Raw genomic sequence first — 71923 nt, forward strand, 5'->3', positions numbered from 1 at the left:
GACAGATTGGAGGATCAATATAATATCAATTGATCCTAATGGGATCCAAGGGCAGAACCAGGATTCTCAGGCTTCCTATTGATCTTAGGATAAAAACCCAAATCCTTGACATGCTGTGAGCCTGAGCGTGGCCTGGGCTCACCCACTGCCCAGCCTGCTCTGCTTTTCTCTCCTCTTGCTCTCTGCACCCAGCCACGTTGGCCTTTGGATCCTCAAATCTCTCCTTTCTGCCTCCGTGCCCCCCTCCATGCTGTTCCCTCCATTGGAATGCTCCTATCCCCAGTCATTGCCCCCCTAACCCTACTAGTCCTTCAGATCCAACTCAAACATTACTTCCTCAGAAGGCTTCTGTGACCCCTCTCAAGCTGGTTTTCGTGTCCCTGATGTGTATTTTTATCTCCTTCTCCTTCAATGTACTTACCCACCTGCACTGCCTAGTTGCTAGTGGGTTTACCTGATCACTGCCGGTCCCTCCGATCCCAAAGACAGAAATATCCGTCCGGACGGGAGCCAAGTCTGTGCTGTGTCCTGATCCGTGTCCGATACTTATCAGAGTCTTGGCACGTAGCAGGTTCTCAGTAAGTATTGTTTGAATGACTGGGGGTCTGCTCACAGAACTCCTGCCTTATCTCAGAAATCATTGATTATTCTCTTTTCAGATTGCTTAGAGTGGGAACTGGATCCTCCCTGATCTTTCCCAAGTATTCCACGTGACAGCCAGCAACCACGTTCTCCTCCACCTGCCCTGATGCACTTTTCACCCTGCTTTCTAGCACGTCCCTGACACAGCTTGGGTCTGGCACCCTTTCAAAACACTACTCATCTTTGTGTACCAGAACGCTGCGCTTCCAGGATCCCCTTACCCTCTACGCTGCATTGATATACTAGCCTCCAGGATTCCAAAAATACTCCCTGTATCAGTTATCTGTTGCGGCATGACACACGACTTCAAAGGTTAGCATCTTAAAAGAACATACATTATTTCATAATTTCTATGGACTGGCAATTGGGGAGCTGCTTAGTGGGGAGTTTCTGCCTCTGGGTCTCTCAAGAGGTTTCAGGCAAGATGTTGGCATGGGCTGTGGTCAGCTGCAGCGCTGACTAGAGCTGGACCATCCGTTTCTAAGATGGCTCACTCACATGGCTGACTGGTCAGCTCTGGTTGCTAGGAGGACTTGGTTATCCATCACGTGGACTTCTCCAGAGGGTCCTTTGAGCAACCTCACATTGCAGCTGACTTCTCCCAGGCAGATGAGCCAAGAGTGGAAACAGGAAGGAAGCCACACGGCCTTTTGTGAACTGGCCTCCTAGTCGCACTCCTCCATTTCCGCAATATTCTATTGGTTGCAAAGGTCAGACCTAGTTAATGTTGGAGAGGTCTACACGGAGTGTAGATATCACAAAGTGAGGATGCTTGGGGGCCACTCCTATAGACTTACTCACTTTAACTGGATCCAGCCTCTGTTTTTGCACATCAAACTCACTGTCCTGTCCTACACCTTCTCATAGCTTCTCATAGCACAGAATAAAACCTATAATCTTATCCAAACTTCTCACCTCCAGGCCCTGTGTGATCCAGCCCCTCCCCACCTCTGCATCCTCATTTCCTAACTCCTTTCTCTTTCACTCACTCCACCAGGTACACTGGTCTTCTTCCCTTTCCCCAAAACACCAGACTTCTTCTAGGACCGTGCATGGCTCTCTCCCACACTTCGTTTCATTTCTCTGCTCAGATGTCCACCACTTCCACCTCCCCAGAGGTCTTCCACGACCACAGTGTTTTGGACTAGCACCCTTTCCATCCCTCCACTATCCACCCCTTCCTCTGTTTTGTGTTTCTGAATCGCAGTTGTCACCACCTGAGATTATATTGCAGGTTTGTATTTGCCATTTGTCTCCCCGGCAACAATGTAAGAACCCTGAGGGAGGGACCTTCTCTGAAGTATTCACTCCTCTAGCCCCAATGCCTGGTACAGCTGCTATTTGTTGAGTGAATGAATGATTGAATGAATACATCTGTAAAAAAAAACAAAAGAGGGCTGGACTTGATTCATTGGTCGACTAGTGCTGGTCTGAGAACTGTTACTGGTTCAGGAGCAGAAAGTTCAGAAGTTGTGAGTAAACACTGAGAAACTTTTACGGCAGTCTGATGGTGCTGCGACATCCAAGCTCATGATCGGGGACTGATCCTGTTGACGTGGGTAGAAAGCCTCTTCTATGGAACAGTCTGGGTGCTGTTGAACCTGCATTGTGAACCACGTGTGGCACAAGATGCAAACTAGATGCCTACAGTTGGACCACTTTAAAATGGACGATATTTTATTTATTTTTTATTGAAGTCTAGTTGATTTATAATTGTGTTATTTCTGTTGTACAGCAAAGTAATTCAGTTATACACATGTATACATTCTTTTTTATATTCTTTTCCATTATGATTTATCACAGGATACGAATATAGTTCCCTGTGCTATACATAAGACCTTGTTATTTATCCATCCTGTATATATAACAGTTTGCATCTGCTAAACCCAAACTCCTAGTTCATCTCTCACCCTTGCACCGTTCCCCTTGGCAACCACAAGTCTGTTCTCTATGTCAGTGAGTCTGTATCTGTATGGTAGATATGTTCATTTGTGTCATATTTTAGATCCCACATATAAGTGATATCATATGGTATTTGTCTTTCTGTGTCTTAGTTCACTTAGTATGATAATCTCTAGGTCCATCCATGTTGTTGCATATGGCATTATTTCATTCTTTTTATAGCTGAGTAATATTCCATCGTATATATGTACCACATCTTCTTTATCTATTCCTCTGTCGATGGACATTTAGGTTGCTTCCATGTCGTGGCTGTTGTAAGTAGTGCTGCAATGAACATAGGGGTGCATGTATATTTTAAAATTATAGTTTTGTCTGGATATATGCCCGGGAGTGGGATTGCTGGATCATAAGGCAACTCGATTTTTAGTTTTTTGAGGAACCTCCATACTATTTTCCACAGTAGCTGCACTAGCTTACATTCCCACCAACAGTGTAGGGGGGTTCCATTTTCTTAAAATGAAGGGTATTTTAAAGTTAGTTTGGGGACTTCCCTGGTGGCACAGTGGTTAAGAATCCACCTGCCAATGCAGGGGACACAGGTTCGATCCCTGGTCCAGGAAGATCCCACATGCCACGGAGCAACTGAGCCTGTGCGCCACAACTACTGAGCCTGTGCTCTAGAGCCCACGAGCCACAACTACTGAGCTCACATGCCACAACTACTGAAGCCCGTGTGCCTAGAGCCCGTGCTCCACAACAAGAGAAGCCACCACAGTGAGAAGCCTGTGCGCCGCAAGGAAGAGTAGCCCCCGCTCACCGCAACTAGGGAAAGCCCGTGAGCAGCAATGAAGACCCAATGCAACCAAAAAATAAATAAGTGAATAAAAAAAAAAAAGTTAGTCATCTATGATCCAAGTGCTTAAAAAATTCAGATTCCATTTCTTCCACTGAAAAATTATTGAAATGTAATTGTAGCTTTTCAGGATAAATGGCGACTGACGATGGATTGAATATAAATTCTGAAAATAGAGCATCACTTGCTTCATTTTAAATAAAATGAGTACCCTGAGCTTGTATCTTCACATAAAATTGTGTCCTCTGCAGGGATCTGCAATGCATACCCTGACTTTCAAGGTTCGGGTCAAGACTTTATTTTTCTCCTCAAATAAGGAGGTGCTATAACTCTGGTGTAAACGTATTAGCCAGAGATCACAAAAAACAAAATCCAAGCTTCAGTGCTGAGCCAGAATATATTAGGCGCCATCAGAAGAGATTCTGAGATGCCCCCTGGTCTATGTTATTTGGATGCAAAATTGTGTTTTCTCCAGTTGCTCTTTAAAAGTGAGATAGGGCCATATGTGTGTAATGTTTTAAACATAATTTTGAGTCCTTTTTTTGGAGCCATCTAAGATTCTATTCTTTCCTGTAATCATTGGCTTTTACCGAATTTCTTCCATATATAAGTCAAAACTGGACAGTGTTTATCCTTTTAGAACTCATCATCAGTATGAAACCAGCTGTTTGTGTGGGGACTCGTGCCTGAAGTCCACAAAGCAGTGAACAGATTCTTTATTCATTCTCGGGGCTGCTACCTTGCCTTATGGATGTTCAGTGCTCTGCTTCTTGCTTCTCTCTTCCCAAGTGCTCAGAGCCTTAAGGAATCCTCCAAGTACCGTGGAGGATTGGGTGGTAGTTTGGCTCATACCCTGGGGCTTTAGTTTCCATGGCAAGTCGGCACCCTGAACTTCCTCAGCAAATAAGACTCATTCAAGCTTTACAGAAGGATTGTTGATTGGCCTGGAGGGTTCTGTTGAAGGGAATTAGGATTGAGGAAGAGATGAGAGGCCCTATGTGCTTTTGGAAGGTGGGAGCTACAGTGGGAGGTAGACAAACTCATGTCTCTGCAGGAATTCTGTAAAACTGATTCAGGCACTGGGGTTCAAATCATCTCAACTGCACATCAAATCTCTCAGCCATACCAGCACATCCCAAATCATATACTCTTGCTTGTCTAGAGGAAACACTCACTTTACTCCCTGTGATTTCGGTCAATGAGTCTGGGACACAAGTAGATCTGAACCAACTCATTCTGCAGAAATCCCTCCTGAGGATGTGGCATCTTCACAAATACACACTGGCTGATGCACTTCAGCAAGAATTGAGTCCTAAAGCAGAGGATTTTCCCCATTTCCCCATCCTTGTGGGAATAACTGCTAGAGATTCAGCCCATGGGGCCAATGATGATGGGACCAAAGAGACAGAGAAGGAGAATTCATGCAAGCCACAGTCCTAACTTTCCTTTACAGAGTGGCTTGGGGCTTCTGTGGACTCACAGAAATGTGCTGTGGGGACTCAGAGCCCGGGGGAAGCCATGTCCTCACTGGGGCACAGCTGGGAATGAGACACACAGTTGCTGATCTTTAAGAATTATAGGGGCTAAATGGTAGCTCCTCCCACCACCAATACATCTGTCCAAATCCCCTGTGCATATCACCTAATATGCCAAATGATGTGATCAAGTTAAGAATCTTGAGAGGAGGAGTTTACCCTGGATTATCCAGGGAGGCCTTAAATGCCATCATATGTATCCTAATAAGAGAGGGAGATAGAGGGAGTTTGGGGACAGACACACAGAGGACAGACACACATAGACGAGGAGGCCATGTGAACATAGAGGCAGAGATCGGAGGGATGCGGTCACAAGCCAAGGAATGCCAACAACCCCAGAAGCTGGAAAAGGTAAGAAACAGACTCTTCCCTAGAACTTCCAGGGGGAAGTAGCCCTGCCGAGAGTTGATCTTGGACTTGGAGCCTCCAGATTGAGATGATCTGTTCCATCAGCTCTAGGAAATGAGTACAGGAGTTTACAGCCTGGCAGAGGAAATGGACATCAAGCAACTAATCACACAGATCTTTATTGACGATGGTCAAGGTGAAGGAGTGTGTGTTGATGCCTATGAAAAGGAGACCTGACCTGGTCCGGGGGGTGGTGGGTGCCGGCAAGTCTTCCCAGGGAAGCGACACTGAGACATAGTAGAGCCACAGGCTAAGAGCACAAATCTCAGCCTTGCTGCTGAATGCCGGGTGACTTTACACTGCTCTATGCCTCAGTTTCCCTTCTACGAACCAGAGATAATAATAGCTGCATTGTCGTGAGGATGCGTAAAACTCACAGAACACTGCCTGGCACGTGGCAAGGGCTGTATCTGTGTCTGCCACCATTATTTGCCTCTTCAGTTGAATAGGAGTTGCTGGCTTGACAAAGTGGGTGGGTTGAGGTGTGGGATAGAGTTTCAGGACAAGGAGAGGTAAGATGCACGAGGCCCAGGTCTTTGTCACACTTGCATGTGCATCTGGGCTTGCCTAGGATTGGAAGAGGTGTGAACATGTACTTGAGAGAGGAGGGGGTGACTGAAAAGAGAAATTTAAACTCCTGTGGCCTTCTAAGTACTCCAGAAGACTTGTTACACAATTGGTTTTCCCAACGCAGATGATTTTTGATAAAAAATGAATTGTGCTCATGTAAACTCACCCTCTGATTTTTAGGATCCCTCCCACTTGCTTCCCTTGCTCTTGTGGCTCCAGGTCAGCTGATGAGAATTTTTTTTTAATTTTTTAAATATTTTTTTTGCGGTACGCATGCCTCTCACTGCTGTGGCCTCTCCCGTTGCGGAGCACAGGCTCCGGACGCGCAGGCTCAGCGGCCATGGCTCACGGGCCCAGGACCTCCGCGGCACGTGGGATCTTCCTGGACCGGGGCACGAACCCGTATCCCCTGCATCGGCAGGCGGACTCTCAACCACTGCTCCCCCAGGGAAGCCCCAGAGAATTTTAATACAGGAAAGGACATCCAGTGCATTTAGTCCCAGCCCCAGCTCCTCCTCTGCTTCCTGGCCTGAAACGGAGACCCATGAAGTGGCTGGCGGCGCTTCCCTCTGGTTACTGTGAAGTGATCCTGGAAGTCTCAAAGGACATTGGGGCCTCCTTTCCAGAAGATCTTTGGTTTCCAGAGCCTCTCTCAAGGTGTCTGATGGATGCATTCAACAGGACGAGATGTTCTGGTTTCGAGAACCCCGGGGATTGGGGTTCTAAATATGTTACCTCTTTACCGAATGCAGCGTAAAGAAAACTCACCAGCTCCCCTCGCCCCGTGCTCCTTCCTACTCTGTGCCCAGGACACTCAGTTACCAGGACTGAGATCCCCCAGGCCAGAAGTAATGGGTATGGACCCTCCGGACGCTGGATACTTACACCCGAAAATATATGAAAACACAAAGGGCCCAGCCTGTTAAAATGACCTTAGATTTGATTTGCACAGTGGTTTTAAGTGTTGCTCTCCTCAGCTCAGAGAAATTAACAAGCAAGGAGGTTGAATGGAGATCTTTGTATGTTCACCCAACTGTTTGTTACCGAGAGGGGTCTGTGGGTTTGGTCTGATGCCTAGATCTACAGATGCAGACAAGGAGGCACATAGCTGGTGCGATGTCGGCTTATTTACTGAGGGGGCTCGGGCCATGGCTGGAGGGCGGCAAAGGCTCTGACTCAGACCCTTGTTGCTGCCAGCTCCTCTTGTGGGTGGCCCCCCCGGGCTGCATGTTCCCCATCTCGTTGCTCACTGTGGCTGACCTTTATAGCAACCAGGTTGGTGACCCGGGGTGGGCTGGGATTAGCTGGGAGCAGATTTCAGGGCTTGGGTCACTGAGGACAGCCTGACCTGGGGGAGCAGAGTTTTCCCCCTATAAACAGTCACGCTGTATGTGTGGGGTCCTGGGGGAGAGGGACAGAAGGATTGGGTTAGGGGCTTGCTTGCACGTCGTGCTAAGATGATCGCATTTGGAGAGCCCTCTGGGGATTGGGTTGGGGGCTGTTCAAAGATGGGTCTTATTCCCCACTTACTTTATGTTAACGCAGCTATGGCAGGTATCCCAGCCCAGGGAGTCGAAGTGCGTTTTCCTAGTGTATCACCTTCTGGTGGCTGCCATACAAGGTACCACAAACAGGGGTGACTTAAAACAATAGAAATTTACTCTTTCACAGCTCTGGAGGCCAGAAGCCCCAAATCGAGGTGTTGCAGGACCACACTGCCTCCAGAGGCTCTCGGGGAGAATCCGTTCTTTTCCCTTCCAGCTTATGGTGCCTGTTGGCGTTCCGAGGCCTGTGGCTGCTTCACTCCAGTCTCTGCCTCCATGGTTACATTGCTTCCTCTTCTGTGTCTTACAAGGACACTTACTGGATTTAGAGTCCAGCTGGGTAATCAGGAGGATCTCATCTCAAGATCCCCAAATTAACTACATCTGCAAAGACCCTTCTACCAAATAAGGTCATATTCACAGGTTCTAGGGACTTGGACACAGAGATATCTTTTGGGGAGCCACCATTGAACCCATCCACCTAGACAGGTTCTCATCCTAACGCCCTTAGTCCCTTAAAGAAGGTTAGAGAGCACGATATGGGAAAACAATTCTACTCGCTCTCTATCCTACAGGATGAAGTTTTCCAGAAGAGGGTTAAACTTCCCATTGAGCTGCAGGAGAAGGCTCCGTTCCGCCATGTTTATGTTGTGGGCTGGCTGGCAGGCCCTGGGTGCATTGACAGGCGGTTCCCACCACCCCTCAACCCATAACCCCCCTCACTTCTGTGATTTGGTTTTGCTCTTCTTCTCGGGAAGACCCTCCCCCGGACCCTCTGCCTAGGCAATTCCGCCCGTTCTTCAGGCTCAGCTCAAATATCCCTTCATTCACATGTGAGCACCCGTGGTACTTCTTCGTCTACAGCAGTGATCTCCAGAGTTGGGGTGGGGGGCATACGATGATCATTTGGGATACAAGAGGAAGATTGGAGAACTCTTCTTTTTATTCAGTCTATGTCTTCAAAAAACAAAGAAATGAAGCCTTTCTAATATCCAAGCTGGCTGAGGTCCATGCGTATGCAATTTAGAAACATGTATTGGGTCGCACAAAGGTATCGGACTCTTTTTTTTTTTTTTTGCGGTACGTGGGCCTCTCACAGTTGTGGCCTCTCCCGTTGCAGAGCACAGGCTCCGGACGCGCGGGCTCAGCGGCCATGGCTCACGGGCCCAGCCGCTCCGCGGCATGTGGGATCTTCCCGCACCGGGACACGAACCCGTGTCCCCTGCATCGGCAGGCGGACTCTCAACCACTGTGCCACCAAGGAAGCCCTCGGACTCTTTTTATCCTACAAAAATGGCAGTTTCATGTGGTTCAACCTAATACTACGCTGGGAGTGGGTGCTCACGGTTTTTACTGCTAGGGATCAAAAAGTTTTGGTCAGATGATCAAACCAGCACTGTTTTACCCTGTTATTGCTTCCCCAACTCACATCCTAAGCCCTGGAGGTGGGAAATGAAGGCTTTAATGGCTCTAGTCTCCCTCGAGCACCTAAACTTGACCCCAAGTCAGTACAGCCAGTACAATGCAGAAGCTTGGTAAGTTTGCATTTTGCTCCCGGCATGCCTCTTGGAATCTTGGGAAGTATGAGAATCACACTCTGGGGCACTGGGCTGTGAGGTGTGGAATTTGAACCCAAACCTAGGAAAGTGACCTCTCCTCCCCAGAACCTCCCTCTCCCTCTCCCCACTCTCCCACTACTATCCCCCATCTCCTTCTGTCAGGTCCTCCCCTGGAGGATGGGATCATGCCAAAGGCACCCAAAGCTCTCTCTACCTGTCTTACACCCGAGCTCTGGGTGGCCCTGTGTGTGGGGTGTGGGCGATGAGCAGGGCCATCGGTCTGTGTGCTACTGTCATGGCTTTATGACTGCTGAATTCACAATAGCAATGACTTGACCTTCCTCAACAGGAGAGGTAGCCACATGAGTTGGGCCGCAACAAAGAGTAAGACTTCATGATGCCATATCCCAGGTCTGTGACATAGACAAGAAGGTGCACGGAGGGAGCAGGTGGTGCTTCCGTAGCGTGATTTCAGGCACCCTGCAGGGTCTCCCTTCAAAAAATCTCTTACTACCTGTCCCAGTCCCTGATTTCCGCCATCGGTGATATTCCTTTGATTCCTGGATTTTTTAAAACAATTTATTTCTCTAGATGAGACATAAAAATTCATCTGAGTGAGCTACAGATATAATAATACCTTATACTGGGGCCCAGTGGCATATAGTGAAAGAGTCATGGATTTGGAACTGCAGTTCCTTCACCCACTATGGGGTGGCCTTGGGTAATTCAGCCATTCCAACTTTTGGCTTGCTCATCTAAAAAAGGGCAACAGTAATACCCACATTTCAGAGTTGTTGTAAGGATTAGATGTACGCATGTAAGAGGATCTAGCATGTTCTTGGATGTGATGGTTGCCAAATAAACAGCAACTCCTATGGCTGTTGTATACTGCTGTTGTATACTGCTGTTGTATATGGCTGTTGTATATTGCTGTTGTATATGGCTGTTGTATATTTTAAAATTATAAAACACTTTCACACGCACCTTCTATGTGCCTCAGATGCAGTGTTATGAGCTGGGCTGGACTGTGTTATCATTTTAAATGTTTAACTTGCAGTAAACCGCAAGTCAGGTTTTCCCATCCTTGACCTTGAACATGGTTCTTTCTGCTCTGTTTTTTTTTTTCCTTTTAGGTGGATCCAATGGGGGCGAGACTAGGAGCCTGGGGGAGAGGAGTGGACAAAGGGGAGGGAGGTGAGCAGACACCAGAGAAGTTCTTAACTTTGTCACGACCGTCTCTGATATCGTGTTGCCGTGTGTCCGCTGTCTGACAGCAACCTGTAAATGCCATCGCTATTTGTAAGTTGGAGATCTATGAAAGCAGTGTGCTCCTCAGGCCCCAGAGAGTTTCTCCTTTAGCCACAGACCCAAAGGACTATTTTTATTGGCACACTTGATGAGCTATTAGAATAATTTCATCTCACTGTTGACATCTATGGCAGTGCCTGACTCACAGGAGGCACTGAGTGAACGTTTGTTGAATGCTCACTCAGTAGACATTGGGATTTTATTTTCACTGAAACGTTTCTGACCACTCAAGGGAAGTGTTGAGTGAGGAAGCCATTTCAGGGTTAGTCACCATGAAGGGCAGCGAGGTTAGTGCAGCTGGGTCTACCTTTGTATTTCACTCATCCTGTAAGGGTTGGCTTTGCCTATTGTTCTAGGTCGCATTTCTTTCACCATGGATTCCTCCAACGTGAGTACAAAATTGGAATGACAGTATGGGAAGGTCTAGTAACATCTGTCCCAAAGGAAGCACGGTGACTGCCAAACCATTGTTTGGAAGGATCAAGGGAGTGGCTCAAGGTCAGAGTGGAAGAGGTGTGTGTCGCTTTCCATCTGGGATGGGCCAGACGGGCAGTGGGGGGCTGCTCTCACAGATGGGTTACTCAGCGGGTGTATTAGCTTCCTAGAGAAGCTGTAAAAAATTACCACAAACTGGGTGGCTTGAAATGACCGAAATTTATTTTCTCACATTTCCAGAGGTCACAAGTCTGAAATCAAGGCATCTGCAGGTGAATCTCACTCTGGAGGCCCTTGGGGAGCCTTCTGGCTTCCTCCAGCTTCTGGTGGTCCCGAGCATTCCTTGGCTTGTGGCCGCATCACTCTGATCTCGGCCGCCATCTTCCTATGGCCTCTCCCCTGTGCTTCACCTCTTCTGTCTATGTCTCCTCTTCTTATAAGAACACTTGTGGGCTTCCCTGGTGGTTTATTGGTTAAGAATCCGCCTGCCAATGCAGGGGCCATGGGTTCGAGCCCTGGTCTGGGAAGATCCCACATGCTTCGGAGCAACTAAGCCTGTGTGCCACACCTACAGAGCCTGTGCTCTAGAGCTCACGAGCCACAATTACTGAGACCACTAGCCACAACTACTGAAGCCCGCACGCCTAGAGCCCATGCTTCACAACAAGAGAAGCCATCGCAATGAGAAGCCCGCGCACTGCAACGAAGAGTAGCCCCTGCTCGCTGCAACTAGAGAAAGCTCGTGTGCAGCAACGAAGACACAATGCAGCCAAAAATAAAATAAATAAATTTATTAAAAAAAAAAAGAACACTTGTTGTTGGATTGAGGACCCACCTGCTTAATCCGGGATGAGCTCATCTTGAGATAGAGCCTTAACTTAATTACATCTGCAAAGACCCTTTTTCCAGGTAAGGTCACCTTCACAGGGACTGAGGGTCAGGACTTGGGCATATCTTTACTGGGGGCCACAGTTCAACCCATTACAGGTGAGGTTGGCTCCACTTACTTTCTGAAAATGATACTGATAAAATGATGTGTGGAGAAATTCCCAATCAACGTCAAGAATTCCTTATTTTTTGTTTAAAAGAGGAAAATGTTGAATTTAATTTTGTGTCCCTAGCAATTATTTTTCACTTCAGAGACGGTGCCTATTATGAAATCTTTCCATTTTTGACATCTTCACCAGAACTATTTTGGACTCTGGGTCACTAGAAGGATTTTTCTCAGAAGCCAATTTCATATTTTTAAATTCTTTTTCTTCTGCATGTTAGAACATCTCTTCCAACTTCTGATATATCACTTTGTACTTTAAAAAAATGCTGACTTTGAAATTCACTGTTGTATTTTTATTAGAAATAACTAGCTCCAAAAATGTTTTCATGAAATGTAGCTGACATCTCTATCATTTTGAAAATAAATAATAAATGAATTTTCTTCCAGTATTTTCATATTGGAAAAAGATCAGAAGGTCATTTGAAGGAAAATAGATGGGTAGAGACAAAGCACCATTGTAAAGTTACTGGCCGTTTAAATCCAATTAATTTAGACCTTCTTTCTATGAGTATCACACTTGTAAGATAGACAAGAAGTAATTCCTAGTCAAGGCTGGATATTTAAATATCCAAAAAAATAATTCATTTTTACTTTTATTTTTTCTAGGGGACAAAATTCTGCTCTCTAGAAAAATGGAAGTTCTTTTATTATGACCCCATTTGTCAGAACATTGTTTGCAACTCCGAAATTTAGAAACATCCTAAATATCTATCCACAGGAAAAACATAAGTACATGGTGGTATAGTCATAATCTTACCCTCTCCACCAGCTACACAGATGCGTTAGGGTATCAGCAAGGATAAATCTCACAAAAATAATGTGGATGGAGAAAGAAAGTTGCAGAGAAGGAGTCTATGCAAATAAAAGTTAAAAACATTTACAACGATGCTATATCTTGATTATGGTTATGTACATATAAAATAAGAATAGTAGAAAAATATACATGTTTCCCAGTGAAATGCACCCAACATGGGAGAATGATCCCTCTGGGAAGAGAAGAAGGAAGAAACTGATGTCAGGAGGGTACCCAAGGGATGATGTGTGCGAGTCTTTATTTCTCAAAAAAAAGTTATGTAGTAAATATGAGACAATGTTAGGGCTTGCTGGAGCTGAGTGGTAGGTATACAGGGTTTTGTTATTACTCTCTGTATTTTTCTGTATGTTTAAAATATTTCATAATTTAAAGAAATAAGGGCTTTCCTGGTAGCGCAGTGGTTGAGAGTCCGCCTGCCACTGCAGGGGACAGGCCTGGGTTCGTGCCCCGGTCCGGGAAGATCCCACATGCCGCGGAGCAGCTGGGCCCCGTGAGCCATGGCCACTGAGCCTGTGCGTCCGGAGCCTGTGCTCCGCAACAGGAGAGGCCACAACAGTGAGAGGCCCGCGTACCGCAAAAAATAATAATAATAATAAAATAAGTTCCCAATTTTCCACTGGCTGAAGAAACTGTGTTTTCAAAATGAGCTACTGTTGAGCTGATAGGGAGACACTGCTTTTAAAAGATGACATGTGGACTAAACAAAGGAGGGCCGGAGACACCAGCTCCCTGCTGATGCTTCAGGCATATTGTAACCCTGTAATTTTAGGCAACTGTTTGAACCTCAGTTTTTCCATCTATAAAATGGGAATAATCTCTGTCTTGCCTACTTCACAGGGATGTTGGGAGAGTAAATGAGGCTCTGATAATAGAAGTAAGAAGTGGTCTTTGGAACAACTGCCGCTAACGATTGATCAGCATCTGTGTTTTCAGACAGGCCCTAAACACTCATTATATCCTTTAAGGCTGATAACAACTCTAGGAGGTAGGTATTATTTTCCACATAAAAAATAGTAAAGCTCAGAAACGTATGGTTTTCCCATACTCTTCCTTCCAGAACCAACCCTTGCCAACAAGGAACAGGCAATGGCTTGGGGGTGGGGGCACCTACAGTGGTCGGTGACCCATGTGGCCTGGCACAGGACGTTCTGACCAACCAGGACAACGGTGAATAGCCAGGCTAAGCAGATTCCCTTGGACATCAGCGGTCTTGGAAGTAGAGAGTGAATGAGTCCATGAGTGGCAGAAACCAAAGCTGAGAGAACACACAGAGAGAAGATGCTGAAGGAGGGAGTGGGTGTGTTTGGGGGGACAGCACTGGCCCATGTGTCGTTTGAGTTGTGAGTTAGTGGAAGTTGTAAACAAGCAGAAGCCAGGAAGCAGAGAATAGATGCTCAGAGCAGAGAATGAGTTTGTTGGTTGGTAGTGGCAGGGAAAATGAGGGGTTGAATCCCCCTAACAGTGGACATCAAAAAACACCCATGTGGTTGTACCAGTCAAGGCCCCAGCAGGAAACATATGTCACCCTCAAAAGAAGGACGGAGAAGAGTTGGATAAAGGGGTAATTTACCAAGGGCAACATAGTTAAGGAAACACACAAGGGGCAGTAAGACACCCAGGGCTAGCAACCATGGGAGGCCCTTTACACTCACAGTCCTGAATAGGCAAGAGCAGGGATTGGTTACCGGAACCTGGCCGGAACTGTAGCTCCATCCAACAGGAGCTGTGGCTTTTGATAGAGAAACGCAACCACCAGAAACCCATTAGTCTGGCAGGGAAGGAGCCAGAAGGATAAATACCCCAACCTGTCTCTTCTAGTGCCCCCAAATCACCTCTCAGTGCCTCTAATTGGCCAAAGCCAACCAAAACCCAGAGGACAAGGGAATTTGGTCCGTTCAGGTCAGTCTCCCTGGTCACAGAGCCAGGTGAGAATAGACTCAGAGGGACAAATGAAAACTGTCCAGTGCAGTGATGGAGGTGTCAAGATAATCCAGAAGCCAGCACTGTTGAGAACACTCCCACTTCCCTGTGGTCAAGCTTTGTCACTGCTTGGGGGTTGCCATGGGATTTGTCGCCCTTGTTTTCACAAGTAGCCACAGAATACATAGCATTGAGTGGGGACACCTGGGTACGTCTCTGTTCCTTGCAATCGAAAGAGCCTGAAGACATAAAAATGTTAAGTCATTTCCTCCATAGTGGAAGTGGCAGAGCCTGGAACCAAAGCCACAATCATCTGGATCTAGAACCATGCTCTTTCCACTCTACCACCCTAGCTGTACAAATGATATAGGTCCCATGATAAAGTGTAGAAGCCCTGAATATCAAGTTATTTTGTGGGAAGCCGTTGGAACGGTTTCAGAATGTGGTGGTTCAATGTGCAAAATGATGTATTGGGAAGATACCACTCATGGAATATAGATCAGATTGCATCAGGGAGATGTTTAACTTTGTAGGAATGATAAGGTTCTGCTTGAGGATCTGAACCAGAAGGGTGGTGGTATATACGTAAAGGGTGAAAGAATTGCTCACTTGCTATGTCCTAGGCACTGCTCCAGGGGCTGAAGATGTAGCAGGGAACCCAACAGACTCCTGCCCTCCTGGAGCTTCTGCTCGTTGAAGCCGTGAGAGTAGATGAGCTCTCCAAGGGAGGAGTGAAAAGTGAGCCTTAGGTATGCCTGCGAGGAAAAGGGTGAAACAAAAACAAGAAAAAGAGCCGGGGTGGAGCAGCAAGCAGAAGGGCCAGGAGGGACAACTGGTTTGATAGCATGGCAGGCAAACCAAGAGAAAGAAGGGGGTCCACAGGGCTGACCACGGCTGCTCATTGCCAAGGACAAGACCAAGAAGAGGCCACTGACATTGACAAATGGGGGATCATTTGGAAGCTGGGTCAGAGCCAGTCAATGGGGTGGGTGGAAGCTAGATTGTGGGAGGTCATCATAATTGTTGGGACTTACAACAGAAGTGCCCTGTAGGGAGGAGAGTTGGATGTCTTCATCGCAGTGGTAAGTTGATGTGGGTATCATTCTCTAAGGATCTGGTCCTCAGATTCATAATTCTGAAATCCTAAGTGCATAAGAATCGAGGTGGTTCTGGGACTTAACTCATACCAATCAAACATATAAAAACTGATTTATAACCCCACATGCCAGGTTGGTCATTTTCAACGAGTGAGATTCTTTTCCAGTGTTGGGAATGTTTGTGTCCCTTATCAAGGGCACCCCCATCCCAGCATTAAACTACTTGGAGAGCTGAACTATTAATCAGAGGCTGTTAGATGGTATAAATGAGAACAAAAGGAAATAGCTCACCCAGAGGTGTACGTCATCCAAGCGATGGTGGAAGACTCCTCTGGTGATCTCTCTGCCTATTCCTGTCCTCTTAATCTCGGAGTCCACCAATGCTCTCATCTTGGACTTGTCTTTTTCTATTTATGCTCTTGGTGATCTCATCAGTATCATTGTCATTAAGTACTGACAGCTCCCAAATTATGTCTCCAGCCACATCTCTCGCTTAAGCTCCGCTCGTACACCGAGGTGCCTGCTTGAGATACCTCCACTTGGATCTCTAAACAGGCATCTCAAATTCTACATGCTCAACACAGAACTGCTCTTCTCTCCCAAACCTTCAGCATCCACAGCCTTCCCTGGTGAGGTGATGGCAGCTCCAGTTTCCAATTGCTCGAGTCAAAATCCTTGGAGTAGTCTGACTTGTCTGTTTTTCTCAGATCCCATGTCCAGTCCATCAGATAATTCTGCTGACTTTCTTCAAAATATAACCAGAACCAGACCACCTCATGACACCTCCACTGCTACCATCTTGGTTTGAGCCACCATCATCTCTTGCTTGGATGATCACACTGGCTTTTTATCTGGCCAGTTCCCAACCACAAGCAAGAGTGATTGTTTTGAAATATAATTCAGATGATGCCACTCCTCTGCTCGGAAACTTCCAAAGGCTCCCATTTAGATGGACCCCCCTCCTCTCTGGCCTCATCTCCTACCATTCTCCCCACCCTCACTCTTCTCCAGCCTCCTGAGCTTCCCTGCATTCCCTACCACATGCCAAACATGCTCCTTGGGCCTTTGATGTTCCCTTTGCCTGGAATATTCCCCCCAGACGCCCATTTGACATTCCTTCCTCCCCTCTTTGAGAGCTTTGCTCAAATCTCAGAGATGCCTTCCCTCCCAGCCCGATGCAATGCTGCGGTCCCTCCGTCCTGCATCTCCTCTTCCCTTCCCCTTCTGGTTTTCTCCATTGCTTCTGCCACCCTCTCATTTTCCACGTGCTCTTTGATTTACCTATTTATTTTGGGTATAGTCTGTCTACCACACTAGAGTGAAAGCTCCACGCAGGCAGGGATTTTTGTCGATTTTGCTCACTATGTATCCCCAGTACCCAGAACAGGGACTGACAATAAATGTTTGTTGAATGAATGAATGAACAAACAGATTCTTCCTGGCTCACGAGGGTATATCTCTGCAGCAGCCCCAAACACCTTGTCAGCCTGTGAGTGTCTTTTGTCCCCGGGTCTTGCTGGACAAGATCCGCAGGCTCAGCCTCCTGCCCAGGTGCTGTGTGGAAGGCGGGACGGGGAGTAGAAGGAAGGCTCGAGCTTTCCCTTCGCTCAGAACATTCTTTGCCTTCCTGAGGTTACCCACAGGGTGCTGTTAAGTGGTTTAGGCTGTTCAAGCACTTACTTCAGGTAACCTCTCTGGTAGCACCCAGAGGCTCCCCGTCACTTCAGAAACATCCCTCTTGTGACTGGTACGGGATCGTTTTCTCAAACATGAGCATCCGTGGGGAGTTCGAGGCAGTGGAAAGAAGCGGGTAGGAAAGAAAACATGGGAGGAGCAAGGTCTCGGGAAAATGCACGGGACTCTGTGTTGCGGCCCTGAGCCCTTGGATGCAGAAAGAGAACCCTGGGTGCTTTGCGTCCGTGTCTGATAAAATGACCCCTGAGAGAGAGTGAAAAGTGCCGAGGATTAATGTTCGGTGAATCCAGGCTGGGACTTTGCCTGCCCCAGGCGGATCCGTGTGTGCTGGGCCCCTGGGCCAAAATCTCACACTCTTCACACCAGCAGGACAGTCTTTATTATTCTACTCCAAGATTTCACATTTACTCTGCATTACTGTCCATGAGCTGTGGTTAGATACTGTGTATTTATTGAATGAAAAGCCCCAGGATCTACTGCACATGCTAACTTGGCTTTAAGCTTCAGGAGGAGCAAAGAGAAATGCAGTCTTTCAGGGAACGCCAAGTTCTCTGACGCTCACGGGCGGATAACTGTTGCTCCGAGTGTATGTGCTAATATCCAGCTGTATCTCAGGGAAATTCTTCTCCTACTTCCACTGGACTTTAAATTAGCAAACAAAGTTTAAATTAGCAGACAATGTCAGGATATGCATTATGCCCCATGAAAGCATTTAGCACGAGCAGCCCTGAACACTAAGTCAATATGAATTAAAATAAAGATGGAGAGAGTAAGGGATTAAGTTGCTTGTTCTTTCCGTGCTCATTAAAGGCAGCACATGAAGCAGAACTAAGTCCTGGTTTTTGATTAGTTCTCCCAGGTTGAAAGAAAAAACAATAGGCATTAAAAAGAGGCTTTAACATGGCATAAACAGTTAACTTCGGCACTGCTTCGTCCCCAAAGCCTGGCATAAACAGTTAACTTCGGCACTGCCTTGTCCCCAGGCATTTCTTTTTTTCTTTTTCTTTTTTTTTTTTTTTTGCGGTACGCGGGCCTCTCCCGTTGCGGAGCACAGGCTCCGGACGCGCAGGCTCAGCGGCCATGGCTCACGGGCCCAGCCGCTCCGCGGCATGTGGGATCCTCCCGGACCGGGGCACAAACCCGTGTCCCCTGCATCGGTAGGTGGACGCTCAACCACTGCACCACCAGGGAAGCCCCCGCCCCCCAGGCATTTCTGATGGAAGAGAGGATGGAGGTTTTTCCTTAAAGTTCCAGTGCCCTTGGCAGCCCCATTAGTTCCTAGTCATCTCCTGCGGGCAGTGTGTAAGGGAATATAAATTTACACTTGATGTAGCCGAGGGCCCAGTTCCCTTGAGGGTCTGGGGGACGAGGTGGATATGGTTAGTTTTCTGCTAGAAAAAGGGATGCTTTCAAGTCCTCTCATGGAAGTTTCCATAAAGAAACTGTAGTCCAAATAATTCGACTCCTCTGAGGTACTACAGCTGTAAAGCATCCGAATTCTGCTCTTTTTCATTGTGTCACCACTTAGAAACAGGTGCCCAGGATTCCTGACATCTGGCAAATTCAACAACCCTGACTTAACAGAAACTGAGTATTTATTATGAGGGAGGCATGATGTGAGCGGCTCTCTTGCTTTTAGCATCCAACCTTTATGAGTGGGGGTAGGGCTGGCAGGGAGAGTCACAGGGTATGGCGCTGGAATCCATATAGGGCAGTGTAGGTGGCGGTGGGAGCAGACGGCCTGACAGAGGGGCAGAGGCAGAGGGCCTGGCCACTGCCGTCTCCAGATCCTGTGGAGTATTTGCAGCTGAGCGCCAAGGAGCAGTGAGATGTCCCAGGAACAGAAATTCTGGCGCAACGTGCATCCCAGGCCATAGGTAGTTGGAAAACCCTCACAGGGGTTACTACTTCTTTTTCTTGTGTGGTCAAGCCCTAACCACATGAGGTCAGGTTCCCAGGTAGGACTGGCAGGGGCAAGGTATACCTGCTCCCTTACATGGCTCCTGTCCCCAGGGCAGAGAAATCAGAAGCCAGGCAAAACCGTGTTAACCCTTTGTGGGGTTTTTTTTGGGTTTTTTTTGCGGTACGCAGGCCTCTCACTGTTGTGGCCTCTCCTGTTGCGGAGCACAGGCTCCGGACGCGCAGGCTCAGTGGCCATGGCTCACGGGCCCAGCCGCTCTGCGGCATGTGGGATCTTCCCAGACCGGGACACGAACCCGTGTCCCCTGCATCGGCAGGTGGACTCTCAACCACTGCGCCACCAGGGAAGCCCTGTGTTAACCCTTTGTGACCAGAGAGAACAAAAGTAGTGCCAAGGTGCCACTTCTCCTCCGATTCCTCCACTTGACCTTAACCTCCCCACTTTGGCAGAGCTCTGGGTGAAATGTATAGTTACATTTCTTTCCCATGGGTGTACTTCCTATACCCATTTATAATTCACTCCCAATCTAGCCAAGAGGCGAATGTTTATATAACATGTCATTTTATATGGAGATGTTCTCAGGGGTGATCCAGACTTGATCAAGATTCCCAGTCAAAGGTCTGACTCATCATTATATGCAATCATCTGTTTTATTTCAAAACATGTCGACACTGCATTGAGCACCAACACAGATGTGACCAAGAAACCCACAGTCCTGTCCCAGCAGGTGATGGGTCCAGTGTATGACTTGGGGTTGACTATTATTTTTCACAGTGAGAGAAAAAAAGAGAGGATAGGAAAGATGAAACGAACATTATTCCCAACTCCTGTTCAGGAATCTGAGTGATGATACAGGGGATATTTAAGAGATTTCGTAAAGTTCTTCCAAAGACCCTTCTCCCCATCAGTTGATGTTCAAATATGGAACCTGGGCTGGTGGACCAGCTGGACTTGAGCGACACTAGAGCACACTGTTTAAAATTACATCCACACATTCCTGCAAAAGACAGAGGAACAGGCCATGCCAAAGTAGACTGATAGTTTTACTTTTTCCTGTTTTATGAACCCGTACGAGTTTAGAGGCTATCAGAACTGTACAACCACAACTGTGATACAGCGTCTGCTCAGTACAAACATTTTTTGTGTAGGAGAAAGAATTCAGTTCACCTACAGGGAGAAATGTCCTGAGTTGGATGGTGCCAAGACAGAACTGTCCATTGTGACTCCACAGAAGTATGTGGGATCTCATGAAGACCAGAAATATCTTTCATTGTAAAATAGAGTCTCTAAATCCAGCTGCTTTTTAAAAATCAGTATTCCCATATCTTTCTTCCGAGGCAGAAAGTAAATGTTAGGAAACTGGCAGGTTCTCTTTCTCAAAGGCACACACAGGGGTTGGGGATCACTGTGGTTCTTGGTTCCTGGAACACCTGAGCCTCTGGCACCACTGGGCCTTCAGCAGCCTCCTCAGCACCCAGGGCTGAGATCCGCATATTCCAGAGCAAAGTAGCCAATCTGGAGGACTTGTGTCATGGGGAAGAGAGAAGGTCACCCCTTTAGCTCTGGATCCCCATCATCTGAGGGGAGCGGAAGGGGACAGGTAGAAGCAAACCTTTGTTTCATAAAGTCATCATTGCAGCAGGCAGCCAAGCACACTGCGACCCTGTCGGTGCCCTTGTTGTGAGACACAACATGCCTTCCCCAAAGTACAGACTTCTGTTTATGATCTAAAATAGATACCTTTGCAATGATTTACCCAGACCAGAGAAAGGCGGTTGCTCTTTACATATTAAGCAAGTTTAGATTTTCTACTTGATTATTCACACCAAATCAGGCTTTAAAAACAGACCCGATTAGACTGGAATGCATACGTTTCAACAGATCAGAAACTGCAAAATGCTTATGCCACTTTCTGACATAGCTTTACACCCAAGGACGTCGTTGGTATAAATATTTCCAAATTCCTTTGCGTTTTAACAACAAGAGAGAACAATCAGAACAAAGACATGATTTCAGTTTCTAACATCGATTGAATTATATTGTCTACCTTAGTTACACATCAGATGACATAGCTTTGCTCCGTTTTCTATGCATTTTAAATCATCTTATACAAAATTTATATTAAAACAATTTTTTTTTCAGAAGACAAACGCTTAGAGAAGCAAGTCTTATGAATACCCTTTCCTTCCATTACTTTTGGCAAGTGGAGGAATCACCGTGGATTTTGAGTGGAGTGGGGAAGCATTTCCACAGGTCATCTTCTCCACACGGTCAGGCATGAGGGGGAAGTCGGAAACTCTCTTTTTAAAAACATACTGGCAGGAGGGCACAATTCTTAAGCTCTTTAGGGCCTGTGAAAACAAAGAGAAAGGTGACGGTCACTTCTTTTACTGGCACTGTGACTGGTAATCCCGTAAGTCATTGTTCCTATTGTCCTTTGTCTACGTCTTCCAGTTCTGGATTAGGGGGCTCTTCTCTCCCTGCTCATCCCTCCTCCAGGCCTGGTCCTCACACCCAGGGTCAGATTCCCGGGCATTTCCAGACACATCACTCTGCAACTGTATTGCTAATTGTATCCCTGGACCCCCCAGTTGTATAGCATTTATCCTTCCCCACCCAATCATATTATCTTCCCAACAGATGGGTTTTCGTTCAAGTTCACTTAGTTGGAAAATTAAGACAAGAGGTCAAATCTGGTGAGATCTCAATGGAAGTCAACTAAAGAGCCATCTCTGGTACTTTCCTGGAAATTTATGAGGCCCCAGGTAGACACACGTTCTTCTGGGGAAGCTTCAGACGTAGTGCTTACGGAGGTTGGTGGCTTCTGAACACGACCTTTATTTGGAGGTTTCTATTAGTTCAAAGGTTGGAAATGGCTGCCCTCATTTACCTATCACACGGGCCTAAGATATTTACTTACGAGTACCTTCCTGACATTTTCCGAACAAACACAGTGATGATTCCACCAATGAATCCAATGGCTAGTAAGACCCCAACTATGATTCCAGTCAGGGTCATTGTTGACAAGCCACCTGATTGAGAAGAAAAAGAAAGCATAAGCCCCAGACAAACAATACCCAGCAATAAGCAATGCCACTGGCCCACTGTAGATAACAAATGATGTTCTATGTTGTTTCTCCTGTATTCAGTGGGAGTTGACTTAGGAAGGGAGAAATGTTGGGTTATTCTAATCTCATATTATGAATGGAAAGTTTCCTGGGTCTCAAGATCTCTCAAGCATACCACTCCTACTAGGTGGCTTCACTGTTAATTACTGGGTAGCGTTCGTGTACACACAGCTACTAAATTAGCCCCTATTTTCATTCTTAGGAATGATAAATTGTGATATGACACCGTTTTCCATAGCTGTCATTAAGTGAATAGACTCATTTGCAGTTTGCTTATTTTCAAATACAGGCTTTTCTCTCTTAAAAGAGGTTTGAAACCTATTCTCAGAAGGCTCGTATTCTGCTCCCATTGACTAGAATCCGGGAAAGAATGTAATTCATCACAAAGATTAAGTTCAAAGAGACCTTTTTTAAAACATAAGAATATTTTGGTACCAAAATCGAACCCACCTTTCTTAACTGTTGGTTTTTCTCCATCTGTTTTCCCTATAAAGAGAGAGATGTAATGATATAGAATTATTAGGATTTAGTAACTATAATTTAACAATTGGCAGAAGATGAACAAAACACAAGCAAAGAGGATAATTTCTTAAGTAAATTGGATCAGGGGAGTTTTAAGCAAGCTCTGACGTGATCTTGTTTCAAAACTATTATTATTGAATTTACGAATGCTTCTTCACACCTATGGGTCTGTAGTTCTTTTGTGGAGGTTACTTTTTTTCTCACCCACTGTAGAGAACAGTGTCAAGGAAACGGACCCATAGAGATCTTAAATAAATAGTCAAAGATTTCAGAAGTTAGGGTAACAAAAGAATCTAAGCCCCTTGATTCTTGGTCCAATCTCAAGACCATATGGAAAACTCACCCATTGTGATGAGGTCTATTTTGAAGAAACATCATTCTGAGAGCAAAATGTTTTGGAAGTTGTGGTCAAGACTGTGATTTGCCTCATGATATCAATTTCCTAGCAAAATCCAGATCTTACAGGGCACATGATTTTAATGAGAATATACCCTTTGTATTTATGGCACTATTATTGTAGGATTTCTATCTGCAGCTAAACTTAATCCAATAGTTACAATGTGAATATTCTCATTTACCAAGGATGTGAAGTTGTTTAATTATGAATACCTTCCTGCAACTAATAAAATTGTGAGTTTCTTTCAGGTAATTTTACACAATTTCTATTAAAAAATAAAGGCCTTTTGTTTTGTTTCTCCCATCAACTTCTTTGTATACTGAGTCCTTCACTCCTCTGGGTGGTAGGTGTTTATGAAGAAGTCAAGAGGCCTTGATATAATGAGACAATGGAGAGAAGTGATGCAATCAGGCCCTTCCCTAGAAACTTAGTTCACAATTTGAAAAATACCACAGATATCCAATAGCTTTCCTAATCAAAGGTGACACCAGCCAACCATCAGCTATACGATGCTTTCTTTTTCTAACGGTTGAGTTGGAAAGAAGTCATCCACTCTGTACCAAATCCATCTTCAAAAAGAAGACATCTTTTCAAGATGGCCCCAGGGTATGGGTCCTTGAACCCAGCTCTCCCTGCATGAGCTGAACTCACAGCTCTACAGCACTTACGTGGAGCTCAAGCTGATCGCGCCAACCCAGTTGGGAGACTGGGAGATGGCTGGTTTTGAAGCCTGCCCAGGACAAAGGTGTCATCCAATCAACTCCCTAAATGTTATACCTGGCTGCCAACTACCAGTAGAGACAGGTCATGTCTTTTGATTATCATGTCTTAACATGCTGCATACTGGGCTCATAACATAACATAACATTATCACCATCAATGACATCATTTGTCAGAAAATACATTACCGAAAATAAAGTTTGTGGAAGATTCATTACTAAATTAGAGTTTACTAGTCTTGTGCTCCTTAGCTCCCTCCCAGTTATACTGACTGTGATCGTGCAAGTGTGTCATACATACGAACATCATCAGCCTTGGGCGTTTCATGGGAAAGACATCTGCTGCCCTAATAAGATGACCTCTTAAAAAACCAATTGTTTATAATTACATTGTAACTCACATGTGAACATTTCTTGGAACACTGATACATGCAGTGGGAATGTGCTATAATCACAGTTTTTGTGAAAGGGTGGGGTAGGGGACAGGACAAGAGAGCAACCGTATTTTCCAGTTAATCGAGAATTTTTATTTTTAAGGAATAGGAGAAATCTCCTGATATGCTATAAAAACTAGTCAACTTGTAATGCTCCATTTTCTGCTGCTCATTAGCTGTGAACTCTTGTTACAAATGATCAATGCTTCTCCAAAATTTTGAAATGCTTTCCAATGACCAATTATCAATATATTGACGATTCTTTCCTCGCTTAGCCCTATCTGGTTCTCTCTGGTGTTTAATGTTAACCATTTCTTTAGCATCTTGGAGTAACCGTAGGCTTTATTTTCAAAGCATGTTATAAAACTTTTTTTATCTTTGTGGTAAAATACACAACATAAACTTTACTATCTTCACCATTTTTCAGCGTACTGTTTGATGGTATTAAATACATTCACACTGTTGTGCAAACATCACCACCATCCATCTCCAGAACTCCTTTTCTTTTTCTTTTCTTTTTTTTTTTTTTTTTTTTGCGGTACGCTGGCCTCTCACTGTTGTGGCCTCTCCCGTTGCGGAGCAACAGGCTCCAGACGCGCAGGCTCAGCGGCCGTGGCTCACGGGCGCAGCCGCTCCGCGGCACGTGGGATCTTCCCAGACCGGGACACGAACCCGTGTCCCCTGCATCGGCAGGCGGACTCTCAACCACTGCGCCACCAGGGAAGCCCCAGAACTCCTTTTCATCTTGCAAAACTGACACTGTACCGATTCCCCACTCCCTCCTCCCCCACAGCCCTGGCAACAACCATTCTACTTTCTGTCTCTATGATTTTGACTACTCTATGTGTCTCATCTAAGTGGAATCACACAGTGTTTGTCTTTTGGTGACTGGCTTATTCCATTTAGCCCTCGAGGTTCATCCATGTTGTAGCATGTGTGAGAATTTTCTTCCTTTAAAAGGCTGAATAATACTCCATTGTATGTATATGACACACTTTTGTTTATCCAGTCATCTGTCCATGGATAATGGGGCTGCCTCCACGTTTTAGCTACCGTGTCTACTGCTGCTGTGAACATGGGTGTACAAATATAACGCATTCAAAAAATCTTCAGAAGTGCTACAGAGTTTTTAAAACCAGATTGGCGATTGGGTCTGGAAATGCATATTAAACAGTAAGGAATAACTTTCTAGGTGTTCAGCTGTGCAACTGGTTTCGGGAACCACGGCTTTAGGGAAGGTCCTTATGTTTGCTTTCATTTAAAGATGAAAACACCTAACTATATAAAATGATTATAGAAAATTGCTTGAGTTAGCAAGCTTTCATTGCAGTTATTAGAGGATTAGTTCCTTTTCTCTTCCACTCCTATCTACTACAAAGTAAGGTATAGTTTAAAAATATCCCAAACAACTCAATTTCTCTTAAGAAAGTTCTGGAAATAGGAGGCTCTTTCCCTCCTGCTAAGTTGTAATGGCAATGATCTTTCCTCATGCTCATTAGTGATGGTCTAAACCTCATAATAATGACAAAGACTCAAAGTTGCCCTAAAGAGTTTCACCTCATGGGGTCCCATTCACTTTGCTGCAGGTACCAACTGAGAATCACAAGCACAACCCCAAATCCCGGTAAGACTGGTTTAGCGTAGATTCTTGCTTCATTGTGTACAGACATGACTCAGTGTAAGGTGGTAACCGTTAGCATAGAATCTACTAAGATTTACATAGGTTGGCTTACGTTTTACGCTTTTGGGTGTCAACACAAAGCTCTTAGTGTGGCATGATATCAGGTGAGGGTCAGCAACATGACACCCATAGCTATCTAACTTGCCCCTGTGGAGGCATTATCACTAGTTGTCATATAAGGTTAGAAAGCTGTGGTCAGCAAACCAATAAATAAAAATTCTGAAATTCGTATTTCACAGAAAGCTTGGTTCAAACTTAGGGCTTGCATTCCAATATGTGCCCCGTTGATTATTATATTCGTTCCTGGATTTTCCGGAATACACTGATTATGCAAAAGAAGATCAACCCCTACTGGGGTGTCTGGTTTTCTTACCCGGGGCCGGACGAGTTGCCACATTCGGGGTTGTGGTGCTCTGGCTTTGTCCTTGGGAGTGGGCTGTGCTTTCCGCAGTTGGCCGGTCCTCTTTGTGATCCTCTGTTATGCTCTTGGCTCTTGTCGGCATCTATTGGAGATGTAAATGAGGCAAAACAGAAATAAAACCTAATGCTTTATACTCTGCCTTATAACAGAAATGGATTTAAGGTGGCATAAATGTATAAGCTATATGATGACCTGAATTTAAAGTGGAAACAAGAAAACAAACATAAAGAAACAACAAGAATGGGGATAGGAGTAAAATCCTGAAGTAAATGCCAAATGTTTAGCACGCTGACTTCCTAAGGTCTAAACTCTTCAGAAAACACTGGGGCACGAGGCATTAATTCTTTCTCTTCCTTGAACTTGAATGGCACTCTTCCCCTGTAACATTTATTTGGCACATACGATGTTGTATTATTTTTAATGCCCTTCCTTCCCCAATTAGAGTGATAGTTAGCCTTTACTAAGAGCTTATTATTTGCCAGGCCCTCTAAATACCTTCTCATATACACCACAAAAACCCCTAAGTAAATTCTATTATTAGCCCTATAGTATGAATCAGGCTTAGAGAGATCGGATAATACGCCCAAGCTCACAGAGCTAACAAGCAACAGAACAAGACTTGGAAATGGTTCTGCTGACTCCAAAGTTCATGCCACGGTAGCATTCGACAAATATGCTGGAGAGCACAGGCAACAAAAACAAACATAGATCAACGGGACTACATCAAACTTAAAATTTTGTGCATCAAAGGACACAACCAACCAGAGGGAAAAGGCAACCTATGGAATGGGAGAAAATATTTGCAAATCATATACTTTAATATCTGATTAAAGTATATAGAACTCCTACAACTCAATGACAAAAAAATCAAATAACTTGACTTAAAAAAATGGGCAAAAGGACTTGACTTCCAGTCTTTTTTTTTTTTTTTTGGCTGTGCCGCACAGCATGCAGGATCTAAGTTCCCTGACCAGGGATCAAACCCATGCCTCCTGCAGTGGAAACACAGACTCCTAACCACTGGACCACCAGGGAGTTCCCTGGGCAAAAGGACTTGAGTAGACACATCCCCAAATATGATACGCAAGGGCCAAAAACATACAAAAGATGCTTAATATCACTAATCATCAGGGAAAAGCAAATCAAAACCACAATGAGATTATTGCCTCACACCTGTTAGGATGGCTACTATCAAAAGAGCAGAAAATAACACGTTGGCAAGGATGTGGAGAAACTGGAACCACTGTGCACTGTTGGTAGAACGGTTGCAATCACTACGGAAAATAGAATGGAGGTCCTTAGAAAAATTAAAAATAGAACTACCATATGATCCAGCAATCCCACTTCTGGGTGTACACCCAAAAGAATTAAAAGCAGGGTCTGGAAGAGAGATTTGCACAGCCGTGTTCATAGCAGCACTATTCACAATAGCCAAGAGTTAGAAGCAATCCAAACAGATGAAGAAAATGTGGTACATACAATGGAATATTATTCAACCTCAAAAGGAAAAAAATTCTTACACATGCTACCATATGGATGAACACTGGGGACATTATGTTCAAGCATGCTGAAATAAGTCAGTCACAAAATATCATTGCGTGTGATCACATACATATAATAAGTAACCTTGCATGTGATCACATACATATAATAAATATCCCTGCATGTGATCACATACATGTAATAAATATCCCTGCATGTGATCACATACATATAAGTAACCTTGCATGTGATCACATACATATAATAAATATCCCTGCATGTGATCACATACATGTAATAAATATCCCTGCATGTGATCACATACACATAATAAATATCCCTGCATGTGATCACATACATGTAATAAATATCCCTGCATGTGCTCACTCACCAGAGCTGTCAAGCCAGCAGACTTATGGGGCTCTCCACTGGCACTTGGGGTCGTTATGGAATCTTCCATACCCAGGGTCGTCTTGCTATTTTCCACACCTGTAGTCATGTCATCTTCTGGCCGGACCGTGCTGGCTGAAAAGGAAAGACTGAGTCAGACCTCAACGTGGAAATCATGTGGGCAGACCTAACTGGCCAGCTTCAGTCAGATTATTTTCTTTTCATTTCTTTTGGGTATTTTTTCTTTTTAGGGGGCTTGTCATTCTGGCTTAACACAAACCATTCTACATACATACAACTGCCTGGTTATCTCCATTGTAAAAGAAAGGAAGATGGGCATATAAAAAGGTGAAGCAGGCAGCCCCTCCCTGGTATCCCACTGAGGTATGCTGGATGGGGAGTGTACACTTTGCCTTTTCAATAATGAACCTGATTCTTCCTGGTGCCATTTCATACAATGAATTAATGCATTTGGGTCAATAGAATATCGTTTAGACCTAGAAGAATAACATGGAAAGATTTCTAAAAATGCTAATTAGCAGGCTCTAACCCACCTACTGAATCAGAATGTCCAAAAGCAGGGCCTCCTTCTTTTTAAAATCAATCTCACTGTCCATTTAGTTTTGAGATTGCTGTCTGCTTAATGATTAGAATCACTGCCTCTGACCACAGACCTCACAGACGACACAGAGTTCAACCTCTTCCTTTACGGTTGGGGTTATCGCCTGCAGGGGAGATCAGTAATGTACTTAAGGATGCCGAGATAACCAATAGAACCTTCTAGTGCACCCAGAGCTGTACTAAAGAGAGACCTCACAGCCCCTGATTCTGGCTTTTCTGCATTAGCACTAGATGAATGACCCTGTGTGCCGATGAGAAAGGTTTCCAGAGGAGGAGGGGATGGGTGGGGTGAGATTGCAGGTTGAATTCCAGGACTCGGGAGAGAACTAGAAGTGGCCTCTTCACCCTCTACCGCAATGATCGGAGCTAATCCTGACCTAGTAGGAGCACCATCTCAACTCATCAAATAACCCTTTTCACAAGTTAAAGCAAATCTGACTCATTGGTCATGGGTTCCCTCTCCAGACTCGAGTGGCTCTGGAAGAAATTCCATGACTAACTGCAGTTGCAAAATAAGTGAGCACACAGCCCAGGAGCAAGAGCGACGGGGTGCTTGGGGACTTATGTGCTTAACTGAAGGGCAGATGTTCATATCTAGACAGTGCCTAAGTGAGCAATCTGGCCCTTGCCTTAAGATTCCTTATTCTTCCCATGCTTAGATGGCTCACCCAAAGTCACAGCTAATAAATATCTGATCACAGCTTTTTTGCTATGCAGAGAGGAAGGAAACCTCTAGAGTAAATTCTCTTGTTCCGTGAGCCTTCTTTTTGCACTGAGGGTCCTAATCCAGTGTTGCCAATCGACGTTCTGGATGAGGCTCCTGAGCATATGCATTTATTTTTCATCTGGGGTGGGGGGAAAAGCTTTCACTAGTTAGCAATAACTGAATACCTCAGTGCCTGCAAAGGGGTCGCCTCCCTTTTTGGCTGGTTGCTGGGGGCTCCTGCTAAGGATTTATGACCATGATCTCAGCAAATGTTGAATGTATTTTTTTTTTGTTTTGGCTCCGTTGGGTCTTCTTTGCTGCGCTCGGGTTTTCTCTAGCAGTGGGGGTTGGTGGCTTCTCTTGTTGTGGGGCACGAGCTCTAGGTGCGCGGGCTGCAGTAGCTGTGGCACGCGGGCTCAGTAGTTGTGGCGCATGGGCTTCAGTAGTGTGGCTCGCAGGCTCAGTAGTTGTGGCTCACGGGCTCAGTAGTTGTGGCTCATGGGCTCAGTAGTTGTGGCGTACGGGTTTAGTTGCTCCGCGGCATGTGGGATCTTCCTGGACCAGGGCTCGAACCCGTGTCCCACGTATTGGCAGGCGGATTCTTAACCACTGCGCCACCAGGGAAGTCCCAAATGTTGACTGTAGTTATCAAGCTCAAGGGGGAATATCCCTTTGCTAGGCAAGCAGTCTTTATTAAAAAACTAAGCATCCTATTTTCTTTTCTTCCACTCCTGGTTTGAACTCAGTTAACAGACCATCCACTTAAAAAATGTTTTCTGGAGTGTTCAGCAAAATCACTTACTATATGGCATCCTCTAACTTTAAAAAGCAAAATAAAACCACCCTTGCTTTAAACAAATTAAGTACTGAATGAAGTTAGTTTGAATTCTTTCATAGAATGTTCAGTTCATTGAAAGCGTAACTTGATAAAAATTCCTTCTTGTTCTTTTCTACTCTTGGCCCACAGACCCAAGGACTAAAATTGCTCTGAATAGACAAAGGACATTTTATGAATGACACTCATGATTAAGAGGCATTTCTTTTGTCTCACTGCCCTGGAGTTCTTTTTGCTCCATGGGAAAGTTGATCTTTAACAAGAGATGCTCAATTCTCCCTCTCATTATTTCAGCTGAAGGCTTTCCTGGGTGAAGGGTTCCTACGAGCCCAGCTGCTGAGTTTCCAGCCAGCATTTGACATCCTTTTCTCTTGAATGGTGAAATTCAAATCATGTATTGATGCCTTTGCTCCCCAATCCTTTTTTTCTTCCTAAGACACGTGTGTGCACAGGTAACACGCACAACTGTTTATATAAGTGCAGCGATGAACCTACAATAACAGAGTCTGTTCTGGAGCGGTGTTCCCTTATGCTCACATGAACACCTTTTTCCTGCCACACCCAGCCTCCTCCAGCCTGCTGGTCAGAACCAATGGAAGTTTCCAAATACAGCTGTAAGGCATCCATTTGCTTTGGAATTTGTGTGTATGTGTTATTCTTTAAAAAGGTACTACCTCTAAGAAGATGATGTGATAATTTGATTTGATCTTAAGGTTTCTAAGTTTGAGAACAAATGAGCACTGAAGAGATGCTTATTGGGATAAAAGTGTTAATTATGAATAATTTTTATCTTAGCATTAAAGTCTAATAGCTCCGAAGAAATTATTCTAGTTTCCATACATTTATGGGATGGCATTTCTTTTAAAATATTTTAGAATTTGGATGGAATATTAAATCACACTCTTACTGTGATTGCCTTGCAACAGTCCCAAATTCTTGATTAAAAGCCTTTGTGTAAGTGTTTTCAGTTTTGTGGTTTTATTTACACTTCTCTGATTTGTGCTGGTGAGTTGTTCCATCTGTTTGCTGGCCGATAGGAGTGTCTTCTCTTGTGACCATTTTTCTCTTATGGTATTCACCTTTTTTTTATAATTTTTAAGTGCTCTTTATGCCTTAAGAATGTATTCTTTGGAATAGATGCTACAATCTTTTTTTTTTTTTTTTTTTTTTTTTTTTTTTTTACTAATTGGCATGTCTCTCTGTGAGTGGCAAGGTCCCTCACTAGTCTAACTTATTAAGCTTGTTTTGTCCCTCTGATGTCACACTTACCAACCCTTCCTCAAGATTATGTAAATTTCATCTATATTTTCCTTAAGGTTCTTTCTATTTGTCTTGTGTTCATCTCAAAGTGTGATGTAAAATGGGAATATAAATGTGATTTTCCCCCAAGGATTAAACTGTCATTGCAATAATTCCTCTTTTCCTCTCTGCTTCAAAACTAGCTCTCATTGAGACAAATGGTTTCTTCCAAATACTGTGTCAGGGTATTGGGAGAAACATTTAGCACAAGGACCAGCCTAAACGACCTGGGCACTGCCATCTGCCCCCATGCCCCCTGCATTCCGCCCTCTGTCTGCAGACTCTTTCCAGAACTGATTCCTAAAGCTGTGTTCCCCTCGCCACCATCTCCCTCTTCCTCTTCACATCAGCTGACCGCCACTGAGCTATTCTGTGCCAGGGATGTAGTTAGAATAAAACAGGGTGCAGAGAGCAAGCACAAGGAGAGGGTGCCACACTCGAACAGAAGTGCACTGAGGTCTTTCTGAGTCATAGGTTCTGCTGAGGGCAGGAGGTACAGCATTACAACACACCCTCTCTCCCATTTGTTCAGCAATGCAGGGTTTACGTGACGTCTTCAGGCTGACTTTATATCACAGGGTGGGTTGCATTGGGCATTTTTGTCCTCATTGATCAGATGAGGAAGGTGAGGTTGACAGAGGCCCTCCTTGACCAAACCTTAGTGAGGCTCCTCTGAGCCCGCTTCTCAATGAGACCATGGCCTTGGGCTTCCGTGTCCATCACTGCAGAGTCCAGTTTCAGCAAGAACCCAGCTAAGTTCAGGTTAGAGACAATCTCTCGACCCCTCGATATGTGATCAAGTTCCCCATCTCCCACCTTTGATGTCTAAGTCCCTGGACTGCCTTTAGCAAGAATCCTGTTAGGCCAGTTTAGCAAGAAGCCCCCTACCCTTGAGGTCTCTTCTTCATAATTTTCTATCCACTGCCCCTCACTCTGCTCCTTGGCCACAAATCCCCAGCTGTCCTTACTGTATTTGAAGTTGAGCCCCATCTCTCTCCCCTACGGCAATAGTCTTGAATAAAGTTTTGCAGCTGCTTGAACGAGTGCCAGAAAAACTTTCTTTAACAAGGTCAGAAGTTAAACGATTTGCCAAGTCGGCCTGGTCAGTGATGGATGCAAAGCCAAGTGTTTTCCCTGCTCATTGGCCCCCAAGACGCTTTGCTGACTCTATGGCAGCTGTTGCCTGGAAAATGCCCACCCGTCCTGGGTTCTGTCATCCTTCCTCTTCACCCCCACCCTCATCCTCCCTTAAATTATAATCCTGTAAAGAAGACGTGGCACATATATACAATGGAATATTACTCAGCCATAAAAAGGAACGAAATTGGGTCATTTGCAGTGAGGTGGACGGACCTAGAGTCTGTCATACAGAGTGAAGTAAGTCAGGAAGAGAAAAACAAATACCGTATGCTAACACATATATATGGAATCTAAAAAAAAAAAAAAAGGTTCTGAAGAACCTAGGGGCAGGACAGGAATAAAGACGCAGACGTAAAGAATGGACTTGAGGACACAGGGAGGGGGAAGGGTAAGCTGGGACGAAGTGAGAGAGTGGCATGGACATGTATACACTACCAAACGTAAAATAGATAGCTAGTGGGAAGCAGCCGCATAGCACAGGGAGATCAGCTCGGTGCTTTGTGACTACCTAGAGGGGTGGGATAGGGAGGGTGGGAGGGAGACGCAAGAGGGAGGGGATATGGGGATAATGTATGCATATAGCTGATTCACTTTGTTATAAAGCAGAAACTAACACACCATTGTAAAGCAATTATACTCCAATAAAGATGTTAAAAGAAGATTAACATAAGATTACATTAACAATGAAAAATGTAAATTATGTACCCAAATAAATTGAATGACAGTATCCAATGTCTTCATAAAAAAAAAAATTATAATCCTGGTTGTCGGAAGCAGTTGCTTCCTTGGGCATCTCACCTCCTCTTATGAAATCCCATCCGTTAGAATCCCCCAATCAAGTTATTTAGTGACTACAACCTCTATTTCCTCAAATGAGTCCCCTTCTCGGACTAGGCACCCAGAAGTGGCAGGTTAGAAGTCAGGTGTGAACTGCCTTACAAAGGCTGTATTGCTCAGAGCAGAGGTTCTCTTGCTTCTACAAACAAAGGCAGCAGCAACGATGGAGACTGGAGCTTTCCCGAGGTTCACCTCTATCTCCTTGAATATTTACTGCACACCTACTATATGCTGGGCCCCATTCTGGGCACTGGAGACAGAGGCGTGAACCAGGTGAGGTCTCCACTCTCGTGGATTTGGGTACCGTTGTGGTGGAGTACGGGTGCTCACAACAAGCAGACAAAGAGAAAATCTCAAGATAGAGCTCCTGCACCCCGCCCCCCCCTTCAGATCCCTGCTCACAGGGTACTTTCTCCGTAGGCCTTCCTGACCACCCATGGAGATCAGAAGCCCCCTCCCCACACACTAATATTAGTGAATATTTGTATATTCACTGATCGACTGTCCCACTAGAACATAAGCTCAGTAAAGGCTGTTTCACCTCAACGTCCCCATTGCCTACGATACTGGCACAGGGGAGGCACTCAGTACGTATTTGTTGAATGACTGAGTGATCTCCAGGTAGGTGAAGAGCTGGTCTAACTAACCCTGAAGCCCAGAATGAGCTTGGAGCACCACACACTCCAGAAACAGGGTGATCAGTGTGGCTGGATGGTAAGAAAATGAGACCCGGGAGGTGTGGAGGGCCAGTCTGGTGGAACTCTGTAAGGAAGGGGTCTTGATTTCAACTGGAGTAGAAAGGAAGCCAGGAGATGATCTGAGTGGGGGCAGGACATAACCCCAGTCCCAGGAACCACTCTTAGTGCCATGGAATAGATGTGGGTGTCGGGTATGGTGCTGGCGTCAGACGGAAGCTGAAAGATCACTTAGACTGTTGTCCAGGCAGAAGTGGGTGGTGTTTGCACCAGGACAGAGCAGTGGGAAGGGAAAGAACTGGACAGGTAATGGCTGGAAAGCATCTTAAGTCATTACCCCAACAATCAGAAATAAATATGAAACCTCAGCGGCAAGACTTCATTTTACCATTTGCTGCAGCTCTGTGGATAACAACATTTATTTTATTTTTTTTAAGTCTTTTATTGAATTTGCTACAATTTTGCTTTTTTTCTGTGGTACGCGGGCCTCTCACTGTTGTGGCCTTTCCTGTTGTGGAGCACAGGCTCCGGACGCGCAGGCTCAGCGGCCATGGCTCACGGGCCCAGCCGCTCCGCGGCATGTGGGATCTTCCTGGACCGGGGCACGAACCCGCGTCCCCTGCATCGGCAGGCGGACTCCCAACCACTGCGCCATGGGAAGCCCTTGCTTCTATTTTATGGGTTTTGGGGTTTGTTTTGGTTTTTTGGCCGTGAGGCACGCAGGATCTTTGCTCCCCGACCAGGGATCGAACCCTCACCCCCTGCATTAGAAGGCACAGTCCTAACCATTGGACCACCAGGGAAGTCCTGATAACCACATTTAGAGTATGAATCGGTGAACTGAAAAGAGAAGGATGTTCCCATATGATGCTGAGTCCTTTACTGGATTTCACCTTGTTTTATCAGGACAGCCACAGAAGTCTCCTACATAAGTTTAGGTAGAGCCTCTGCCCCATTTCCATCTCCACATAAGGAAGAAGTTCCCTGTGGTCCTCTTTCTGCTGACCTGAAGCTTCAGAATCCAACAGCTGGAGATTAAAGTGGGAAAGTTGATTTTAAAAGAAGTCAAGCTGAGTTACCCCCAGGGTTTCAAAGAAAACGGGTGGTGTTAGCCAGTAGATTAAGGCACCTTTCATGCTGTCTGGATTTTCCAGCATCTTGAGCTGCTCCAGCATCTAAATGCACAAATAACCCTTTGAAGATGGATGACTGCACGGCCTTGGAATGATTTTTGTGGCCGTCGAGAAGTAGAATGCTCTTTTTCTTTTCTTGCAACATCCTAGGAAGTTCTGAATTTTCCCTGTAGGAGAAACTGTAAGATAACTGACAAACAAATAATCCCAATTAAATTTGGGAGAATGTAATGCTTTTAGAGGGAGGTCAAAACATCTACTTAGAAAACAAAACCAAAAATGCCTGCTTCTGTTTCTTTGCCCAGACACTGGCTTTTAGACATTACTTTTTCCATGTCTCAAAACTGTGCTCAGAAGCCTGAAAATAAACACACCCCAAACTGCAGAGGGGTGTCAACCTCCAACGTTTTCCAACATTCTGCAGACCACCCACTGTGATCACCGAGATAGTCAGATCTTTGTACAGCCTTTCATCTCCATTCAAGACATCCCCAATTTAGCTGTTTGATGGTACTCCTTTCGTGGGTTTCTGCAGCCGGAAGAAAGGTGTTCGGACTTTGCTTTTATTTACCACACCTTTCGAGTGACCCCTCTGGTCCCATAGGCTGGCCCACATCCTCACTTGTACAGAAGCCTTTCTGTGGAATATCGAAAGCCATTGGCCGACCCAGACCCTCAACTCCTGGCAGACCCCGGGTTGTGGTCAATACAATCACTGATGTGGCCTGTGGGCTTCCCCACCTACCTCCACCCCTTCCAAGGATCCTGGTAAATTGCTTACTGGATCACAGTTTGGCCGTGGAGAATCTAGGCAACTCCTAGAAGTCTGGCCACACCACTCAGTACCCCACAGGAACACATGTGCTCTTAATTTTCCTCCAGGCAGTACAGTACAGCCTCCAGTCCACAGAGTCCCATATTCCCCATGCCTGGCACCATGGTTAAGTATTTAGCAGATGTTTGCTGAGTGACTGACTGAATGAGTACACTTACAGCCAAGTAGGAGATTTCTTTTGAGTTCTCCCTTTCCTTATAATATTCCTACCACCGTCCGCCCTGCTTCACCCAAGAATTGTTAAATGTCTTCCCCTGATGAAAGAGACAGCAGAGCTGAAAACAGGACACTTCCCCTATGAGGATGGACTTTGCTGCTCTGCCGTTTGATTTTTAATGAGCAGCAGCCTGTCCACTCATTGCATCCGGTCCTGTCAGTCCCTGCAGGATGAGGCCGAGACTGCCCGCTGTCGGCATCGGGGATGTGTGCCTCTCCCAGAAAAAATCAAGAGAAACGTGTCAAGCCTGCAGAGATCAGACAAGTGTCACTAGTTCCTCTAGAGAAATCAGAAGAAATGCTACCCATTAAGACTTGGAGCAGCGAACATCCCCTGGCTTCAGAGAAGGGGAGGTTATGCTCAATGCCCCGAGGGGCATTTTTCTTTGACCCCTCTGGGTCACCTCCCAAAGCTGGAGGCAGCGTTCTGAAACTCTCTGCTGCTGAACATGGCAATAAAGAAAGGAGAGGGGCCAGAGATGGCTGGGGACTCCTGTTTCATTTCAGAAGCAAGGACTCACACCACTCACTGGCAGGTGGAAGGCGCAGGACACGCAGTCCATAAGACAGGTCTCCCAACCACATCCATTCTCTTCCCTTCGATGGGGGAAAAGGAATTGGGACCTAGTGTGTACCCTTCACAAATCTTCGCCATCAATCTCCACGACGATCCACGCGGTAGGTATTTTAATAATGGCGACTATTTTATAGGAGAATGTGCACAACATTTGTGCCAAGCGCTCTCTTTTGATCTTCACAAAAGCCTTGCAGACTGACATCATCCTCATTTTGTAAATGAGGATGGTGGAGCTGAGAGTAATCTACCCATGTAGCCAGCAAGGGGTGATGCAGGGCTTACACATCAAGATCTGTCAGACTCCAAAGAAATCCCCAGCTCTAACCACTCCGTTACACAGCCTTTATGTGTATTGGTTACTTTTCCACAGCTCCCACTCATTCTCCTCCCCCACTCATCTCCATCACTGCCCACCCAAACCCTACGTACTTTTCACGGCCCAGGGAAAACACCTCTTTCTTCAGAGCCCACTCGCACCCTCCCGAGGTGCCAGGAGAAAGTAATCTCCTCTAAATTAGTGTAGGGCTTGATAACACGGCATTCACGACTTTCTCCCTACTAAGCATTTATCAATTTATCAAACTTCTTGAGGGCAGCATTCCTTTCTGCTGTAAGTCTATGGCCCAGCCGCTAGCAGTCTCTGATAACTGAATGAATGAATATTTACACTTTTCAGGACTCAGGAGAATGAATCAACTTACCCACTCACCCCAAACTCAAAGAGGGCTCAGGACCCGTCAAATGCCAAAACTCGAGGCTGTTGGTTACAACCTCAACGAAGATTACTCAACCTGGGGAGAGGTTTCTCTCTTGACCAAGAGCGGAATGTTCTCAGTAAAAAGAGGAAATGAGTTCACAGTTTTGTGGACTGGAAACAACACCTCTGTAATAACTTTTCTGGAACCTGGCAGGGGCCGCAGTCCTGCATCAAGAGGCCACCTCCTAGGGTGGACCGCTTAGTACCTGAATAACCAAACAACTAAAGCGGGCTTTAGAAGCGCTGGCCTGGAGCACAGCATCTCAATGGGATGATCGGGTGTTTGGGAAACACTCACCATCTGCTCGGAAACTGAGCTTGTGATTCACGCAGGGCTGTCAGCTGAGCAGGCCCTGATTTTGCAACAGTGAAAAGAGAAGCCCCTTCGGCTCTGACCTCACCCTCCACCCATGCACAGACATCCTCCACAGACAGTCCAGCTGTGAGCCCAGGAGGATGGGGCCCTACAGGAATGTACAGTATGTAGCTGTGTTTCCACTATCTGTCCTTGGCCTTGAGCCTAAGCCTGTTTCTTCTGAGCCTCCTTGCCATCCTTCTCCCTTGTTCCCATGAACGGGGAATTCAGGCAGCAAACTTTGTGTCCAGGGCTTATTTCTGATGCCATTTTAGTTGCGATCTCCCCAGGTACCCATCAGATACATCAGATTGGATGTCTTACTTATACCTCAAACTCACTGCATCTATAAGACAATGCATAACCTCCTGTTCATTCTCATCACATTGGTTCCTAATCTCTCATCCCTCCAATCTGATTTCTATCACCTGCCTTCTTGTCATTCCTGCCAAACGGATTGGGCCACTGTGTTTCTTCCCTCTTCCTCCTGCCAGATGTTTACCACGTACCAACCATATGTCTTTTTTTTTTTTTTTTGCGGTACGCGGGCCTCTCACTGTTGTGGCCTTTCCTGTTGTGGAGCACAGGCTCCGGACGCGCAGGCTCAGCGGCCATGACTTACGGGCCCAGCCGCTCTGTGGCATGTGGGATCTTCCCGGACCAGGGCACGAACCCGTGTCCCCTGCATTGGCAGGCGGACTCTCAACCACTGAGCCACCAGGGAAGCCCCCCATATGTTCTTTTAAGCACTGAATAAGACGGGTCCTGCTCTCTTCTCTAAAGAGCAAGAGATGTACACAAATAATTAAAATACAGTGATAAGAATAGCCAAAGTGATCTTGGAAAAGAACAAAGAGAAGGACTCACACTTCCCAATTTCAGAACTTACTACAAAACTACAGTAATCAAAACCATGTGGTACCAGCATAAGGAGAGATGTATATAGATCAATGCAATAGAACTGAGAGTCCAGAAATAAACCCACACTTTTATGGGCAATTGATTTTGACAAGGGTACCAAGATAATTCAGTGGAGAGAACTGTCTTTTCAACAAAATGGTGCTGAGACCACTAGATATCTTCATGCAAAAGAATGGCATTGGACCTCTATTTCACACCATGATTAATTCATTAAAAATTAATTTCAAATGATCAATGATGTCAGCGTAAGAGTTAAAACTATACAGCTGTTGGAAGAAAACATAAGAGTAAATATTTGTGACCTTGGATTAGGCAACGGCTTCCTAGACAAGACACCAACAGTACAGGCAACAAAAGAAAAAAACAGATAAATCGGACATCGTCAAAATTTTTAAAAAATTGTGCTTCAGTGGATGCTATCAAGAGATTGAAAAGCCAGCTCACAGAATGGGAGGAATATTTGCAATTCGTACGTCTGATAAAGGTCTAGTATCCAGGATACACACAGAATTCAACAATAAAAAATGACAACCCAATTTTAAAATGAGCAAAAGAGACAAATAGATATTTCTCCGAAGAAGATACATAAATGGCCTTTAAACACATGAAAAGAAGTGCAATGTCATTCGTCATTAGGGGAATGCAAATCAAAATTATAATGAGATACCACTCCACACACACCAGGATGGCTACTATTTAAAAAAAAAACCACTCAACCAAATGGAAAATAACAAGTGTTGGCAAGGATGTGGAGAAATTGGAACCTTTCTGCGTTGTTGGAGGAATGTAAAATGGTGCAGCTGCTTTGGAAAACACTTTGGCAGTTCCTCAAAAAGTTAAACATAGAGTTACCATAAGACCTGGCAATTCTACTCCTAGGGACATACTTGAGAGAAATGAAAACATATGTCCACACAAAGACTTGTACATGAATGTTCATAGCAGCATTATTCAGAGTAGCCCCAAAATGGAAACAACCCAAATGTCCATCAATGGGTGAATGGCTAAACAAAATGCAGTATAGCCATATCATAGAATATTATTCTGCCATAAAAAGGAATAAAATTCGAACTCGTGCTACAACGTGGATGAACCTCGAAAACACCATGCTAAGTGAAAGCCAGACACAAAAGACCACATATTGTATGATGACATTTATATGAAATACCTAAAATGGGCAAACCCATAAAGACAGAAGGCAGATTAGTGGTTGCTAGGGGGTGAGGGAGGGGGACATGGGAGCAGCTGCTAATGGTGTGGGGCTTTGGAGGAGGGGGTGATGAAAATATTCTAATAGTGACAGTGGCGATGGTTGTACAACTCTCTGAATATACTAAAACCACTGGATTGTTTAACGTAGAGGGGTAATTTTATGCCATGAGAATTACATATCAATAAAACATTTTAAAGCAGTGATGAGTGGTGTAAGAGGTGAATAAGAAGACATCAGAAAATGTGGAAAGAATAAGAAGAAATCTGGAGATACTGAGCTACAAGTCTTGCTGGCTCTTATTCCCCCAAATCTGGTCTCATTCCCCCTTCTTCTGTAACCACGCTTAGTCTCTTTATCTCCTGACTCTCCCCCTCCCCCAAGACTAGTCCCATAAACTAGATTCAATCCCATATGGTGTCCTTGTCATTAAGTTTTCTTCTGGCAATCACTATTCATGGCCCGATCTGCTCCCATTTGCCTATTGCCTACAGAAAAAGGTCTACCTCCCACTCAACACGGACTCAGCCTTCTCCCTGATTTCCAGCCCTCCCCAACTCATGACTCCATGACACCCACGACTCCAGACAGCCTTCATGGCTTTTCCCAGCCCTGGGTGCCTGCCCACACCTCTTCCCACACAAACTCCAGGTTGTTCTAATTTCCGCACATTTTTCCAAGCAGTCTTTCTTGCCAGGATTGCCCTTCCCTGCCACCCTGCCCAACCAACTCCACCATTTTTCACAGCCAAGATCAAGTCCCATCTTCCCCACAAGGGTTTTTCCAGCTCCTGAAGCCCACAAGAATCTCATCTCCAGACTAGCAGCAGGTAATGTTGTGTGCCACGCAGCACATGACTTTTGTGTTGCCTTGTCTGTATACACCACACACACATCTGCCTTGCCTCTCTGTGTGAGCTGCAGCCCCACTGTATGATTCCGTTCTAACTCTTAAAGTTCCTAATAATATGTGTGCTCTATAAATGTTTAAGGGAACAGGGGTTATGTCCTTTAGTTAGGTACCCCAACGTCAGTCTAGTTCTTCAATCTGAATTATGTATCCAACAAATAACAAGTGGACTTACTGCTGTAAAAGTTACTTGAAATCAACCTGCTGACATCTCTGAGTGTCCTTGGCGGCCACAAACCTAAGCATAGCTGGCTGTTGTGCTGAATGTTTAGGGGTGTGGGCTCTGGGGTTGAGCTGCCTGAAGTGAAGTCTCACCATTGCTATTTTCTAGCTCTGTGTCTGTGTGTAAGTGACTGAAGCTCTCTGAGCCTCTTTACCCATCTGTAAAATACAAATAGTTCCTACCTTGTAGGTCTGTTGTGTGGATTAAATGCAATAGGGCTTGGAAGGTGCTTGACACTAAGCACTCAGTAACTGTTAGCTGTTATTATACAGTTACTGCTACGAATACCACCCATGCAGAATCTAGTTCCTTTCGTTTTACAGATTCAGAAATTTAATCTTATTATAGGGTGATCTAGCTCCGATGAAACTGTTTCACCCTAGCCAAGCTCATAAGAGGGCAGGAAGTCAAATAGCTTATTTAGAATGGGAAATAGTTCCCCAATGCTTTCTACCCATATTTGCTATTCAAGGCGTGCCCTTCTCAAGAGTGAAATACCTGAAATGCTGTCTGGTGCAGATAGAACAAAGTCTGGGGTGAAGCAATTGGGTGGAATACATTTCCAGACTGTGAAAGGACAGGGATCCCTAATTCACAGGAGCCCTACAGCCACCAGATAAGACATCTTGCATACTAGCTGTTAGCAAGGATAACGTTTGCCTGGCCTGACTCACAAAGAAGTTAGTAAGTAAATATTTGTTAAATAAATGCATTCCTTGGGTAAGGCAGGTTTCACGTCATCTAGTCCTTATTCCTTTCCCCTCCCTGTCTAGATTCTAGGCAAACAGACTCCCTTCTCCTCTGGGCAGGATACCATTCACTGGATCACAGCTTTGCTTGTATTAACTGAGTTTTACTCACCCAGATGGAGACAGCGTGATGAATTACAGGAAATACTTCGTTCTCATCAGTAATATGTTGACGCATCTTCTAGTGGCCCTTCCCTACTTCCCACCTATATTCCATATAACTGTCATTCCCCTGCCTGCTACAAATGTAACAATGACAACGATTACCTCCCCCGCTCCGGGGGAGGGACCTCAGTGACCTCTCTCTACTGCCTGGAGCCCTGGAAGCCCTGACCCTCTGGACAGAGGTCGAGAGCACACCTTCCTCCGGAAAGGTGATTATCCTATTGGTAGGTTTGTTGTTTTGGGGGTGTTTTTTCTCCCTGCATAAAATTTAGTGTTGCCCTGACAATTTCAGTTTGCAGCTCCTCAGACAACTAGGTGAATGAGATGGGCAGGTCTGCAAATTTTCCCTCTGAACTTAGCTCGATTCCCCTCAAAGAATTAAACCCATCTCCTCTGAGCAATTCCCGAGGCAAAGACACTCGGCCAGACGAAAAGGCGGGAGAGCCCAACCATCCCTACCTGTTGAAGCTCGAGGGAATGCTTGCCACGGACCAGCCGCCATGAGCAGGCTGGTTGGTGGGCACTGGGGTGAGACAGAGGGAAGGAAACAGCCACCTCATTTTCCTGCCTTGGAGAAAGTTGGCAGAATTCCAGTTGTTCCCTAACCCGGCTCCATCTCAGAGCCCTCAGATAAAATGCCTGATCACTTTCCTTTCCCAAAAAGTTTTAAGACATCAGTAGGGAAAGATTCAGAACTCCAATCAAAAGGTGCTTTTATCTCCTGCCCACCCCACGGGAATCCTAAGACTTATCTCAGTAACCCACCCGTTCCCCCCAATCATTTGATTCTCTTCCAGCAAAACACTCTCACTGGATATTTCTTTGGAATATCCAAGGAATGGCAGGTTCCTTGGAGAGCCTTACAGGATCTGATTTAGCTTTTCTCAAGTGAGTTTCAAAAGGGTACTGCCAAGTATGTGAGCCTTTTCTCTCTCTACATCCTCCCCTGTAATATTTCCACAAGTGGCAACCTGGCATGCCTGCTCTTAGAAGCCAGAAATATGACAAATATTCAGATAAGCCCGTGGAATTTAAAGCACACGTTCGTCATTTTGCTGGTGAGGACTGAAGTGCATGCTTTTCGCTAGGTGCGCCTCCCCCGAAAGTGCTTAGAGTTCAAATCCAGCACTTCAGGAGATGATGAATTACTATTTGGGGAATGACCTAATGAATCCTATTTTAAGGTACTGTGACATCTTCATGTTTAAAGGAGTATTATGGTAAGTATTAAATGTAAAGAACTTTTTATACCTTAAAAATTTTTGTTTTCACGTTTAAGGAGTTTAAAGCAAGGTTAACCTTTAATTTCAAGTTCAACCTTCTCCTTTTTTTTCAGTGTGTAATGTAGCAAAAAGAAGCTTGAGGTTTGGAGTTAGGCCCATTTTTTGAATCCCAGTTCTGGCATATTCTGAAGATAATAATGTATAATTCAAGGCCTTGTGATGATTAAATGAGGGAACTGTGACATTCCTAGCACATGGTGGGGGATGGGAAAGGGAGAGAGGTGGTGTCCTTCCTACTTGGCCACACCATCCAGTCACTCCAAGGTTTGGGGTCTCTGTAATTCTCGGTATAGAGTTACTCACTCGCCTCTCATTATGGAGGCCAGAGGAACGAGAAGGGGCTGTGTACCTCTGCTCAGCCTGGGTTCCTCCCTATTTGCCGTGTCCCAACTTAGCCTTCTTATGCTTGGATACTTTTTAAAAATGTGCTTTTCTATATTAAATGTTATCTGGGATCTCATACGTCAGAGGAATGGATAGCCTCCCTCACGAAGGCTCTAACAGACCTGAGATGCTTTAAGTGCAACAAAAACTCTTAGCAACTCGTGAAGGTTTCCGAGCATCCGAAACTGGCAAGAGTTTTAGGGAAATTTGTTCACCGCATGATTAATCCTGAGCGGACTGGTCCCGGAAAAGCACATGTGGGTTTTCAGCAAGCAGCAGCCCTCAGAATTTCACAAAACAAACGACCTCATGAAGAGGCCCGTGTACGTGTTTTGGATGAAAGTTCAGAGTGAGGGTAGGGCCTGACAAAGGAGGAAAATGCCAGATGTGTGGACAGCAGAGCTCCTTTGAATCCACTAACATCCCAAGAGACAACACGTGGGACCAGATTATACAACTGAACCAGATTATAACACTAGATGAGGGAAGCCCAGTGGGGAGTAGACTTCTATGACAAGGATAATAAAATTCATCACCATAATTACCCCCAGCCCAGCTCCCCAACAAGAGCCCACAATGGCTCAGCTCAAAGAAGTTATTCATCCATATTCAAGTTGCCTCACTCATTATGCTCAGACAAAACCTCCTTCTGGGCCTCAAATCCTCGCCAGCAACCCAGCAACTCTGCATTGACACACAGCCCCCGGGGAGGGGTCCGGGGACGCTTCTGTCTTTAGCAATCGAGTTGCTAGTACTAGGGGTGGCTGGTTTTTTTCAGACAAGGTTTACCACTTCTTTTTAGGAGTACCTTTGATATTCGGGACTGTCTTTAAGATAATTACGGCTAACCCTTCCCTGGGAGAAAACAGAGGATGCCGCCCAGCGGCCGTCTTTCCTGGGCAGAGCTGGGATGCAGCTCAGTTTGGGGGCCTCCCACACCTGGCCCCGCTGAGCACAAAATGTTGTCATTTGCACACTGTCTTGCCAAAAAGGAAATGTAACTGAAACGCAGAGCCATGTATATCGCCCTGGAGAGAGAAGTTCCAAAGATAGGACTGCCACGAATAGCTCCCAGCCCTGCAAAGAGAGCAGCTCAGTTTCCCCGAAGCAGACGGGCCCGGCAGAGAGTAACAGACCGTATATCACTTCCCTAGGGCTGGGTATAATTGTCTTTGTGTGGCGTCCTCCCTCAAACCCCTCCCTTCAAGCAGGATTCTTCTGGCACCAGGCTTACCTCCATCCTCAATTTGGAAAATGAAAAAGAGTTTCATTTCCTCAACCTCCAACTCCAAAGATCACAAGTTAGCTTACAACGCCTTGGGCCACTATTCAGTGAGCAACTACCGTGGTACCAGATATTGTTTGGCCCTCGGGATCAAGGCGAAGACATAGCTGTGTCCACGGGAGCTTATACTCTACTGTGGAAATGGATGAAAAATAAAAACCCAAGAAAAAGTAAACACTGACCAATGTGCATGGATGCCAGAAACACAGCACACTGAGCCAGGAAGAGGCAAGATGAGAAGATGTAAGAGAAAGAGGAAAAGGGGAGGAGATGATGGCAGGCAGAGCTCCCATCCACAGATCCAGCGGAGTGAAGGTCTAGGGAGTCACCAACACTCAGTCATTGGCGCTCTTGGCCAAGTTTGACACATGGCCCCGAAGGAACTTAAACCTAAATGTTCAAGATAGGCCTCCACGCACTCAGGACCCTCCCCTTCGGTCCTTTCGACACACACTATCCTCTCTACAGAGGATAACGGAGGCCTCTTCCAATGGGTCTCCGCTGATAGGGTCCTGGGTGTGTCCAGCGTACCCTCCTACAGGGTATAAGACCTGGCAGACCCCCAGAGGGAGACAGTCGCAGCACAGGGGAATTCCACCCCCAGCCCCTGTCCCTCCCGATTCCTCGGGGTCAGTTTCTTCTGAGGCCATGGGCGGTCCTCCGATACACAGCCCTGTAGGAAAGCCCAGCGCCGCCAGTGGAAGGCTCCTGGCGGCTACCCTTCCACTCTATCTCTCAGGAGCCGTCAGGGGGTGGGCCGCCACCGAGGGAGACCCCCTCTGCTCCACACCTGCTGCCTGTGGATTCGGGATCTCCTCCTGGCACCCCGCTCAGCTCTTCCTCTGCGACCTGGCACCAGCAAAGCCGCTGTCTCTCGTTCTCCCGGGTCCTCCGGACTCGTGCGCACACGTACACGGCCAACTCCCCTCTGCTCTCCCGGGCAACCTCAAATACCAGGCCCGGGCATTCCCGCAAGTCCCAGCTCGCTCGTCCCCACCAGCAGCTGCAGGGAGCCCCGCCTGCTGGGTCTTACCATCTGCCAGGACCCAGAGCGATGCGCGTCCCAAAACGAAGAACAGAACTGGCACCTTCCACATTTTCTTAGTTGACTTGTTCTTTGCGGGGCCGAGCAGCTCGTTTCTGTGCTGGGGGAAGATTATGAAACAGCCAGAGGTCCTCGCTTGATGGAGCGAGAGACTGGGGGCTGGAAAATGCGGGGAGCAGAAGTCCCAGCGCGGGAGGGGTCCCCGAGTTCCTTCGCCCGCAGCGTCAGCCGAAGGATCAAACTTTGCAGTTGGGAACTTTCGGATCAGAGTCGGCATTTATCTCTCCCGACGAGGGCGAGGGCGGGGACAGCCCGCGCGGTAAGGTGGTCCCAGTTCGGGGCTCCCTAGGACCGCCCCCTGCCTCTGTTTGGCCAGCACGAAAACGATGACCTCAGGCCAGGTTTAAAGTTACAGGGCCGCGGCTGCGGGGCGCTGCCGGCACGCGCGGAGGGCCCGAGCCCGGCAACATAGGCTTTTATTCTGTTCCCCGATAGGAGGGAAAGGGGGCGCAGGCAATAAGCGATTTTTTTCTTTTGGTAATTTTTAAACATCATTAGTCTCTTTTTTAAGAGTAAGGCACAAGATTAGGTTTTTCTTCTTAGAAGTAAACTGTTCCTTGTGTAGCCAGTCATTTTAGAACCAAGCAAGGGATTGTTCTTGTAAATATTGAATTTGATGGCTTTAAAAAAAAAAAGTGGCCGTCCTCCTCTGGGTGAGCCAGAGGCGGTTCGCGCTGGTAAATTGCGCCCTTGTTCAGGGGCCGCGAGCGGGCGGGCTCCCGGGGGGCTGCCGAAGAGAGCTGGCTGGGAGCTTCGCAGCCCCGGTGGCTTCGGCAGGTTTGGAAAAAATGCTGAGCGCGAGATCCGCCTCTTCCTACTTTGGATACAGCGCTGCGGTGCTGGGGCCCAGGACAGACCTGCGCAGTCGGTGGGGCGCAGCAGCCCAAGGATGTCAAAGGGATCCACCTGGTCACCAACCTGTGTCCACTTCCAGCTGGGGCTCGTCCCCTTTAATCCTGGACCTTGGCCCCCAAGTCCCCACTTTACTGGTTTAAGCAATCTTGCCCTGATCTCAGGTCCGGGATGTTAGCAACAGGAAGAGAATTTACGTTTTGATTTTATTTCCTTTTGAACTCTTGGAATTAATTTTTTTTTTTCTTTTAAGGGGAGGAGTTGGAGAGGTGGCCCACTCCCAGATGCCACAAATTCCATTCAGCAAAAAGAACCAGCAGACAATGCCCCAAAGCTCCATCCTGAGGTGAAAACTGGTTGTTTTCAGATCCTAAACCCCAGATTCCAAATTTACTTTGTAATAAGAATCACATGGGGAGATTGCTTAAAACCTCCGAGTCCTGTGTTCCACCCTCTCCTCATTAATTAGACCCTTGGGGAATCCATATTTTAAGGCGGGAGCCACAGGGATATCTAGTGAACAGAACCCCCTGGCCGCCCTTCTCAAACAGCGTGACCCTGTGAGTCACCGTTAAAATGCTGTGAAGCTTCCGGGGGAGATTCTGCATGTCTCACCATCTCCCAGGTGAAGTCTTGTCCTGGGGCTACAGGATAGGAGCTGACACCTGAAATAAGGAGAAGAAGGGACTCTGGAGAGTCAAGGGGTCGGAAACATAAAGAGAAAACTGGAGATAGAGAGGGTAAGCTGAACTAACTCCCCCATCACGTTAATGCGTTTTATTGGTATGACTGCATTACCAGTAACGTTTGTTGAGAGACTGGATGGTGCCTGTATTGTCTATCCTGCAAAATGGAGAATAGATGCAAATCCACTCCAAAGTAAAAAAAAGGTAGACAGACTTCACTTGGGAACAGAGATGAAATGCAGCCTCGGTGGGAGAACAGGTTAAGTGCAGCTCATTTAGAGGGTGCTTGGGACTGGGTTATGATTGAAGGTGCCAACTAAAAATTGGCACCTGCCATCTGCCCCTACAAGGAGTAAGTTACAAACTGCTGTGGCCGCTGACCTTCAACGCTCCCTGAAAGGAGTTGGGAGATCAGGAATGAGGCACTCTGTGCTCTGGGGAAAACTGGTGGGACAGGCATTCAGATAGTCAGATGTTTCCAGGAGATTTTATGAGCCAAAGTCTTGCATCTCCTCATATCTAGAAAAGCACTAAAATGATCAACGGTGACATCTTCTCCTTGTGACTAGCAGCCAACCTCTGCCAAAATGTGTGCTTGCCTGCACCCACCTCACTTCACGAAAATCATACATGACGCTGACGTCTCGCCCTACCTCTTTGGGTTTTTTTAAAAATTTATTTATTTTAATTTATTTATTTTTGCCTGCGTTGGGTCTTCGTTGCTGTGTGCGGGCTCTTCTCTAGTTGTGGCGAGCAGGGGCTACTCTTTGTTGCGGTGCGTGGGCTTCTCATTGCGGTGGCTTCTCTTGTTGCGGAGCACGGGCTCTAGGTGCGCGGGCTTCAGTAGTTGTAGCTCACGGGCTCTAGAGCACAGGCTCAGTAGTTGTGGTGCACAGGCTTAGTTGCTCCACGGCATGTGGGATCTTCCCAGACCAGGGCTCAAACCCGTGTTCCCTGCATTGGCAGGCGGATTCTTAATCACTGAGCCACCAAGGAAATCCTCCCCTACCTCTTTGGAGCAGTTTGTCAGAGCTGTCTGAAATGCTGTCCCCTGGACTAGAGTCCTCATTTTGCCCCAAATAAAACGTAACTCACAATTCTCACGTTATGCACCTTTTTTTCAGTTGGCAAAGGAGAAGCACCTCTACCCACCCTGGCCCCTGCCCTCCAGGGATGTGTTTAGATTCTACAAGGTTGGTCACCTGACCTGCTGGTAGAGGAGTTGGATCTTGTTGGAGGCCATCCTGGGTCTGGGGACAGGGACCGGGCCTGGGAGTCTGTGGACAGGGCCAGGTACTGTTGGTCTAACTGGAGAGTTTGTCTGGGCCTAGTGGGGGACCTTCCTCAGCAGCTGCCACGGCAGAGGAGAGAGAGGGGACGCTGCTCCTGGGTCAGAGGTTGGAGCCACTGTGCACCTGGATGACTCAGGGTCAGGCTAAAGAAACTGCGGTGAAGCACAGGGGATTTGGAAGTCTGAGACCAGCCCAGCTGAGGGAAGAAGGAAGCAAGGATGATACATGCCAGGAGGTTCCTACATTCTTGTGAAACAGCTTGAGTGTGAAAGCGGTGACTGGTCAGGTAACAGTGACATTTACCCGGGAACTTCGGGACTTTCAGCATTATCTCATGTAATCCTCAGGACATTGGGTTAAGAACACGGCTAATACCCATCTTACATCCAAGGAAACAGGTTTTCAAAGCAGTATGGTTTCCCAAGGGGCTTCCAAAGCAAGTGTGCATCCGATTTGCCTGGTTAAGATTAAGATGCTGAGAGCTGGGCCCCACTCCAGAGTTTCTGATTCATAGGTTGGGGCGGCGCCTGAGAATTTGCATTTTTAACAAGTGCTCAGGGATGCCGCTGCTGCTGGACCTGGGGCGTCACTTTGAGATCCACTGATTTAGAGACCACACAGGTGGTCTGGGTCACCTAGAACAACGGGTGGAGCCACAGTCCCTCTGTTGCAGGACATGAGCCTGTCGGATAACGCTGGGTCCGCTTAAGGATCTGGAAGGAGAGGTCTGTAAGTTACTTTTAAGAAGCAGGAGCCTCCCTCCACACCCCAAGCTGAGGGTGGGAGACCAAGCTGCAGAAGCAGTAGGAGCAGAGCCAGAGCCCTCAGCCTGGGAGCCCCCACCCCGAGGGATGGTGCAGGATGAGTGTTAGAATCTCTCCTGTGTCCTGTGTTCTCTGAGGCCCCTGCACAGTCCCAGGGCAGCAGACAGAACTTCCAGGCTGCCTGGGAAGACTCCTCAACAACTTCTCTTGCTCCTCAACCCACACTGCTCTGGAGCTGAGATATCACTGATATTAAAGGCACCTCTGTGACTCAGGGGTAAATGGTATACTTAGGTGAGTGACCTGGTCCCCAAATGTATCTAGAGCAGGAATGGGATGAGGCTGAGGGTAGGGATGGCGGGTAGGGAGTAGTGCTGGGGCTGAAGGAACCACAGCAGCTTGCTTTGCTGGAAAGAGCCTCAGTGTTTAGGAATCACAGTTCAGCTCCATGGTGGCCTTCAGCCAACATGATCCTCAGTTTCTGCTTCTTTGAAATGGGTGTGTTATTCCCACTTCGGAGGGTTCTACGCACAGCACGGAGTATAACTGCTATGGTTACTGTGATGGTCGTTTCTGCCAGGCCCTACCTGGTTCTCAGCCTCTCGAGTCCTCCAATGGCCACCTGTGCCCACCTGAACCCTCAGCGAGTCCTAGCCTCGAGGGCAGAGGTTCTTGACAAGGACTCAGTGGAACTGGTTCCTTTTGGCCTAAGGAAACCCAGCTAAATAAGGACTCGGCATCAACTCATCCCTTGCTAGTCCAACCCTCGCCTTGGGCCTGATTCCTGACAGCCCCCTGGATCCCTGTCTGGCTCCCTGGGCCCAAGACTCCCTCAGGGAAACCCGATTATCTCCCAGTTCCACCTAGGAACTAATGTTCTGCATCAGGACCCCATCTGGAGTCTGGCTCCTGCCATTCCACTAGTAGGCTGCTGGCTTGACTTTCTGACCCATTGGGCTACCTCTATTTGCCAAAGCACCCCATCTCTCTCCAGGAGTCACCCCAATGCTGACTGCCCCTCCTATTGTCAGTCACACTACTGCATGCCCTAGTCCAATGGGCAGCACAGAATTTTGCTCGCAGACTCCCTAAAGGAATTTTGAAAAACTAGGTACCAATTATTTTTCATCATAGAGTTAAAGAAGTATATTTTTAATGGGAGGTAGTACATATTAAATGCTTCATGAAAAAAACTAAGATGAAGACTGACTGTAATTGGAAAAAATATTTCATGTTGCGATTTGATAACACAATGATCATGAAAAATTATATAAAATTTTTATCTATGAATTTTTAACCATACATCTTGACATTTTTTGATAAAAGACCTGGAAAACTTTCCAGCTACACTTCAAAGAGTCAGCGTCACTCACAAATTTTTTAAATGTTGTGCATGTGTTAAGTTTTTATTATAAAAAATATGCATTCGTTAAAGGAAACGGGAAAAACAGGAAAATAGAAAAATTATCATATGCTCAGATTTCCTTGTATGTTTGTTTGCAACTTTTTCTTTTGACATAATTCAAATTTACAGAAAAACTGCAATAGTCCAAGAACTCCCGTATACCCTTGACCCAGGTTCATGAATTTGCTTGTATTTTGCCCCATTTGCTTCACTGTTATCTCTGTTTTACAGACGTTTTACAAACATTTGCATATTGGTTTCATTATCAATGTCCTCTAGCCCTAAATGCTTGGGTGTGAATTTCCTAAAGACAAAGACGTTCTATTTCTTGGCCACAGTTGGATTAGCAAATTCACAAAATTTAATATTAAAAGGGGACTATAGGGCTTCCCTGGTGGCGCAGTCGTTGAGAGTCCGCCTGCCGATGCAGGGGACGCGGGTTCGTGCCCCGGTCCGAGAGGATCCCACATGCCGCGGAGCGGCTGCACCCGTGAGCCATGGCTGCTGAGCCTGCGCGTCCGGAGCCTGTGCTCCGCAACGGGAGAGGCCACAACAGTGAGAGGCCCGCGTACCACACACACAAAAAAAGGGTACTATGGTCTAATCCACAGCCCGTATTCAAATTTTAACAATTGTACCATTAATGCCCTTTATAGATTTGCTTTTTTTCAGAATCTAATCCATGACTTCACATCCCTCTTGGCTGCCATGTCTCCAGAAGGTCTCAGAACTCTGCTTCGGCCTCTCTTTACCTTTCCTGAGCTTGATGCTTTTTGAAGGTAACAGGCTTGCTACTTCGTAGGCTGTCCTTTAGTTTGGCTTTGTCTGATCTGTCCTCATGATTAGGTTCAGGTGTGCATTTTTGGCTGGATGACCACAGAAGGATGTTGCGTTTTCTCAGTGTGTCACCTGAGCAGGCCCCGATGTCATTTCCCAACGTCAACACATGAACGTTAACTAATCCCTTGTTAACACCTCCTGATCCTGAGTTCAGAACACCCCAGCGTAGGCCAAGTTCTGCTCTTAACAGCAGGTATGCAAAACAGGGAAAGACAGTGCATCTTGGTACCCTGGGGCTAAAGAGAATTTTTCACCCCAGAAAAATGGTCCATAATAAAATTCAGGATGAAGGAGGAGCTGCTTCTCTTTTATAAGTGGCCAAAGAGTTATCATGAAGGTTTCACTTTCTTCCAGCAGTTTTAGAGGAAAACCTACAAAGCTTGAGAATTTGAGAAACCCATCCCTTGCTGGCATACCCCTGGGGAAAGCTGTGTGCATTCACAGTTTGAAGACCCCCTACTCTGTCCCCCTGCCTGGCTGGATCTCCTCCCAGCATTAGGGCCACTTCACTCCACCCCGACTGTAGTTAAAGGGTTGAGCCAATGTCCTCTAAGCTATGGTGTCTCTCTGCCCCCTTTGAGGATATCCTGAGCTCCCTGCAGCCAGGAGCTTGCTGATACATTCATCCTCCTCTGTTATGTGCTCCATCAATATTTGTGAAAGGAGAGTTGTGATTTTATCTGGACGGCTAGAAGATCCTTACCGTCGAGGAATCCCAGCCCAGCTCAGCCTGGAGGTTGAGTCAACAGCGCACGATATACCTCCAGCCAGCCTGACTATGCAAAGACAAAATGAACAGGTGGCTTGTGAGGGTTCTGGGATGCTGGAAAAGCCTTGGGGGCGTCTCTCCAAATCTTGGTCCATACCCCTGTCCCCCTGCAAACGGCTGAGGGCTAAAGTTCCATAAACAGTATTCATTCCTTAGCTTAAATCCCTTTTAGAAACCTGATCCCTTTGAGAATGCAAGCATACGTAGGAAGGATGGCATGCGGCACTTATCAGTCTGGCAGAGTTTGCTGTGAATGGCTTTCTCTCCCTTTCCCAAGAGCAGGTTTTGCTAAGATGTCAAGGAGACCAGTTTCTTGGATATCGCCAAGAAGGAGAAGGGGCACAAAATAGAAAGCTCTGGGATGCTAAAGACACGTTTTATCTGGTTCATAATTGCGTTTGGTCCAGCAGCAGCTCAGGATTTATGCTGTCGTTCATTCACTGTTGTAACTCACTGATTCACTCATTCAGGAAACACTGCACGCCCAGCCGTGGCAGCTGTGACATTTGCCTGGAGCTGGTTGTCCCCTCTCTGTCTTCACTTGACGGACACACATGCCATCAACCTCTCCACTCTTAGCCCTCATCTTGGTAGAGGAAGGCTGAGTCTTCGTCGCCGAGGTGGGACGCTGTGGCTGTCTCGGGCCGAGGAGCGAGGTTTGATGTTCAGTTTTTCCCTGGTCTATTAAAAGCGTGGAGCTGTTGCTTGAAGCAATAAGGAAAACATTCAGCTCTGTGGTTCAACAGGCTTCTGTGCACTTTGTCGTCCTGGAGGAGCCTTGGGCCTCTCTGCTGGCCACAGAGAGGGATCCACAGACTCCAGGAGGACGGAGAGCTCTGACCTGGCTGGGGGGTGAACATCCCCTTCCCTGGGAGGTGAGACGCCCCATTTTACTTACTCAGAATCTGATATTGACTCTACACTGCACCAGAGAAATGCAGAAAGCACTTACACAGGCCACTGGTAATTTTGTTTTCCAGTGCAATAACAACAAATTGCTTATGTATATACCACCCTTCCTCCCTCCCCCACCCAAAAGAAAAAGCTGGCTGAATCGATCAGTGGATGTGAATTCAGGTATGTTGGATGGTTGGGAGAAAAGGGTCGCTGGTTCCTTTAATGGGTTGAGAGCACAGAATCAGAATTTTGTTCGCTTGTTGTTTTTGTTTTCTTTTTTCCTGATCAACGCTGAGTTTTAATGGATGGACAAGCATTGGGGCAGATGGCTGTTTTTTAAAATTCAGACCGATACACACAGAAAGCTCCTTTCATTGGTGTGTTCAGAGGGCCCTTCGTTACGGAGACTCGGCACTGCTAGGCAAGCGATCTGAGTGAATGTGTCTCCGTGAGGGGGGCTGGGAAGTCGAGTAGGGACAGGGCTGGAGGCTGGTGTTTCTCTTACTGCTCCCTTGAAGGGTGGTGGCCTTAGAGACATCCATCCCGGTCTCTCTCTCTCTGTTTCCCTGGGTGGAAACTGGCCTTGTGAAAATGCTGGTGGCAAGTCCATGCGAGTCAGTGAGAACTCTAGCAACTTCACTCACCCTTTCCGCCGCCAGCTCCTGCCCACGTCCCTGGTGATGGCAGCAACCCCACCACAGAACTTTTGCCAGCCTGGAATCCCGTGCCCAGAGCGCCATCCCCAGAGATGAGGCCGAGAGGCCTAAGGGACGAGACCCCACCCTGCCTCGCTCCCCTGGGCACGCTTTCTTTGGAATAGCCCGGATTTTGTTGGTAGTTTGGAATCTCTTTTGCTGAGGTCCCAAATCTGTTTTAATCACCATTCAGGAATCTAATTCAAAAATCTGGACTCTAGTGTCTGCCAAGAGGTGGGTTTGGCCATGCTAGGAAACCAGGAAAAGGCTTAAAAGCTAATAAAGCTGGAAGCAAACAGCTTTTATGTTAGCAGTCCAATATTCAGAGCCTCTGTGCCCCCATCCCTGTCCCCAGCTGCCTTCAGACGGGGCAAGGACTCTCATATTGGAGCAGCACGTTTAAGGGGTCCTGGAGATAGGTGAGAGGCCCAGGGGAGTTTCTGGGAGATGTTACTGGAGGGATTTCGCTGTTTCCTTAGCAGAGCCAGGGAACCCGATCACGTTTTTACAACTGGCAAAACAGCAAGGAGCTACGGCACACGTTATTTATTCTTTCATTCAGTAACGATCTGTTGAACATCTGACTGTGTACCAGGCGGTGTCCTAGGCTCCAGGAATGTGGCAGGGAGCAAGGCATCCAGATGGCTGTTTCTGAGCCTCTTAACATGCCGTGGGGGAAACAGATGCTAGATAAGGAAATAAATAAGGTCTGCAGAGGTTGTGCTGAGGGTTATGAAAAGAAATAAGTCAATGGAGCAGAGTAACAGCCTTCCAAGTGGGAAGCGCATCACTGGAGGTAGCAGTGACCAAGGGGACACACACAGGCAGGAAAGTTTAAAGGGTATCAGTTTTCAGATTCGCAACTCACATGGGTTCTCTTTCCTCACACGGATCTACCTCCCCTTCCACAACTGTTTTTCTTCTCCTTTGCTGTAGGAAGACGAATCTCTTAATCCTCCTTCATCCTACAATGGTGCATCGCCTAAAGGATGTAAAAACCTTCCAAGGTCAAGTGAGGGACAATTTCAAATGTTGGTTCTGCATAGCCTCCTCTGAGCAAAACACCATAAATCCACGGAAGAGCTTTATGTGTTTTTCTTGTCGTAGGGATATTTCTGTGAAGGGTGAAATCTAGCTTTAGAATTGGGGTATTTTGACCCACGTTGGGTTATTCTGAATTCACGTGGCCAGAGTGATGACAGTTTAATTTTATGACCTGGCCTCTTCCATACTCTGGCTCTTAACCCAGACGCGTGGCTCTGAGGGAAAGCCCTGAGAGACCAAAGCAAAGGGAGAATGAAGAGAAACAAGGGCCCCTTGTTTCAAGTAAGAGGCAAACCCATGGACAAGGCTCCTGCCAGATGTATATATTCATGTTAGGATTAGAATTCAGAAGAAGAATCAGAATTCTCAAGAAGGTGTATAACAACACATTATTTTGAACTGAAATAAAGTTAGACTCTTGACAGAAGGAATGTCTGATTTGGTTTACTGATTTGATAGAGAGCTGGCTTTGACGATTAGGTTTCCTGGAAGAATTTTCCCATTGATTCAATGAGCAAAGTTCACCGCTCTACGGGTTTTTGTGAAAATATATGTAAAACGTGATCAGATAAAAATCAATTTATGTAAAAATATTGGCAAAGGTGTCTTGAAACGAGAAATGTTTTTATTTTCCCGACTTTTTCGAGTATATCCAACTAAACAAAGTGTCTCTAAGTGAAAGAATAGCAGGCAAACTAGTATTTGTTTAATAAGTACTTTCCAGAAACTGAAAATGTCTCAAATGACCCGGTGGCATATATTTTTGCAAACCATTCTCATCAAAATTATGGTTTTTAAGTACTGACAACTCTCAAATTTATGTTTCCTGCCAGATCTCTACTTAAGCTCCAGACTCATGTGCCCAGCAGCTCCTGGGCCGCTCTTGCCTAGGGAGAAAGTGATGAACATTTCTGAAGTGAGAAAAAGAGTAAAGGAGACACCCAGAAGGGAGAAGAGGGGAGAGCAGATGCTGCTTGGGTCCCTTGGGACTCTGCCCAAGGTCACGGGTGATGGGAAGAAAACAGAAACCCCAGACAGGTTGAGGGCCCCTCCCAAGAATATATGGGCTGAACTTCTGCTTCCAGAAACATGCAACATGGCGAGGAAGAGGAAGTGTGGTGGAGGGAGCTGTCCAGAGAGGTTCCAGGTAGGTGATCCTGAAATGACACAGCTGGCTCCCCACAGCGAGAAGTCCCTCATGTCCTCCAAGGAAAGAGATGCTAAGAGGACCAGTGATCTCGATGGAACCCTGGGTCAGTCCTGGGAGACCTCAGGCAGCAGTGACCTTATGACCAGAACAAATGGCAGAGGTCAGGGTCAGCAGCAACAGCAGGCGCCAGCTTGTGACTTAAGAGCAGGAAGGACCAATGACATCACCAGCCTATTCAGCAAGGACAGAGGCCAATGCCCAAAGGCAAGCAGGATGCCCAAGGGGACAAAGCCAGAGTACTCACATCATATTTAATAACCACAGCCACTGTCCCCATGAGATGCGAAAGCTTCCCCTGCACCCAGATATTATTTGGAGAGAGAAATTGAGCATTTCCCCAAAAGAGCACGGATAGATGTTAGAGGACTGTTCCAAACCAGAAGAGACTGTGTTGGTGATAACTAGAGTGTTTCAGTTCCTCTAATCCCAATATGTAGATCAAAGTGAGGACACCTATAAAAAATGAAGGAAAACTCATTCTCCGCCTACCTCTGAAGAAGTGTTAGAAGTTTTGACCTCTGCTGCAAAGTGTTTTCCATTACATCAAATAATAATCACACAGGGAGAAAGTTATTCTCTTTTAAATTTTCTTTTGTAAAAAGCTATTTAATAATTGACACATGCCAAAAACATATATAACATAAGCATAAATTATAAAGCACCATAGTGAATTAATATCTGTGAAGTCATTACACAACTTAAAAACGAAAATATCACCAATGCTATAGGATTTTCTCTTTGCCAACTTGCAGAACTAACATGATCACAAATTCTGTATTTATTATCCTCTTGACTTTCTTAAAACAGATTTGCCACATATGTATATGCAGCTAAACAACGATTAGTTAATTTTCTTCTTTATGAGCTAGAAAAGTTTCCTAAAGTGTATAGTTTTCTCTAACTTGCTTCTTTTTTTTCATTCAAAATTACATTGTTAATATTATTGTTATGGCATGTAGCATAGTTCATCCGTTTTGCACTGTTGTGTAATATTCCATTGTGTGGAACTATCAGTATATTTTTTACCTCCTGTTGATGGACATTTGGGTTGAGTTTTTAGTTTTTTGCTGTTATAAACGGTGCTGCTATGAACACTCGTGGACAGGTCTTCCGGTGCCCACAATTGAGAATTTCTCTAAACCAGTTCATCTCAAAGTGTGGTCTCTAGACCAGCATCACCATCACCTGGGAACTTGTTAGAAATGCAAATTCTCAGGCCCCAAACCAGACCTATTGAACTGAAAACTCTCAGAGTGGAGCCCAGTAATCTGGGTTTTAACAAGCCCTCCAGAGAGTTCTGATACCCACTAAAGTTTGAAAAACACAAGTATAAATTTAAGAGCGGAATTACTAGATTATAGGGAAAGTGCGTTTGCAAGTACATGTTTAACTGCTGTAGGCTAAATGTTTGTGTCTCCCCAAAATTCATATGTTGAAACCTATTCCCCCAAGGTGATGGTGTTTGGAAGTGGGGCATTTGGGAGAAGATTAGGTCATGAATGGGATTAGTGCCCTTATACCAGAGAGGACAACAAGGAAAGAGCCATCTCGCCAGACACTGAATCTGCACCTTGATCTTGGATGCCCCAGCCTCCAGGGCTGTGAAGAAAAACCTTCTGTTGTTTGTAAGCCGCACAATCTATGGTATTTTGCTACTGTAGCCAGAATGAGCAAAGACATTAACTTTGTGAGTTAATTCTAAATTGTTTCCCAAAGTGATTCCTTGTTCTAATTGACACCCTTCCCCCAACCCTGAGCAACAGCTGAGTTGCCATTACTCTCCATCTGTCATCACTTGTTAACTTCAGACTTTTCAATGACACTATAGCTAATTCTTTTTTTCTAATTTTTTATTTTTGCTAATTCTTATATAATATTTACTATGTGTCAGGCATTGTTCTGTATTTTCTATTTACTAATTTTCATGCAATCCTCACAACAACCTTATGAAATAGGTACTACAGTAAAACTCCACCTAATCCTATAAATGAGGTCCAAGAAACCCAATTGTTTAAGATATTAGGTGGCATTATTATAAGGTTGGTGGAATGAAAACAGGCTGGGTGGATGGTGGGAGCCAATTTTCAATAAGGTTTTACTGGGTTAGTGTCCTATTTTACAGAGAAGAAACTGAGGCCTGGAGAAATTGTTGCCTTCCCATGCCTTGGAGGAGCCAGTCTGGTTCTGGAGTCTGGTGTAAAATAACACAGTTCATTAGGGTACTGTACGCAAGTTAGTACCTGATTACTAACGAGGCGGATTATCAGTCCATATTTTTATCCATCAAATACATTTTCTCTTCTGTGTAAGACCTGCTTGGATCCTTTTGCCTGTTTTATTATTAGGCTATTTGTCTTTTTCTTATTGATTTGTAGGAATTTAACATATATATATATTTTTTATGTGCTACCAATCCTTTGTGGTTATATGTGTGCAATATACCCCCCAATTCATGGCTTCTTTTTCTTTATGGTGTCTTTTGATGAACAGAAATTATTAATTTTTATGTAACTCAGTGTGTTAAGTTTTTCTTTAAGTCTATGTAAAAAAATCTTTCCTTACCCCAAGGTCATAAAAAATATTCTTTCACAATTTTTTCTGAAGTTTAACAAATTTACCTTTCACATTTAAGTTGTTAATCCACTTGGAGTTGATTTTGTGTAAGGTGTGAGGTAAGGATTCAACCCCACTCCTACCCCAGATGGATAACCAGTTGTCTGAGTATCTGTTGCATGATCTATCCTCATAGAACTGCTACATCTCCTCTTCATCTATCAAGTTTGCAAATAATTGGGAGTCTGTTTTGCTGCATTGATTATTATGTCTGTAATTGCTTCAACATCACACTATCTTAATTACTATAATTTTGTAATGAGTCTTGATATGGAATTAGGCAAATTCCTCCACCCTCACCTTCCAGCCAGCATTTCTTCACTCTAATGCCCTGAAGCACTTATTGTACATAAAGAATTATTTATCTCCTAGGCATCTAGGGTGGTACTAGTTACTGCCATCCCTGAGACAACGGAGAAAATAACAACTAAAATCATCTTCTGTGTTCTGCAGTTCAGAGGAATAACTCAGTTGAGAAAAGCTCTAGACTATTTTAGGACCATCACACTTCTTTCAAATTTGGAATCAACTTGGAATCATTTTGGATTCAGTGTCACATTTTGGAATCAGCTTCTCAAATTTCTCAAAAAAAGAAAGTAAGCCCTGACAAACCTTTTGGGATTATGATTGAAATTACATGGGCTCTATAGATTAATGTGGAGATAATATCTTTTTAATATAGTACTAATTTAGTGTTTAAAGAATGTCTTTCAAAAAAGTTAAAAATTTTTCTCTATCAACTTCTTTCTCATCTTTGTTATATTTTTTCCTGTGTACCTTCTATTTTGTTACTATTGTAAATAACACCTTTTTAAAAATTAATGTTTTCATTTGTTGCTTGTGTATAAAAATACAATTGATTTTTGTATATTGATCTCATTTTCAGTCACTTTGCTAAACTATTTTATTAAATCTAATAATTAGGTCTGAAAATCTTTTGGGTTATCTCTTTATAGATAATCATGTTATCTTGAAATACAGATACTTTGTTTCCTAATCCTTAAACTCTTGTTCCTTTTCCTTGTGTTATTGCCCTGACTAGTACCTTCAGTCCAATGTTAACTAGGAATAGGAAGGGTGGGCCTCCTTGTCTGGCTCTTGATTTCAAAGAGAATGTTTCTAATGTTTCTCCACTTAGAATGATGCCTGCTGTTGGTAATTCCCTCCTATTCCTAATCTGCTGAGAGTTTTTATTCATGAATAGGTATTAACTTTTTCAAATGATTTTCTTGGCCTCTATTAAGATGATCATGTGATTCTATCCTTTAACTTGTTAAGGTGACGAATTGTGCTTATAAATTTTTCTCATGTTAAACTACCCTTGTATGTTTAGATTACATCCAACTTGGTCTTTCTTACTTTTCTCGTAGGTTGTTGATTGAATTTGGTAGTATTTGGTTTACAATTTTTGCCTCAATGTTCCTGAGTGAAATTGACCTATAATTTTCCTTTTTAGCATTATTCTTGCCTGGCTTTAATGCCAAAACTTTGTCTAATAGAATAAATTGGGAAATGTTCCCTCCAATAATCTCTTCTTTGCAAGTTTGGTAGGATTCACTTGTAAATGTCTCTAGGACTGCTGTATTCTCTTTGGGTCATTTTAAACTATTATTTCAAACTTCTATATCCATAATAATTATATGATTGTTCAATTTTCTATATCTCCTTTGGTCGATTTTGGTAAGTTATATATTCTGTGAACTTGTCTATTTCATGTACATTTTCCAGTTAATTGGCATAATGTTTATAGTATACTCTCATTATTTTCTTAATCCCAGCTACATCTGCAGTTTCTTTTCCTATGCCAGATCTTGTTTATTTGGGCAGTCTTTTTTTTCCCTTGATTCATTTTCCAGAGATCTTAAATTTTTATAGATCTTTTTTTTTTTTTTTTTGCAGTACGCGGGCCTCTCACTGTTGTGGCCTCTCCCGTTGCGGAGCACAGGTTCCGGACGCGCAGGCTCAATGGCCATGGCCCACGGGCCCAGCCGCTCTGCGGCATGTGGGATCTTCCCGGACCGGGGCACGAACCCGCGTCCCCTGCATCGGCAGGCGGACTCTCAACCACTGCGCCACCAGGGAAGCCCTATAGATCTTTTTGAAGAACCAATATTTATCTTTGTTCATATTAATTGCCAGGCAGTATTCTAAGTTCTTTACCTACATTAACTAATTGAATTGACTTTATCTAAGACTTTCTCATAACTTTTTTATCTTTGACACTTTCTTCCTCCCTGTCTCTGTTTTGTATTCTGGATTCTCTCTTCACATCTATTCCTCAGTTCACCCACTATCTGTCTAATCTGCAGCTAAACAGATCCATTGAGTTTCAGTGAGTATATTTTTCATTTCTAAAAGTTCTATTTGGTTCTTTTTCCAGGTCAATGTTTATAGTTTATTGTTCTTTGTTCATTTTTTAATAACATAGCTTTTTCTATAAACACTTCATACTTTATATTTTTTATCTTACAATTCCAATACCAGAAATTCATATGATTTTAAATTCGTGTCTTGTTAATTCCGCTCATCTCACTCCATGCAGCTTGTTTCCTTGAGTACTTGGCAATTTTTTATGGTGAGTTTATATTTGGTCGAACATAATCTGTAGGGATCCTGAGAGCCTAAATTGGCGATGCTTTCCTCCAGGGACGATTTATGTTTGCTTTTTTTCAGTAGCTGAGCTGTTACCACATTGAGCGGGCACCTTGGGCTCCATTCAAAGAATCAGGGCTTATAGCAGGAGTCTCAGTTTTATTTCTCCCATCTTGCAGAGGGCTCAAGGCTGAGGGCCCTGTTTCCAGGGCTGGTACTCATGCCATCTCTCACTGTCACATTTGCTGACTATTCCCATTCTACCGTCATTTTAGTATTCTCTTCTATCCCCCCACCAACCTTGGAGATTGTCCTCGTTTTCACACAAACATAGCAATCATAAAAGAATGCTTATTGTAATCTTGCTAGGGTCTAGTTATAGTATAGTGGGAGGGGTCTTTGGAGGACCTGATCTGCCATACTCCTGCAAGAGGAATTCTGTTCATTTCTAATCTTCAGATTATATCATGGAGAAAGTGTGAATTAAGTGTTCTTGCGTCTTTAATGCCTCTGTAACACCTGTTAAGAGTCAGAGACTTCACCAACAATAGTGTCTGGCTAGAATTTAATACTATGATTAATTTTCATTGCCTCCAGCTTATGGCTACATTCTATGATGGAAAGTGCTACCGGATTTCCATTTACTACGGTGATTTAAAGTTCCCCTTAAAGAGGAATCTATTTATATGTGAAAAAATGATTCAATGTAAAGAAAATCTCAAATAAATAATAGTACAGGCTAGGGGCTTCCCTGGTGGCGCAGTGGTTGAGAGTCTGCCTTCCAATGCAGGGGACACGGGTTCGAGCCCTGGCCTGGGAAGATCCCACATGCCACGGAGCAACTAGGCCCGTGAGCCACAACTACTGAGCCTGCGCGTCTGGAGCCTGTGCTCTGCAGCAAGAGAGGCCGCGATAGTGAGAGGCCCGCGCACCACGATGAAGAGCGGCCCCCGCTTGCCGCAACTAGAGAAAGCCCTCACACAGAAACGAAGACCCAACACAGCCAAAAATAAATAAATAAATATTAAAAAAAAATAGTACAGGCTATAGCCAAATATTGCCAAAATCATGTGAGAATGAGGGTTGGGGAACACTGGGCTATACCTTCCCAATTCCTCAGATCCCATGTCCCCCCTGAAAGCATCCCTCCTTAGCCCAGCCCCAAGCGCTCCCTCCTTCCTGTGAAGGACTAAAGCCTTGTGGCCAATGCCTCTTAGCCTCTCTCCTGCTAATCACCCTTTTATTCTGTGCCATGACCCCTAAATCACCCCAAGACTGAAGCAAGCACCTTGAGGACAAATGAAAACCCCAAATCAACTCCCCACAGGGTAAGTGTTCCCTTATACCTCGTTGTCTCCCCATGAGATTTTATCTCCCCTTTATCTCCCCCAAGGAGGCCTTGTCTCCCCATGTCTCTCACGAGACCTTGTTTCCCCATAAGCCCTGCCCTGTGTCTTACACATAATTGGTGCTTTCATGGCCATTGGTGAACTCTAGTCTCTGGTTGGGTTAAGACATTTAAATGAGTTGGTGTAGCCAGATGGACACAGCTGGTGGGGACTAGGGGCGGCCCAAGAGGCATGCAAGACACCAGTGGGTAACAGCAAGTGGGCAGTTGCTCCCAGACAGACCAACAATTCAAGTGGAAGCACTAAGTCTCTAAGTGTCTTGTCTCTTGGCCTTTCATTTGTTTGTCTCATAAGCAAACAAACTCTGGGTTTCTGTTTCTCGGGAAGTGCAGCATGAACCCATCCCCATTTCCTGGTGCTCACAGCCAACAAGCCATCTGCAATGACCACCGCGCTAGCCTCCAGTGGTCATTTAGGGGAGCAAAGTTCTCACCTACTCCTGCTTTGCTCAGATCTCATGGGCAGCCCTTGTTTTAACCACGGAAGCAGCATCTACAGAAGTGGGTGGGAGTGAGAAGCAGCTCTACACTGAAATGGAAGCCATGTCCTGGCCTATGCTTCTGCCTCCTGGAAACTAATTATTTTGCAAGATGCTATCACTTTTTCAATGTTAAGTTTATTCCTAAGACCCGGAAAATGCACTGTGGGCATCAGGTTTTCTCTAGAACATGCTGTGGTCCAACAACTTTACTTATTTAGGCTTTCTTTTCTTTTTGTAAGTCAAAAGTTATTTTTGAGTTAATCTCTTTCAACAAATATTGACTGAATGGCCTCTCTGGCATGGGATTTAAAAGCAAGGCTGTGGAGTCAGAATGCTTGCTCCAGTTCCCACCTCTGCCACCTGTAAGTAGGTGACCGTGAGCACATTAACTTCTCTAAGGCTAACTTGCCTTTCCCATTAAATGTAGATAGTTACAGTACCTGCTGCAGAGGGTTGTGGGGATGGAATGGGGTCATTCCTGTGAAGGAATTAGTACCCTGCTTGTCACATGCTAGATGATGATGGTGGTGGTCCCTGGTATAGTGCCATAGTGTATCAGGGTAGTCTCTGCGACCATAAGCGTATGGCAAAAATAATAGTATGTCATTTCTGAGCCCTCTAATTCCCCATCACTTGTTCTAAGGGAAGCCACCATTCATATCATGAGTGTCCCTAGGGAGAAGCCCACATGGCAAGGAATGAGGCCTTCTGCCAACACCAAGCGAGTGAGCTTAGATGCAAATCTTCCAGCCTCAACTGAGCTTTAAGCCGACCATATCCCTGGCTGACCTCCTGACTGCAACGTCATAAGAAACCCTGCATTGTAGTCACTCAGCTAATCCACTCCCAGACGCCTGACCCTCAGACACCGTGACGTAATGCATGGTCGCTGCTGTTTGGAGCTGCTACACTCTGGGGTAGCTCGATACAAGCAACAGATACGAATACAATCTATTTCTCAATCGCTTGCACACTTTAAAGGGCAGTAAAGGGTGTGATTGATTGACTCCCTACGGTTCCAACAGAAGGCAGGATCTGAGGTGTAACTGGCAGGCTGGTGGGCTCCACTCTACTCTGGGAGAAAATAGTGCAGGATGCTTGCCCATCCGTCCTGCAGACCTGAATTTAAATCCTGACTCTGCCATTACTTCCTGTTGCGTGATCACGGGCACGTCACTTAACCAGGCTAAGCCTCTGCCTCTTCATTTAAGTAAGTGGAGATAATAATATCTACCTCATGAAGTCGTAAGAAATAAATGAAATAATGCAAGTAAAGAGCAGACGGATAAGCATTCCCTCATATGCTAGCTTTTAATGTGAACTGATGCCATCCCTTTTCTTATCATTAACTTGTAGGAGGTGTCAAGGGTCGAGCCTCTTCATTGCCCCACCCCACCTACCATCCCTCCTACCATAGAGTGGGGAGACACTCAGTTTTGAAAGCGGAGTGGGATGTGTTTATAAAATAGCAAAGGTAGATTTGCCTTTTGGAAATCATCTGAAACCTCACTTTAATTTGTGCAAACCGCAAAATAATCCCACATGCACTACCAGCTCTACTCATTGCTTTAGTTGGAGGACATTTGGGACAACTGGTCCCCTTCAGAGTGGGTCCCTTTTTTTACTTTCTAGGGAGAATAGAATCTGATTATTTTATCAAGAGTCCTTCCCAAGTGATGCCTCCCTAACAGACATCCAGGCGCTTGAAAGCAAGCATAATGCCCCGGTATTAAGTTTACTTGGCTAATTTTAAATCTCTGGGCATCCATCATGTACTTAGCTCCAAATTACATGGTGGATATGGGTTTTTCTTAGACCTCATCCATGCAGCAGGTAAATAAAACAGCTCTGTGAAGGGACCATAAAAAGCCATGTAGAAGCTCAGTGGCAAAGGCTGCCATCCCCTGTCCAGCAGAACTGTCCTCCAGCTTTGGTACAGTCTGGCAACCCTGAGACTGGGGGACGACCCAGGATAAGTAACATCCCAGGTTAATGAAGACCACCAGCCCAAGAGGACCTCAGCTCCCAAGCCTCTCCGGCAGCTCACCTCTCCTTCTAAGTCTTCATCATCAAAACCATCCTGTTCTTCCTGCAGTCTTTGGAAAAACCGCTTGGGACATATGCAGTGTCCACCCTCGCCACCAGAGGGCGCAGTAGGGCAACATTCCTCCTGGGGGTGCCGCAGCCAGAGGGACCGTTTGGCATGTTAAGCCCTGTCCCCCAGGATGACGCCTGGAGACAAGACAAATATAGCATAAACAATAGTCGGAGGCTGTAATTTGGGTGCCACAGCCTCGGGTGTCAGCTTCTCCTCTTTCTTTCTTTCTTTCTTTTTTTTTTTAACATCTAATGAGAGGGAAATGCGCTGGGTTTGGACATAGAAGCCCTCTTTTTCAGGTCAAGGTCTAGGTTCAGATTTGCCTGGTTGGAGCAGGGCCCTTTTTATTTTTCTAAAATGCGTTAATAAGTTCATTCACTCACTGGACAACTAGCTACTGAGCACAAACCAGCACGGGCCAGGCAGTCTGCAAGACACCGGAAACGCAAAAGATTTCCTGGTCCCGGCGGGGAGGTGGGTGCTGGGCACAGGCAGGGCCAGGCTGCAGGCCGGGCTACACCGACGGGGCTGGGTGAGGAGGTCTGAGACGGAGTTAAGGGATGAGTGTGAGTGTGCAGGGCACTCGGAGCGTCCAGGCCCAGGGGAGGGGATGAGTGCCGGCCTGAGACAGCACCGTCAGGCCCTGCGGCCAGTCTGGGGCCGTCTGTCTCCACCACCGCCGTCTCTGCCTTCTAACCTGGCTCCCATCTTCCCCTCAGACCCGCCACACAACAGCCTCTCCCCAGTGGCCGGTAGGATCTTTAAAAATATTAATCAGATCCAATCCCTCCCTTGTGCAAAGGCTCTGGTCACATCTTTCTCAGGGGTCCCCTCCCTGCATACCCTCTGACCCTCTTCTGCCCTCCAGACACACTGGCCTTCTTTCTTTTTTGTTGTTTTTTTTTTTGAATTTTATTTATTTTTTATGCAACAGGTTCTTATTAATTATCCATTTTATACATGTTAGTGTATACATGTCAATCCCAATCGCCCAATTCATCACACCACCACCCTCCCCCCACCCCGGCCACTTTCTTCCCTTGGTGTCCATACGTTTGTTCTCTACATCTGTGTCTCAATTTCTGCCCTGCAAACTGGTTCATCCGTACCATTTTTCTAGGTTCCACATATATGCATTAATATACGATACTTGTTTTTCTCTTTCTGACTTACTTCACTCTGTATGTCAGTCTCTAGATCCATCCATGTCTCTACAAATGACCCAATTTCGTTCCTTTTTATGGCTGAGTAATATTCCATTGTATATATGTGCCACATACTCTTTATCCATTCGTCTGTCGGGCATTTAGGTAGCTTCCATGTCCTGGCTATTGTAAATAACACTGGCCTTCTTTCTAACTCTGGAACTCTCCAAGACCAGCCAAGCCTTAGGGCTCTCAGGCTGACTATTCCTTCTACCCAGGGCCTGCTTAGTGGGCATACGACCCATGTAGTCACACAGGACCCTGAACTTGGAGGGGCCTCCCTCTTGGTTTAATGCCCCATTGTCACCAACGTGAAATTCTTAATACGTGTTGAACGGGATCCCACATTTTCATTTCAAGCCCAGGACCCTGAGAATGACATGGCCGGCCCTGCCTCTGCCTAGACCTCGGTCTTTGCACGTCTGGCTCCTTGAGTCACCCAGGTCTTTTCAGCTCAGATGTCACCTCCTCAGAGGGCTCTTCCCCTGGGCACCTGCCCAAAGCAGCCCTACCTGGTCTCCCTTGCTCTCCCCACAATACCATCCCTGTCTGCAGTGACCTTATAGTTTAGTTCTCCCGTGCTTGCTGTCCGTCTCCTCCTGTTCACACCACCTGTGCACAGCTGGCTGTGTGCCTGTGCAGAGATGGCCCTGGGGGCGCTGGGGCACCTTTGCAGGAGGGAGGGTGGGTGAGTGTGAGCCTGATGGGGCAGGGGAGGAGGTGGGCATGGGAGCTGGGACCCCAAGACCTGGGCAGTTCTCTTCTCTTTTCAAAGTTTTATTGAAATATCGTTGATTTACAACATTGTGTTAGTTTCAGGTGTACAGCAAAGTGATTCAGTTATACATATATATGTAAATATACATATTCTTTTTTTTACATTCTCTTCCCTTATAGGTTATTACAAGATATGGAGTGTAGTTCCCTGTGCTATACAGTAGGTCCCTGCTGATTTTCGATTTTATATATAGTTTACTAAACTCTCTTGCGCAGCCCCAGGCAAGGCTTCTCCCTCCACTGCCACACCAGCACTGCTGTGTGTCCAGTATGTGGCCCATCCTTCCTGCCACTGAGGAGCTGCGAAATTCTAGACCAGAGCAGGGGGAGTGAATTCCCCTCTGACGTAAGTGGCTGATCCAACATGTGTCCTGAAGCCTGAGAAGGAATGACTGGCATTTTCTCTCCCACTTGGAGCCTTGCGGATGTAATCCTGGGGACAGAGGGAGGGCCAAGCATCCAGGTAGGGATGTTTATAGCTTTGGGGCACTTAGCAGCTCGATTTAAGTCAGCCTTAAGTTATTGACTAAATATTTGCATGCACATCTTCAGGTTAGAATTATCCAGAGCCCTCCAAGGGCATCTGGAGCCGCACAGCTGCTGCCTCTGACTCTGTATTTTGCCAAAGGACGTGGTTTCTTTTCTTCTGAAATTTCTCCAGTGTGGAAAAAAGTGACCTGATTAAGGCTGTGGTTTGTGAGACAAAGGGTTCAAATTGTACCGTACACTTTGTATTATTCAGTTAAAAGTGTGACTTGATCATAATCATTATCATTATTGTTGGTTGTTGATTTACCCAGAACTAAAGGGCTGTCCCCTTCTCGGAGAAATGAAGACTTTCATTCAATTAATTCAAGAAATCCTTATTGAGTGTCTGCTATGTAAAAAGCAGGATGCGGGGCTCATCTGGGGGAACCAAAAGATAATAATAATTGCTGTTGTTTAGGCATCAGACACTGAACTGGGTACGCTACGTATGTGAACTCACTGTAACCTCCAGCCACTCCCTGAGGGGGTGTGTCATTTTTATTCCCATTTGACAGCTGAGAAATCGGAGTCCTAGAGGGAGGTGAAGCCACGTGCTGAGTTGCCCAGCTAATATCACGGACAGTTGGAAGTGGACCTGTCTGTGCCACTCCAGCATCCAAGCTCATGGTCACCACCCCATCATGGTGGTGGGAAGAAAGATGGTGACCTAAATCCTTGGGCTTTGCCCACAGCCTCAAGATGGGTCCGCCAGCCCCAGTGGAAAGGAATCACTTTATCACCACCCCTCTCATCTGTAATCTTTGGAGGAATTGCCCCATTTGCTCCATCCAACAGGACGGGCACTTTTTCTGGTGGAGTGTGGGTAGGGATACCACAACAAGCTGTATACCCCACACTTCCAGGGACCACCATTCACATAAGCTACTGTCCCTTGAAGTAGTGCACTGGTTAATTGCAGTGGCCCTGAGTTGAGATTCACTGCCTTGATGAAGTTATTCAAAATAAAGGGCCAAGAGGGTAAAAGGAGCCTGAGGAAGGAGGAGAGAAATTGTCAAGTGTGGGTACCACCTGGCCAGGTAAGGTTCAATGTCCACAGTGAGGAAGCTTTGAAAAGGAAACAACTTATACGAGTTTTCTATTTCTGCATAACAAATTACCCCCAAACCTGGCAGCTTAAAACAACAAACTCTTATTATCTCACAGGTTCTGTGGGTCAGGAATCTGGGAGTGGCTCTGCTGGGTGGTTCTGACTCAAGATCTTTCTGGGGGTTGCAGTCGCCGTGTGGGATGGGGCTGAGGTCATCTGGGGCTGGAGAACCCACGTGCAAGCTCACTTCCGTGCTTGTTGACCGTTGGTAGGAGACCTCAGCTTGAAACCAAGCAGGACCCTGTGGGGCTGCTGGGCATGGAAGCCTTTCTGTGTCCCCTGTTTCTTGATTGTAGGGAATAGACTGCAGCCTCCATGACCTTCCCTGAGTTCCAAAGGGCAGATTTGAACAGTTGCTAATCAGGGAAGGGAGGGGATTTTTTCCTCCTCAAAGGGATACACATGACAATATCTTTGAGCTCTTCCACAGAACTAAAACCCCCAACAACTGGAAGATGAACTCCTTAATGAAGCATTCTTCATGCGAGAGAGAAGGTCGTAGTTTGCTAACCTTGAGAAACACAGCTCATCAGACCACCTGAGACCAGATTAAAGGAATGCAGACCCCGCGCACACCCTGACCCTTATTAGCAACCCCACCCTTGAACCATTCCTATAATACTCCTCACCAATCCCTCCAAGTTGGGACATGCAGTTTTTGAGGGCATGAGCCCACTGTGTCCCCCTTTGCCTGACAAAGCAATAAGCCTATTCTATTTCACTCCAAGCTCTGTCTCCTGGATTCAGTTCAGCACCGGTGCACAGAGGCTGAGTTTCCGGCATCGAGCTCTTTGCCGTGTTGCAAAGCTCTCTCCAGGCAGCCTGAGTGTCCTCACCAATGGCAATCGTCTCCCTCCCAGAGAGCGTTCTGAGAGAGAGAGAGAGCGATCTGAGATGGGCGCTGTAGTCTCATAAGTAATACCAGAACTGACATGCCATGAGCTAGTGGCCACAGGGACCACTTCAGTACAGTGTGGGAGGGGCCACAAGGGTGAGAACTCCATGAAGGGGACCACTAGGGGCTGTCTTGGAGGCCAGCTTCCACACAGCTGTGAAACAGGAGCACAGGCATCCTTAGAAAATCAACATGCAAAGCCAGTAATTGCTCCCCTAGCTTGGGCTCCCCAGACTCTGCAGGCCTTGGGGGTTTTCGGTGGTTGAACCCTTTCATGCCTGACACATGCTCCATGGATGGGCTTCACTCTTGTTCGTTTCCAGTTGAGCTCTGAGCGGTGGGGTCTTCGTCACCCATTTAGCCTCGCCCATGCTGTTTTGAAAGCCAACAAATTCCATCAATGGTTTGGAAACGACATCTGAATGGCAAAAGGCGTGACTGGTGTCTCACCTCCCTGAAGGACTCTGGAGAGAAGAACGTGTTAGAATCTGGGACCTGTTCTGTTTCATGTAGCAGCTGAGGTTGTTTACATTGGGGGTATTGCTGGTTTGGTTTCTTACTTAAGACCTTTAAACCAGGTATGTGAGGTGGAGGGGAAATATACGAAACCTAGGGACATCCAGACCTGGTTTGAATCCCAACTTTGCCACTTCCACTTCACGAGCATGGGTAAGTTACTTAATCTCCCTAAACTTTATTATTACATTAAGAAAATGGAAATAATGATCTAGCTCACAGAACCATTGTGGGAATTAAATTAGATATCATGTGAAAATGCCTCACTTGGTGCCCCAAACTTAGAACCTACCTAGGAAATGGTGGTTGACATGGAAACGATCGTACCGTAGAGAGAAATAACCCTAGCTATTTTACTGCATGTCTTTCAGCTTTTTTGAAATGTAACTTTTTTAATATAGAAAATGGTCAGTTTTAGCTATAAAAGTGATCATGTTAAAAGGTTTTAGCCGTGGTCTTATTACATCCTAGAGCTTAAAATATTCTGTGGACCCCTTTTTTTCAAGGATGGTATTGGAAAAAGCATGATTTAGGTTATAAAAATTCCAATTTGCAGTTAACTTTTCAGGAACACGT

General features: G+C 45.7%; 1 protein-coding gene across 3 annotated transcripts; it reads right to left on the reverse strand.

Moving 5' to 3' along the window:
* Window positions 1-20287: 20287 nt before the first annotated feature.
* Window positions 20288-47025, reverse strand: PDPN (podoplanin). 3 transcript variants are annotated; one of them, XM_070046808.1, is made up of 6 exons: window positions 46600-47025; window positions 28433-28566; window positions 26512-26641; window positions 22836-22871; window positions 22174-22289; window positions 20288-21608 (listed from the first exon to the last, which is right to left on the reverse strand). In XM_070046808.1, exons 1-5 carry the CDS (start codon window positions 46886-46888, stop codon window positions 22174-22176), a joined length of 705 nt encoding a protein of 234 aa, XP_069902909.1. In that variant the 5' UTR covers window positions 46889-47025; the 3' UTR covers window positions 20288-21608. The 3 variants fall into 3 exon arrangements, with proteins under 3 accessions (XP_069902909.1, XP_030733803.1, XP_030733821.1); XM_030877943.3 differs by having other exon boundaries at window positions 22178-22289; window positions 46600-47024; XM_030877961.3 differs by having other exon boundaries at window positions 22184-22289; window positions 46600-47022.
* Window positions 47026-71923: the final 24898 nt, after the last annotated feature.

The sequence above is a fragment of the Globicephala melas genome, chromosome 1 (genome assembly GCF_963455315.2).
Source record: "Globicephala melas chromosome 1, mGloMel1.2, whole genome shotgun sequence".
Classification (NCBI taxonomy): Eukaryota; Metazoa; Chordata; class Mammalia; order Artiodactyla; family Delphinidae; genus Globicephala; species Globicephala melas.

What these genes read in the sequence shown, in the direction of transcription:
- PDPN (XM_030877943.3), bottom strand. Translation starts at nt 46,888, where the DNA reads ATGCCGACTCTGATCCGAAAGTTCCCAACTGCAAAGTTTGATCCTTCG. An exon ending in CTGCTGGCTTGACAGCTCTG is followed by an intron (nt 26,642 to 28,432) that starts GTGAGTGAGCAC and finishes CATCTCCAATAG; the next exon opens with ATGCCGACAAGAGCCAAGAG. An exon ending in GGCAACTCGTCCGGCCCCGG is followed by an intron (nt 22,872 to 26,511) that starts GTAAGAAAACCA and finishes CTCTCTTTATAG; the next exon opens with GGAAAACAGATGGAGAAAAA.